General features: G+C 45.1%; 1 protein-coding gene, 1 long non-coding RNA gene and 2 other non-coding genes across 8 annotated transcripts; 1 reads left to right on the top strand and 3 right to left on the bottom strand.

Moving 5' to 3' along the window:
* Positions 1-35,828: 35,828 nt before the first annotated feature.
* LOC147750866 (uncharacterized) lies at positions 35,829-47,945 on the top strand. Its single transcript, XR_015295283.1, has 2 exons — positions 35,829-36,231; positions 47,055-47,945. It is a non-coding gene; the product is annotated as an uncharacterized LOC147750866 (long non-coding RNA).
* Positions 47,691-57,837, bottom strand: SLC25A3 (solute carrier family 25 member 3). 5 transcript variants are annotated; one of them, XM_086918249.1, is made up of 9 exons: positions 57,761-57,837; positions 57,356-57,508; positions 55,017-55,141; positions 54,559-54,686; positions 53,165-53,344; positions 52,540-52,721; positions 51,976-52,148; positions 48,118-48,228; positions 47,691-48,040 (listed from the first exon to the last, which is right to left on the bottom strand). In XM_086918249.1, exons 3-9 carry the CDS (start codon positions 55,027-55,029, stop codon positions 47,880-47,882), a joined length of 948 nt encoding a protein of 315 aa, XP_086774375.1. In that variant the 5' UTR covers positions 55,030-55,141; positions 57,356-57,508; positions 57,761-57,837; the 3' UTR covers positions 47,691-47,879. The 5 variants fall into 5 exon arrangements, with proteins under 5 accessions (XP_086774375.1, XP_086774367.1, XP_086774357.1 ...); XM_086918241.1 differs by lacking the exon at positions 54,559-54,686; XM_086918231.1 differs by lacking the exon at positions 55,017-55,141.
* Positions 52,218-52,442, bottom strand: LOC147750865 (small nucleolar RNA SNORA53). The gene has a single exon (XR_015300311.1). It is a non-coding gene; the product is annotated as a small nucleolar RNA SNORA53 (small nucleolar RNA).
* LOC147750864 (small nucleolar RNA SNORA53) lies at positions 53,606-53,846 on the bottom strand. Its single transcript, XR_015300310.1, has one exon. It is a non-coding gene; the product is annotated as a small nucleolar RNA SNORA53 (small nucleolar RNA).
* Positions 57,838-72,089: the final 14,252 nt, after the last annotated feature.

Genomic DNA, 72,089 nt, shown 5'->3' with positions numbered 1-72,089 from the left:
CTTGCTTTCTCCCAAACTAAGGCGATACTCTGAAGAATTCCAACTCAAATATACTCTTAATTCGTCTCTAGGGTAAGATGGAGTGTTATTGACGTCCTTGATCATATCAATAATACCCTGGACTAGAGCTTTGTTGGCAGAGTTATATTTAGTGGAACGTGGTGGACGCGGAGGATAGGTTTCAAGGGCATAAGCAAAAATGGTCTGAAGGGCCTGAAATGATCCATTATAGCTGAAAGGCAAAACCAGATAGGGAATACCTTTATCCATAGTGTGGGGTATCAAGCCACACACCCAGCAGTCTGTAGTGTTAACTACCAGTTGGTGTTGGTGCAAGAGCTGTACAAAAGTGTTATTGATGAATTCTGAGTGTCGAGCTTGCTCATGTTCAGGAAACGAGTGAAAAGAGTGTATAGAAGAAACAGTAGAAGTAGCAGGATCAAGGGGAGGTACTGTAGTTACTGGCATAAAAATCAAATTCACACCAAAGACGATTCCACCCACCAACAATATCAAAACAATCAAAAATGTAATGGCACATTGCATCAGAAAGCATTTGCTGTGAAGAATTCTGTAATGTCTGTTTCTGCGAACATAAATCACATTTTCTCGTTGCAGCGCAGGAAGCTCCATCTTCTACAATCCGCTCGCGACCACTGATGATGTGTACGTAGATGAAAATGCCTCTATTAGCTCTGGGAGTTCCCAGAACCAACAGAAAGATCGACCTTGTGTCTGACCTCTGCAGATTCAACTAGGCACACAGCCATGACCCTACGGCTACCCAGACGGCAAGGCAATTTTTTAAAACAATAAAACAATAGCAAACTTCCTGGCTGATGGCAAAAGTTTCAAAATTCAAAATATCACAATAGGCAGTTTCCTGCTTTATTTGTCCATATTACGAGATCGTAAGTTGTATCTTAGTTTTGCAGGAACTGTTTGATCGGAAAATAACGTATCGTTAGCAGATGTTGCAGTATTCAGGTTCGCAGATGACAGAGTTTTTTCTGATGCAGAGGACAAATGTTCAGAGTTCAAAGGAGTCTTTTCAGGAGGAGAGTCAGAGTTTGAAGTGTCAGTTATCAATTCAGCATCACTAAAAGGGACAAACTTGGGTGTTTGCTCGCATTCAGAGGCACCAATTCCCTTCTTAACCCAGTCATCGTAAGGAAGTGGCAGAGGTACACGTTTGACGTGTGTCGCATGGATCCAATGCTTGCGACCAGCCACACGAACAGCAGTTCTTGTTGCAAGCAGCACCTGGAAGGGGCCAACAAATCTGGGTTTAAGGTTCTTCATCCTCGCGAAATTTCGTACCACAACGTGGTCACCTGGTTTCAGTTGATGACCTGGACTCTCCGGTGGCTTTGGCAATGCATCGAAAACCTGTTGGTGAATAAGACTCAATTTAGCAGTCAAGTCGTAAAGGTAATCAATCAACATTGGATATTCTAGAGAACAAAACTCCTTTGGCCTCGGTACTCCCCAAATATTAGCGGGACGGCCAAAGACAATTTCATATGGACTAAGCCCTACTCTAGAATGTACAGTCGCTCTCGTTGATAACAAAGCCAAAGGTAGTGCGTCTGGCCAGGATAAACCTGTGGATGCCTGTATTTTAGCTAGTTTTAGTTTGAGGGTGCCATTGTAACCCTCAACCAAACCAGCAGACTGGGGATGGTTTGCACTGTGAAACTTCTGTTTAATGCCCAAACCGGCACACACACTCTGCATAACTTTCCCTATAAACTCACTTCCGTTATCTGACCATACAATACGTGGCATTCCATATCTAGGGAAATATTCTTTGAGAAGAATTTTGGCAGTTGACAGGGCAGTATTGTCCTTTAGTGGATATGCTTCGATCCATCTGGAAAATGCACAGACTACCACCAGGACGTATTTTAGATTATTACAACGATCCATGTGTATGAAATCTAGCTGAATTACCTCAAAGGGGTAGGAAGGAGGAGCGAAATGACCAGCAGGAGTTGGGGTTCCCTTGCCAGGATTATGCATCAGGCATACCATACAATTTTTCACCACTCTCTCTGCACATTTACTGATCCCATCATTCTTCCAGACTGGAGCCAACATCTTACAGATTCCTTTAGAACTTATATGCGCTACTCCATGCGCCATTGTCACCACTGCAAGCACATACGCATCAGGCAACATCCAACGCTGTTGTTCCGACAAATCAATCCAACACCCACTCGAATCCAACTTGCCCGTACTTTCTTTCCATGCACGTTTTTCCTCCTCAGTTGCCTCTTTCTGAATCTCTTTCACACTTTCCACTGTATCCTCACACATCCCAGACTCGGAAATCCATCTTGCAGACGTAGCAACATACATTCTACTCATAATATCTCTAGCTGTCTGTTTAGCGGTTTCATCAGCAAAAGCATTCCCACGACCAACATCATCCGTGATTGCTTTATGAGCACTGCATTTCACAATTGCAACTTCAGTCGGCAAGGTTAGAGATTCCAACAAGTCGTTAACTAGCTGACCATGTTGAATATTAGTCCCATGGGACGTAATGAAACCTCTTTCTTTCCACAAACGGCCAAAACTATGGGCCACGCCAAATGCGTACTGACTATCTGTGAACACATTCACTCTCTTTCCCTTAGCTAAAACACACGCTCTTGTTAGAGCTATTAATTCTGCAGCTTGGGCAGAATTCTGACTCACTCTTGCAGTCTCCACAATCGTCCTCAAAGTCGTTACTGCGTAAGCAGCGGTCACATCACCATTCTCCAATTTAAAGCATGATCCATCCACATACAACGTGCCATCTGGATCTGACAACGGAGTGTCTTTTAAATCAATTCGTCCTTTTGTCTCTTCCTCAGTTCTAAAACAGCAATCATGGGGCTCGGAATCACTCGACTCTTGATTAGTCGGCAACAATGTTGCTGGATTCAATACATTGCATCTTTTGATCTGAATATGACTTGCTAGCAGTGTCAGCTCGTAGCCAGATAATCTAGCACTGGTAAGGTGTTGTGTCTTGGTTCTGTTCATGAGTGTATCCACAGCATGAGGAACCATAACCACTAGCATGTTGTTCATCACCAAACCAGCAGATTGTCGAATGGAAGCCGCAGCTGCCGCTGTAGCTCTCAAACAACTAGGTAACGCTCTGGCTACCGGATCCAATGTTGATGAAAAATACGCACAAGGGCGTTGTTTATCACCAAATCTCTGTGTCAGAACACTCAACGCACAACCTTCTCTTTCGTGAACATAGAGCGTGAATGGCTTACTGTAATCAGGTGTACCCAATACAGGAGCTGAACACAATGCTTTTCGTAACTCAGAAAAACTCTCCTGACATTCATCAGACCATGGCACCGGACTCGGAACACCTTTCCCAGTCAAAGCTACCAATGGTTTTGCTAAAAGAGAAAAATTTGGGATCCACTGCCTACAGTACGAGGTAATACCTAAAAAGGCACGTACTTCTCTCTGCGTGCGGGGAACACTCATCTGCGTAATTGCTTTTATTCTCTCTGGGGTCAACTTCCTTCCCTCCTTTGACAAGAGATGACCTAGGTAGGTCACTTCTTGGCAGCAGTATTGCATTTTCGAAGGTGATACCTTGTGATTCAAATCAGACAAATGATGCAATAACGAAATCGTAGCTGCTTTGCAAGTTTCCTTGTCGTCGGCAGCCACTAGAAGATCGTCCACATACTGCACTAGGGCAGAACCTTGAGGAAGTATAAAAGAATCTAACTGACTTTTTAATGCCTGACTGTACAAATTTATCGACAAACAATCTCTGTCCTCCTTCTGTCCACATATCCTGACCACTATGATCTACAAAAGTCTCTTCGAACCTCGTAAAGAAGTCGGAGACACTTTCGTCTTTCTTCTGCCTGCATGCGGACAACTTGTCCCAGTTAACACGCAATGCTGGCATCAGAGTCTTCATTAAGTCAATTATCCTACCTGGAAGATTAGCAATTAGAGGTTCGGGTTTGGAACCACCTATTTGCTGACCATCTGCTGCAATGATAGCTGCCCAATCACCACCTAGGGCAACTGGATGATTCTCTTTACGTATTTTAGCCCAAATTGGTTGTGGTACTACATTTCCAAATAACATGTCGATGTCCGCTAGATTCATTACACAAGCCTCTACTGTCTGCGCTAACTCCTTATAGTATCCAGCAGGATTCTTACGCGGATCTGGCAAGGCCTGTTTCACTGCTAACACTTCGGTTCGCTTCCATGGAATGTGTATCCATACTCTCTGGAATTGCGCCGGAGCGGCTACAATACCATTAATGGCATCAGCTTGCACAGCTTCGCGCCAAATTGGAGGAACCTCCCTCATTGGATATTGGCCAGTCTGCTTCGTACTACTTTTCTCTAAGTCTCTCGGTGAACGAAGTGATGGATCATTTCTATAACTTAAAATCAGTTCCATCGCTTCTTTTATATTCGGACCTACTATCATTCCTGTAGTAAACTCTTTCTGAACTTTAATTAAGTCTTCTAAATTCGATTCAGAGTCATCTTCTTCTAGTTCCTCACGTAAAAGAGAGCACATCTCGTCAAAAACATATCGTTGCGTTGGTTCATTCCATTGCATAAATGTATCTAGTACATCTCTCGTACTATATCTCCTACTCTTCGAAATCCATCTAAGAGCTGTGGAATCCAAGATTCCCCGTTCCTCAGTACTTGGAAGCTGACTGCGTCTCTGTACAGAGTCAGAGGCAGGAGTCTTAATTAAGGTTTTATAGAAAGGAGACAGAATATTAGAAACGGTATCAGTGATTCTTCGACGAACAGTAAGCGGAGTCATAATACTAGCAGATGTAGAGAACACAGAAGCAGTAGGAATAGATAGCACCGGAATAGTAGGAGTATCAGGCAAGGCAGCTTGTGAAACAGTAGGTGTAAGCGATACAGGTATAGGTAAAGAAGCCGGCAACCCAGGAAGAGGAGGTGCCGAAGGAATATTCACATTAATTATAGGAGGTACAGGAGCTTGATTCTGGGGGACAGGAGCAGGAATACCAGGTTGTACAGCAACTGGCAATTGAACATTCGGTACAGGTGGAGCCGTAGCACCTTGTGCATACGGTGGAGGTGACTGTAACAGGTAAGACAACAGAGGATCGTTTTCGGGGTCCTCCAGTATCTTAGTTGTTTTCGATGGCAAGGCAGGATAGCACTTGTCGATCGCTAAATTATGCTCTCTAATGGCCACCTCTATGGCCTTCTCAGACTCGTTGACTTGCAGCTGCTTAACAGCCTGTTCTAAAGTCAACTCTTGCTCTTTCTGTTCTTTCTTCAACCTTTTAATTTCTCTCTGTTTGGATTCTTTTCGCCAGTAACGGAAAGAATCAAACATTGCCGGCCGGGCTTTCTTCCTAAACAATTTCGCTTCTAAATTATCAAGGATTTCGGGTTCAAAACTACCATGCAGTGGCCAACTAAGGACACCATCCTTTTCCGTATAGCGGACCCATACCTCATTATAAGATATAGGACCCACGCCATGTTTACAATACAGATCATATAGAGGAGTCCCAATCGGAGGAACCAGACATGAGTCCTCCAATCGTGAATCACTGTTGCAACCAAAACAAGACAACATACAATTTTTCCGACTTACCATTTTGCAATCCGGAACACAGAACGAACAAAACAAGAAACAGATATGTGCACCTGAACCAAGAACTTAGGCCTACAAAAAGCGAACTGATGTATCGATACCCAAACTAAACCAATAGATTATCGTAACCAGAACAACAACCAGTGATAATCTTACGAAACCAAACCAAACCAAGAACCAAAAAGGATTTTAACAACCCTCACGAAGTAACCAACTAGCAACCACTAAATACTTAACTGAGGTACTGAAGACGTCACCAAGGAGAAACCCGTCTTGTCTCGCCGTACTAAGGACTGCACCTCGGGTCCAAGACAGGGCGACGGTCAAGGCAACGGCCCACTGCAGCCGTCTTGAACGGGAACCCTCGTGGAAGAGAACTTCGGGCCACTTTTGCAATATGCCGGGATCGATGAAGTGGGACGCCTCCCTCAGGAATCTTCACACGAAGCTCCTCGAACTCTTCAGGCTTTTGGACCGGTACCGAATGACGTCGCCCAACGTTGGGCGCCAATTGGAGTTCTGGACTTTTTGGTTCCGTCCAGAGGTGTCAGGGGACAACACCCGAAGACCCCGGAGTTCTACCTGTCTCGGTGCACGAATAAACAGAAACACGGGCTTCTCGATGGTGGCGTCAAAGACCAAAGGTTTATTACTGCAGGGACACAGAAGTCACAGAAACTACACACGGGCAGTATCTAGGAGCCTGTTCAATTTGTACAAAGAGGGTTGCTCCTTATATACTAAAATTTGAGCTTGAGGCAAATTCTTTACATGTAATACATTCCCAGAACCTTTGTGTCCTAAACAATAAATATTTGGCGTTACACAGGAATCGTCGATAATATCTGATGCCAAACATTACGAAAAGGGGTTCCCACTAGTTCATCACAATCCCTTGTCAATATTACATTCAAGAGCCGGACCTCCTCATCGTAAATTTCGTTACCTCCCCCTAATAAAGATTCAGAAAGAAAGGAACGGAGCCAGGTGTGGAAGATAGGAAAGTAGGATAAGGGACGTTTGTGGGTTGTAAATGGGCAAGGCTACCAGCTTCGGCCGCCTAATCGTGATCAGGCCAACGGACACGAGAACCAGTATAGCAGGACTAGCCTCGGGCAGAAGAGGCAGCTTTTGTCGAGTCATGCAGCTACAGCGTGTTCTGGTCTAAGGTGCACGTGTCACTAGAGAGGTGAATCTCCGGCTAAGCCTACGTGTCCTTAATTGGAATGGAGAAATCAGAGGTTATTGCGTATGTGAGGGCAAGAAACACAAAATGGCTGCCATGATCTAAGATGGATGCCATGGGTAGATCGGAAATGTGTTTGTAACAGGAGTACTCTTGCTCGTAGCATGGCGAAAACACCAGGATATGCTAAATGGATCATTTGCGGTTCGCTGATACCAATATGATGTATTTCCGACAATATTGAAAACACGGGTTCAAATTGTCACGGAACCTCACAACATCGTAAGTCAGTTTAGATAAATACTGTTTAACTGACGCCAATGTAGAATGTTTGAGCCAATTCTGACATAATTTGCCTACAGAATAGGTAGTTACAGAATGGTCACTTACAAAACAGGGATCCACCCTGACCTGTGTGAAGCCTTCAGCCAAACCCAGAAAACGATGTTGGCACGAGTCAGCACTTCTGTGCCAGAGCAACCAGCCATTGGGATCCAAACTGCATACGTTAAAGGGAAAATTTAGCAACAGAGTTTGCAACTCTCTGATCGAAAATTTAGTCTTATTACCCCAACCTGAATATTCTTCTACATCAGGGATGGAAGGTGCATTTAACTTTTTAGAAGTAGCCAATCCAAAGCATGTTGTCTGTGAAATGGTAGAATTAAAAAACAACATAGGATTCGGGATGAGACATGCACGGTGCAATGCCTCAGTGCCTTGCACCTGCCAACTTTTAGAACCCCAAACAGATTTAAGGTCAACTGTTCCCTTCCACAACTCGTAGCCTCACACAGCTAGCTGGTCCAAAAAGGACTTCGAATACAATAATTTAGTATCGGTAAGTCTAACTTTGGACATGGACTTCTCGGTCAATTTAAAATAAAATGCTTCGGGATTGGACTGATTAAAATCAGTAAAATAAGTGTATTTTTTCAAAAAAGAAACAGAACTGCCTTGTATAGGATCCGGACAATGTTCCCACTGTGTATACTTTACAGTGCTCCTCCTGGTATTAGTCCTATGCAGGTAGTGATTGACAAAATGCTGGTAACAAAATAAATCAGCATGATTAGCAGATTCTAAATATTGTCCCCTCCCTAAAAAAATAGAATACATCTGCACAGGAGGTTACATTGTCATACTATATAAAAGATCGAATTGTGTTGGTGCTTTGTCTTACATAAATTGCAAGAGTGTAAAATTCAGTTCTTATAAAATTGTACTTCAAACTGTTTTAAAATCAAATAGCAGACGAATATAAAAATATATACCCCCAATTAAGGGAATGGGGTGGGATTACGTGAGATTATATTTAGTCATCGTCCGCTTGCAATGGGAGACTATTGACGAGTTTCATAAATTTGACTCCTCCGCAAGCCAGGGTGCATGACGAGCCCTCCAGCCAGCGTATAACTGCTTGTCTGCTAGATCGGATGTTCAGTTCGATGAAAATCACTTTTAGGTACTGTCTCCTTTGGTTTAGGATGGCTGGACAAGCACATAGCAAATGGATTAGAGATTCTTTTTTAAATCCACATAGTCGACAAGCTTTTGAGTTAAAAGCTGGCTTCCATGAGGGCAATCGTTCAAGTTCAAGTTCAGGAATTTGTATCGCGCACTACTCACCCAGAGGGTCTCAAGGCGCTTGTGGGAGGGGGAGCGTTATTTATCGAATAGCCAGGTTTTAATAGGTCCTTGGAGTCATGCACGCCCATCCTGAACTTTAGAAAACACATTTTTAAATGAGAGCTGAAATGGGCAGATAGGTAGGGTTGGGGCTTTGACGTCATATACGATTTTAAAACTGTCCACCCATGCCGCCTCTTTGTAAGCGTCATTTTATCCTCCAGTAAAGATTTCTTTTTGGCCGAGACATTTACTATTTTGTTAAAAGAAACTCTGTCCATCGTATTGTCCCATGCTGGTTGAAGTTCCATCGTAGCCAGAGAAGTACTCAGGAAACTCCACCAGGAGTTTGGCATTTCTTGCTCTTTCTGTGCCTTGATTTCGTCCCAGCAAAGGCTATTCAGAGTGCACGCTTTGGAGGATCGGAGAGTATGGCAGAATTTAATGAAGTTACTCATTCCCCTGTATTTCTGCTCCTGGAGACCAAATTCCAGTCTTACCTGGGCAGGCGAGACGCATTTTGGCAGATCAAAAATCGCTTTGTAGATTTTTGACTGTAACTCATTCTGTAAATGCGAATCTTTGCCACACTAGGGGACCAAGCCGTAGGACAAACTGGGTAGAATTTGGGCGGCCATTACTTTTAGCAAATGGGAATAGTTTGGGCAGTCAAGTTTTTTTCGAATTAATCTAGAGGCATAGATCAACGACTAGGCCTTGGCTCTGAGGGCCTGTTTATGTTCTTTGTGAATTGTACCCTGCCCGATAGTTACTCGCAAGTATCTATATGAACTTTTTTCTTCTACGTGAGCCCCATTGACCATCCATTTGAACGTTAGTTTTCTACCGTCAACTAGGCGGACGATTTTTGTTTTCTCTTTATTTAGCTCCAGCTGTTCCTTGTCCAAGTAGGCTACCAGATTATTTATTGATCTCTGTAACCCCACTGGGGTTTGGCTCAGCAAGACTATATCGTCCGCATATTGAAGGATTGCAACTGGCTCGTTAGCCAATTTCGGGGGGTGGCAGTCTGGTTTTTCAATGTGCGGAGCTATGTCGGATAAATACAGGTTGAAGAGGCTGGGGGCCAGGACACAGCCTTGTTTCAAGCCGCCTTGTATGTGAATACTTGCGGTGGTACTCAACCCATTTCCCAGCTTAACTCTTGACCAAGTATCAGTATACAGGGTTATAATGGCGTTGAGTAGAACATTCGGCAGGCCCCATCTTTCCATAGGTGACACCGGCTCACTATCAAATGCGGATTTAATGTCCACAAAACAGGCGAAGAGGCGCAGTTTCCTTCTTTGCGCTTGTTCCGTCAAGAGAGCTAGAGTTGCGAGGTTAGATTGCGTGCCCATGCCTTGCCTAAATCCTGTCTGGAATTTGGGAATGATGGTTTTTTCCTCCATCCAGCCTTGCAGGTGGATTAGTAGGCACGAGGCGTACAATTTTACTTTCACGTCAATCAGTGAGATTAGTCTGTAGTTTCCCGGCTTACGGTGATCTTCCTTTTTGAATATGGGGTGGATGATAGACCCCCTCCAAGAAGCTGGGATGATGGAGTGCAAATAAATCTCATTGAAGACTGGGGTAAGGATTGAGACCACAACTCTGGGTTATTCCTGAATATTGCATTTGGTTTGCCCTTTGGCCCGGCCGCTCCTTGGGATTTTAGATTCTTTATAAGTATGCTTAGATCTTTTGCATTTGTCAGGGAGCTTTGCTCATTGGAAAAGGAGTTCAATTGAGATGAAATACCTTCTGGTGCAACGTGAATGGATGCGGCTTGTACTTTCTTTTGGTCATGGTGTTGCCCCTGAAGTAATTGTTCGGGACCCATCGTGGATTTATTAAACATGGTTTTTACGTGGGCTGTCAAAATATGTGCACCGATTCCTGCCTCTTGCTGAAGTGTTGGACGGGCTGTTAATGTATTGATGATCCCCCAAAAATCGCTGCTATTGGGTTTTTTGCTGGCAGATAATAGTTGCTGCTAGATAGATTCTTTGTACGCTGATTTTGCTTTTTCTCAATTTCCTTCTGTAGGTGCTCCTTAGTGTTTGCAACTTTGTTTTTTCTTGTTTTGGGCCCTTTTCTCCCACTCGGGCTAGGCGTCGCACTTCTCTCGCGATCTCTATTTTGTGCATTTTGAGATCTAGATTGAACCATGGCTCCCTTCTGGCAGCTTTTGTTGACCTCTGTAGCGTGGAAGCCGGGAAAGTTTGGAGCAAGAACTCGGCCAATCGCTCCCAGTGAATTACGTGAACCTGTTTTTGTACAGGGCCTTGGATTTCTTTGAAGGCCTTTACTTTCTCCTCCATGGCTTGTGGGGCCACTCTTAGCCATTTTACTCTACGCAAATTGAACGTTTCTGGCGGCTGCATGAGGTTATTGCACTTTTGAGCGATTTTTGTTTTATTCTTCATATTCAAGGTCAGCGGAAGGTGATCACTTTCAACTCGTGGGATAGTTTATCCATGAGAACAGGTTAGTGCTGGTTATTATTAAGTCTGTTGTCGAGGCGACCTCTCCACTCAAGTGTGTTGCCGCGGGGGCGAATCAGACGGGGCTTTACCGTTCATGATTGTCATGTCGAGTGCTGCTAATTTGCAAACAAAGTCGGACGCACCCTGTGAAGATTTACTGTTTCTTCCCCGTTTTGTTGCTAGCAGATTGGTATTAAAGTCGCCTGCGATCACCATATGGGATTTCATGTGGCTTTTCTGCAGTGCGTTTAATAACTTTATTAGAGTTATGTATTTTCTGTTCTGCTTCTTTCTCTGCGGGTGGATGTAAACGTTGATTAGGAGGAGTTGTGTAGTTGGTTCCTTACTCGTTACCTTGATCACTTGGATCCAATTTGCCCCTGAGTATATTTCTTCTGTTTCCCAGCTCAGTTTTTGAGTAATGAAAGTTGATAAGCCCCCTCTCGGGTGACCATACTTTGAATATCTTTCTGCCAGGCAATGATGTTCTATGAAACCGGGTATTGAGCTTGCCCCCATGTTCCATGTTTCTTGGAGCATGATTATTTGTTGTTGCATAAGGAAGGTTACTGGTTCTTGGTCTTGGCCCATGTCCCTGAAGCCGTGCACGTTCCATGAACAGAGCGAGATGTTGGTTAATTGAGTGTCTTCCTTTGCCAGTCTAGATATTTTACTTCCTTGGTTAGGAGTGCTTGTTATTCAGCGTTTTTGGGATCCAGGACCAGTCCTTGATTTCCTGTTGGCTTCCCCCGGTAGCGCCAGGACATTCGCTTTTGGGGTGCCTGTTCTTGAGAAATGGCGGTATCGGTGAGTTGGAACGTGCTCCGCGTAAGCATGTGGGCTGGAGATTTCCTATGCTTTTCCCTTCATTTGGTTTGTTAAGGAAGAGATATGGATACCTTGGGCGTTGAAATGCCTTGAGCCTGATGCACCATGCCTCAAATCTTCCACTCATAACTGCAAGTTGTCAGAGACTCCTCCACCCCCCTCCCAGTTGTTTCCTTGAATTCCACCAAGATTAGGTCACGCGAGCGGATTCCTTTTAATTTGGAGATTTCGTGGAAGAGTCTCAAAAGGTTTCCCCTATTGAGGGTATCCTGGGTGCCTTTTGATGAATATTCCGGCATAAAAGACAGTTTCAGTTCACACTCATTGAGTTCGACTTGCTTTTCGAATGAGATTCCTTTCTTCCACCGGTTCCTGTGAAGATTAGCGGGGATTCTTGACCGCTTCCTTGTTCATACTCTGCTGTGTATGAGATTGGTACCTCTTGCCTGGCACTCAGTGGGCCTGATGCTTTTCGGGCTGATGTCCTTGTTTGTTGGTCCACTTGATCCTGGTCTGAAAGCTTACAGTGGCGATCCTTTCCCCTAATTGTTACAGCAATAGGTTTGGGGAGGCTTTGCGAGATGGATAACATTGGAGCCTACGATCTGTTATCTGGGTGTTGATTAAGCTTTACTAAGTCAGGCCCCTTGTATGTTTCCACTTATTGAGGTGCAGATTGTTGAGTACTTTGTACTTTGCTGCCCCTTGGACTTCTATTTCCCAGTGTTTGCTGATTTTTCGTGTGTACTAGATCACCCTGTTCATTGTCATATGATGTTGTATTCCTTAGTTGCTGCATGGCCAGGGTTACTTTTCCGATTGCTTTATCCTCTTGGGATGGGCTTCCGGCTCCTTGTTTGGTTTGAGGGGAAGTATGAGGTTTAGCTGTGTGGCTAAGACCCTGACTAATTGAGAAGGTGGTCTGAATACAGTGTGCTTGGTTTCTTTCAGCAGTTCCTGCCTCGGACGAGGAGAGTAGTTTTTCTTTCCTTTTCATGGGTGATTTTGCTGAAAAGAGTGGAAATAATTTGACCGGGGCAGGGCTAGGTTGTTTGTTTTGTTTTAGCCTAGCCTTCCTTGCACGCTTTCTTTCCCGTTTTGTAGTTTTGCCTCCCGCCTTTGTTGTTGGCTGGAGTGCCTCTGTTTGATCTTCGCGTTGACTTTGATTTATCTCAAATTCTAATTTTGTTTGTGCTTTGTTGGTATTGTTTGTTCCCTCATTGTTGGCTTTGGGAGGGTGAACAATTTGCTCTTGCGCGACAGATTTTTGAGAAGTTCCTTGGGAGTGGGTATTGAAAGAAAGTTTTGCTGCCCGTAGAACGTCTTTTAAGAGTTCCGGAAGGGTTGCCAGTTTCTCAATTATCGGACTGCAGTGGCATGAGGCTAGTTGATTATTTTGGTCTTTTTGCTGGTCTAGAGTTTCTCTTTTTGTTAATAACGATGTTATTAAATCTAATTTTGTATTTACTCCAGGAATGTGACTGGCGATGAGATTAATAAGGTCACTTTGCACATCCATTTTATCTGACTGAAAATGTAGTACTTTTATGGATTGTTCGAGGGTGTGGATCAGTGTTTGAGCCCATTGCATGTTGTGATTGTCTTCGCTGTGCTGTGCCAGGGCAACCAACCCGGAGCTTGACCCGTTTCCGGAGGAGATGGTTATTGGTGACGAGAGAATTAGTTGTTTGATTGTTATAGGGCTGTGGCCATCCTCCGGCAGCTCTGTAAACTGGGCGTCTTGTTTTTTCTGAGGGCTCAGGGGGGTTGACGAGACCAAAATGGCTCTTCTTTGTGAGGTTCTTTTCCTTGGGCTCGGGGTTAAATGAACCTTTTCCTGTTCCCTCCCTTCTAATGACTCCAGAATTTCAATCCGATTCGCCTCACATATAGTGGTAAATGATTTGCCGGTCAGCACTTCCTTTGAGGCGGGGCTTGCTGCTGATTTGATTAGATCGATTTTTTTCTCCGTTGACCATCTTGTATTTACTCTGCACTGTTCCTTGTTTTCGGAGGGAGATTTGCCGGCGTTAGGATTTGCAATGAGTGAAGGATCGTTTTGTGTCTGTGTTGATCCTTCTAGGATAGAGTGGAGTTTTCCACACTCTCTACTTGTCCCTGTGGGGGACTCTAGGTCCAATGGTTCCGCGGGATCTCCGATGTTAGTTATTTTTAATTTTGTGCTGGTTTCTTTATAAACTTCGGTAGACGCTTCAGATTTTGTTTTAGGGGTTAGTCCTGGCGTTTCAGGAGCGGCCTGGTGCACCTGGGCTGTTACTGGCACCAGTTTCCTGCCGTCTGTGTGCGCCAACCGGTTCTCTGACGATGGTTCTTTTGATGGTGCAGTTGCCAACATTCCTGGGGTACCTCTAAGAGAAGGTTGTATTTTGGCTGGCTCTATTGGGGTTGGTAGCAGGGCGAATTCCTTTAGGGGGGCGTACATTGCCGCCATGGGGTCTTTTAGGAAAAAGAACTTTTGAATCTCTGTTTGGTGGTTTGGTGTGGGCTTTGTCTTTGCTGTTGGGGTGGGAACTGAGACCAACCTATCCCTGTGGCCCGCACCGTTTTCGATGATGTTAATTTGGGAGTCCTCCTCTTCTCGTGGTTTGAGTTTAGTGTTTTTGTTTTTATTTCCTTGTTTTCTTTGCGGTCTTTCTGTCGTCCCCTGTCGGATGGTTCCTGATCGCATCTGTGCGAAGCCCTGGCGCTATGTTCTCTATCGCGCACCGGGGCTGGAGACCGGAATACCCTTCCTTAGCTTTCGCTAAGAGGTACTGGATTGCTGGTACTGGTTGCTGGTGCTTAGCTGCTGCTGCTTCCGCCACTCATCGAGTGCTGCGGAGGTGGATTCTTGGTGCTTTTCTCTAGGTGCTGTGGGGGAGACTCACACGGATGCTTCCATTGCCACGGGGAGACTGGCGGAAAGAATCTGTGCTCCCGCAGCTACCGGAAGACTCGCGGTTCCTGTCGCTGTTGAAAAAGGCGTGTAACTCCTACCTCCTACTTGTGTCATGGCGCTTGCGGCTCCTGCCGGATGCAAGCGGCTTCTAGTGCTGTGTGCAACTCGCGGCTCCTGCCGCTCTGGGGAACATGGAGCTCCTTCTGGTGCGCAGAACTTGCGGGCCCTGCCGCTGTAGGCTGCTCACGGCTCCTGCCGCTGTTGCTGGGGTGACGGTGCAGGTGGTGGTAGCTCTGCTAGAGTCCGCAGTCTGCACAATATAGGCGCTTAATTGAGGGCTTTACGCCACCTTGAGGGTCACTGTAGTCGCTGTGGTCCCTCGTGGCTCCTGCTGATGTGGTAGTCAGGTCTCTGCCCCCTGCTGCAAAAAGGGGTGCTCCTGCAGGCTGCCTGTTTCGCCTACCGCCGACTCACAATGTTCTCCCTGCGAGTGGACTGCCTGGGGCAAAAGGGGTGCTCCTGCAGCGCTGCGCGTCTGGACCAGGCTGCCTGTCTCACCTACCGCCGACTCACAGTGTCCTCCCTGCGAGTAGACAGCCTGGGAACCGGGACCAGGACCAGGCTTTCGGACGGGCCGGGATCAAGGCAGAGCGGAGCAGGGAGACACGCTCCTTCTGCTGCAAGAAGATTGCGCTCTCTGTCCGTGCCTGAAGAAAGTTTTTGTTTGTGTTTTTTTTTTAAAAATTTAAAAAATGTATTTAGCGCTGCCGCATTGCCAGGGCACCCTCGCGACCCCCTGCGGCTCGCGGCTCCTTTCCGTGGGGTGCTCCTTTCTGTGAGGCTGGAGGAATGCGGCTTCTGCCGCAATGTTGAGCACCGCGTTGCCGAGCTCCCTCACCGCGCTGCTCCCACAGGTGGCTCCAACAGGCGGCAAGGCAAGGCTTTCCAAAACCCGGTATGCGCAGGAGTGCAGCGGGGGGGGGGGGGGTGGCCGATGGGCCAGTTTGCCGCGGTGTCGATGATCGCCCCCTCCTCACGCCACGCCGTAGTCTGCTTGTGGTTTGTCCCTGGCTCTCGCAGTCTCCTGCAACACCCGGGCTGGGTCCCTCTGAGTGAGTGTCGGATCTGTGTAACCAGATTCTAAATATAAATCTTTAGCATCAAAGGCAGCATAATATTTCAAATCAGAAAACAATGCTTCTACGGCCTGAACATCCCAATCATCAGAACGTATGTTTTGTTTAACCCCATATTAACGCTAAGTACATTAGGGACATTTATAACCTCAGTGGGGCCATGAATCGGAAAATTTAACAGCATCCCATACTATCCCATCCAAGACAGGCCAAGCAGTGATGTGAACAAAAGCCAATTCTCTCTTCAATCTGTGTGCAGTATGCGAGGAGGAATGGGGTGCCAATGTTCCATTGAGATGTCGATTGCATGTTCTCTCTTCGACATAATGTCCATTGACGATACGGAAAAAATAAAACACAAAACCAATTGACATAAAAAGGTAAATTGAAAAAAACACCAGCCAAATATATGTCCACGGGGGAATCAAAATTTTTTTTTAAATAATCTTGCATAAACAGTAATCCGTGAAGGCTTTCTTGATGTGTGTGAAACAGTGTCAAATGAAAATCTAGATTCTGTGGCCAAGCGAGTTTGTAAATCAGGCATCGATAAGTCAGTTGGGTAAGTGTAGTCAGTTTCATCAAGTTGAGTACCAGGCAATGTACTCAATAAAGGACTAGAAATTCCAGGCATCTCGAGGGCAACCTCAGGCTCAGGATTCAAAGCCGTGGCCAAAACAGAATTTCTCACAATTGAAGGACATGAGACTGCCGGCATCATACTAAGAAGAATCGGCCACTTTGTGTATCTTGACATTGTCAATGGAGATATACCTGTTTTCCTTACGACCTGGAAGTAGTGGTAAAATGGCTGTTCTTATGCCCTTCACACCAAGCACTGGAACTGGAGATCGATAAGAGGGACCAAATTCTTTCTTGTTTTCGATCTTCTCTTGAACCAGTTCTCCAACTTGGGGTAGCCAACCAACTACCGGGATCTGCAATGCATCATCCGAGGTGGAGGGCAAATGTTCCTTTGCAAGACTGTCTCTCGACTCTTGTAGATTCTGTAAAACATTGCAATGTTCATATACGTCAAAGGAGGCAGCAACAGTCGCCGAGTCTAGACCGTCAAGGTCCGGTACATACATCTTGATACCAAAGAGCATTTCGTAGGGGGTCCGCCCACCCAGAGACCTTCTAGGGAGATTATTAAGAACACGCTGCACGCCATTGACGTGGGACAGCCAGTTCCTGCCAGTGCCTATAATTCGAGCTGTCAATGATTGCTTTAAGTCACGGTTCATTTGTTCCACAACACTATTACCCTCAGGTCTGTATGGAGACGAAAACCTGACTTGGACCCCCAACGAAGCCATGGCATCCTTATACGCCTTAGAGGTGAAAGCAGGACCCTGATCCGAATGGAAGGTACCACAGGCAAAAATCCCTACAAAGACACGCAAATCCCTAATGACAGTCCGTGAATCAGCGCTGTGGTGAGGCCACACCCACACAAAGCGTGTGCATGAATCAACTGCTACTAAGATATACTTATACGCAGTATCAGAAGAAAAAGGACCGCAGTGATCCAAATAAACACAACCACGTGGTTTATTAGATATTTACAACTATGTCTGTGGCGGACGCGCAGCAGTTAAAGGCTTAATCTGCTGGCAAATGTCACATTGAAGGACATAATCACGCGTCTGTTTGGACAGTTCCCGCCACCAGAAACGCTGTTGTAACAGTAGCCGAAACGCCCGCATGCGCGGGCGCAACTCCTTCATGGGCCGCTGTGAGCAGTGTGTGTCTGCGATCAGCGTTGGGAATCTATCTCTCCCCAACGTCAGGTATTTTCACATAAGGAACTTTATCAGGACTTAAGTGGTATGAATACTTCGAAGGGAATCCCTTAGGATATTTACTTCCCTTTTCAGTCGCAGCAACAGCTGCTAAGATATCATCAATCTTACTGTTGGATTGTGTAACTGCCGCTACCAAATATGTCGACACTGCTGATTTTGCTGCCTCATCGGCTAGTGAATTGCCAACAGCGTGGACTCCCACGCATTGATGACCAAGAGTATGAATTACAAACATGAGTGGTCACTGCTCTTTAAGCTCAGCCACTCGGACCCAGATCATTTTGTGTTTTATTGTGCTACCCTTGGAATCACGGAAATCATTCTGAATCCAAAAGAACAGGTTTTCATTGTAAGACTGGACACAGTAGTAAAAATCACTCACAATAAGAGTCGTCACACTAGGATCAGCGTACTCCAATGCAAGCATCAGAGCACGAAGCTCTGCCAATTGTGCGGTGCAGTCCCCTAGAGTCTGCGTATGCACGACTCTGGACTTGAACTCATCATTCACCATGGCACCTACCACAATGGCGCAAGCGGAAACGTATGCATGCTTAGACCCATGCGCAACTTGCACTGAACCATCAGTGTATATGATGCAATGGAAATCCTCCACAGGCCGCATAGCCAAATGTGCAGGATGAACGAATTCAGATTGCAAAAACTCCTGAGACTGTAAGGAGGCATCAAAACAAACGTGACATCCGGGGATGTCAATGATGCTGCCCATTGTATCCACCGTGGGTGCAAAGCTTTAGAATTTGGTACACTGGCTTTCGTCACTGCCTCTAATGCAGGAAACGGTGTAACAACCAACATGCGTTTTCCCTGTGACAGAGCACGTTCCTTAAGAATCGCCATCTGTACTGCCGTTAAAACTTTCTCCACAGTGGAAAATCGCATCTCAGCCGAAGTGTACAAGTGTGACTTGTAAGCAACAGGTACTGTGTCTCCTTCGTTAAAAGTAAGGTAAGTGAAACCCACCGCCCCAGGGATGATTCTTATCACCAGGTTGGTGTGGTTATCACGAGTCTGCAAGAATTTAGATTCGAGGAGATCAGCCTGCAAAGATTGCAGAATAGCTGAGTGTTCTGGCAGTCAGCACCATTTGGTAAAAGTAGGTTGTATCAAAGCATACAAAGGCTTCATACGCTGGGCATATTCAGGAATTATGTCCTCCCGAAATTCAAAAATCCCAACAAAGACTAATTTTTTCAGAGTTATCGGAGCGCGCAATTGTGCGCACTTCTCCAAGAAGTGAGGAGCCAATCCTCGGCCTTCATTGTTGAGCTCGTAGCCCAAGAACAACACAGTGTACTCTGCAATGTGCGACTTTGCAAAGTTGAATTTGTAACCGAAGTCCGCAAAGCTACAAATTATGTAGTCAACGCGACACAGATGCGCCCAAAGTTCGTCGTCAGTGAGATAAATGTCATCCACATACAAACACGCATCTGGGTCCACTCTCTCCAAGAGAAAGACTATACGGGCAGCAAATACGCCTGGACTATTTTTGTAGCCCATTGGTAAACGTGTGAACTGTTTTTGTTCGCCGCCGCACGTAAAACTGGTCCATTGGGAACTTAGACCATTCAAATGGTGGGCATAAAAACCGTTGGATACGTCAAGCGTGGTTTTAAACCGCTTACGCACAAGACTATCCACTAAGCCAGAGCCGTGAGTATTTGTACTGCACAGGTACGGCAATGCGAGTTTAAATGCTGGTAATCCAATACCAAACGATATGATCCGTCAGGCTTGGTTACAGTAAAAAAAGGGTTATTCATCGGTGACACACATGTTTCAATTACTCCTTGATATTCCAATTGTTCAAGGATTTCCGCGACGGAAGCCTTAGCTTTGCGTCTAATGGGATATTGAGGTTGAGGCTGTGGCATAAATCGCAAAGGAATTTCGTGGTGTGGGGAAAATTTAGCCCAACCACAGTGTGTAAGGTACAGAGCCGGCGCAAGGGCTTTAGCCCACTCTTTTGCAAAGTCCAGCGCATGCTCCTTTGAGACAGTGTGCGCAAAACTAGGGAGGATTACCTCCTCCCCTCTCGGAGCCGTGAGCACAAAAGGTGGGGACCAGTCAGCCTCCGCTAACAAAATGTCATAGGTAGTCGTAAGATTTTCCCAAAATACCCCTTTTATGGTATGTTGTATGTCACCTTCAATAAAAAGGACTATTTCATAAAGTCCATCAGGGGGAGCTACTCTAGTGTCAGCTGTCTCCACAACAACATAACGGTCAGTCGCTGTCACCTTCCGTAGCGGACGCAGGGCCTCTCAAACTATGGTAATCTCCGCCACGCTGTCCAGCAAGGTCAGAGCCCATGTCTGATTCCGAAGCTGCGTTCTCACTATCAATGGCATATCTCGCTGTTATAGCGGCGACTTTCTTTTTATGAAACTGGGGTCTTTCGGTGTAGAATCGTCCTGCTTGCCTTTACCATCTTTCAGGCAGGGCTGGTCGCGTCCTTGCTGGCCACCCCGACCTCTGCTGCCAACCCCACCACCGGTCGATGAGGCCGATGAGTCCTGAAAAGAGCGAGGAGAGCGTTGATCAGAAACCTGAAAACGATCAGGTGGTTTTATCGTCGCGCAAGTCATAAATAGGTTCTGTGGGCGCAGGCAATGGAGATGCAGGACGAGACTCCTGTTGCTGTGGTTTACTCTGTTTTTGTTTTTTGGGCTGTTCGTCAGTTTCAGCCTTCTGCCCTTGGGGTTGTTTTTTCTCTTTAGTGGAAAATGGCTTGAGACCCACGCTATTGCGGCTAAGCTGCCACAATAATTCTTGGTAACTGTCGGGGTTTGTCGACATCGGGAACCACCTGCAAAGCATTGGACACCTGAAAGTTCACCGCATCCCCCTTGACATTCGCAAGTATGAGATCGGAAACCACATCAAAGGAGCCACACAGGCGCATACCCAATTCAACAGCTGCCTCAGGTCCATGCTCATCCTGAACACGTTTAAGGACAGTCATAGACGGAGTGCCGTAGCACCTCGCATACACTGCCGCATAGGTCTTTCCCCATGTCTCACAGTCACCAATTTCTGGGGTCAAGTCTTTTGGCATGCTAATTGTCAGAATCCTGTGTTTTTCACCAGGAGTCGTGTTTGGAAATACCGCTTCCAGCTGGTCAAACTTTTCGGCAAGCCAGAAAGGAAAATCATCCTTATCCTGGGGGCGCTTGCCTATCACACCCATGGACCATTACAGGACTAAGCTTCATTCCGCCCTGTCTGGCAGGAAGTGCCGCACCATCTGGGGCCCAGCCTGGGAGATTACGGGTTATGTATTGCACTAACGACCTAATCACGCTAATTGCGACTGCATGTAGTCGTCTTAACTCAACAACGGTACATGCCCCGTGCTGAGGATGAGGTGTAAATCCAGCCAAAACAGGCCAAGTCGCGCCTGGAATGGACAAAGGACCGAACCTCGGAGCTGTCAAAGAGTGGGGTAGGGAGCCATTAACCCAAACTCGGTGCTGCCAAGCATCAATAGGAACTTCCTGTGCCCTATACGGAGCATATTCCTGCGGCACAGCAGTGGCAGTGTACGTGTCGAACACAGTAGTATTCGCGTTCAGAGCCGGGAAGGTCACCCACGAGTAAAAAATTTCGTACGGGTAAGCCATTATTACTGCCATGCCATCCATGGGTACATTATAAGTCTGCAAATGATTGCGCACCGCAATGCGACTATGTTGCGGAATGTCCGCGGCCATAGTGACACAGAAAGAAAGAGGTACAAAGAAAATTACGTAGCACAAAGAGTAGTAATCCTAAGAAACCGTTTTAAAGAATCAAGCTTGAAAAGACCTATATAAGTATAGGTAGTTTTGTCCGACACCACGGTTAACCGGAAACAATAGTGAAAGGGTTAAGGACTAAAGATAGCACTACTCAAGTGTCATGTAATAAGACCACCAACGGTTGGGCGCCATGTCGCAGGGATTTCTGCTCATATACAGAACTGTACATACAGACCTAGAATTAGGGTGTACCAAAACTCACCTTAGTATCCAAAATCCCCTACCAGACTAGCAATCAGTCTCTCATTGGTTCTTACAAATCCCCAATGTTTAGACAACCCAGAACATGAACTTAGAACACCTCAGGTAACGTGGAACACATGAACACTCGTTATACTAACATATCAATCCAGAACGAGGAGTCACTGAAGACACGTGCACGTTTGAAATGTTTATTTCTAATCCAGTGTTCTCAAACGCAGTATCTTAGCTAATACAAGCAAACATATTATAAGGAACAAAGTAATCAGCATAGTTACTAGTCCATAGAATACAAAGGGAGAAAGCATGTTAAAATGCTAGAGGGAAGAAGGCTAAATAGCACCTAATGCTTACCCTCCCTTGCTAGTGTATTATATTATATCTAAAGAAGGTCTCTTTGGGTTTTAGCAGGGCGGCCCCATACCTTTGATCCTAGTGGTAATGGATCACATCATCTTCCACCAGCTCTCTGCATGCGAAGCATCATCAAGTGTGTGTGTATGCTCTGTGCAGTGCAATATAAAACGCGCCTAAAGCCAGAATTTGGCTGCAGCTGCATGTATGTTAGGTCTAGAACGTGCAAAGATCAAACCTCACAACAACCACTGTGTTGAACTAACCTTGAAGGCCTCGGCACTCATTGTACAGACATAGCTTACCAAGCAAAGCTGATACTAATAGCAAAAACATATTCTTGTTTGAAGCAAAATATTCTACTGGGCTAAAAGCTCTAATAACAATATGCGTCGTGTGCAGAGGCAGCAGAAAGGTAAAATGGCGTTTAAACTCCTAATAAGCTCATGCTAACTTAACACAGTGCGAAGGCAAAGCATATCAATATGACAAAAGTATTTCAATCTATCTGATGTATACATTTGCAATTTAATGAGTATTTAGAAGCATGTGCGATAAATGAGCTTTTCCTTTTTAATAAAAAAAAGCGCTGCCTAGACAATAATTTGAGTGTTGTTGTGGAGTGTCAGCGAATTGGGATTACTAGCCCATGCCACTAACCCTGAACATTTGAGATGTCATCAGTGATGTCACTGACCATGTCATGAGTGATGTAATATGTGACGTCATCAGCAGTGCATTGCGGGCGCGCAAGTTATAGTTAGCTGAACTAACTATAACGGGGGAATTTCAAAGGTTTTGTATGAGTGAAATGTCCAGCTAACTATAACATGTGTGAAACCTATGGTTTTTTCAGTGAATTTCTAAGGTTTTTTAAATGCTAATTCCTAACTATAACGTGTGTGAATCCTATGGTTTTTTCAGTGAATTTCAAAAGTTTTGTAAATGATAATTTTTAAATATATTAATTATATTTCTTTCTATACTAATTTACTACATTTCTATTATAAATATTTATTTTGTAAGTTATTTCATATTTTTTATGTAAAAAAATAACTAAATTCAAAAAAATATTTTTTTATTCATTAATTTTTTATTCAATGTATTAAAAATAAATTCTATATAATTCCTTTTCTTTTAGATAATCGTACCGTACGAGTACGGTGAACGCACCATACTTTGTACAGTGAATCGCTCTCTGTGCGTACCCGCGCACACGTTACGAATGCGCTTTGACGTTACGCGTCGCATTGATGCTTCTGTGTGACGTCATAAACGTACGCTGCGATAGTTTCTAATTGTTTAAAATAATATATTTATGTATTTTATGTACATATTAAGGGAGGAAACTATGTGGGATAATCATAAAAATAGTTTTATAAAACTTTTAATAAGCGTATATTACTTATGAAAGCAATTACGCACATCGCAACGGTATATATATATATATATTCACTGTAAAATAAGGGTTTATGTGACAATATAGTGAAGTGAACATTTGACATAGTATAGTTTTAAACAAAAAAATACCTACTGAAAAGGAAGTTATCGATATATCTAGTAGCTATAACTTATGCACTAAGGCAACTATAACTTGCACCCACACACAGTCTCATCATCAATGATGTCAATTAAGATTTTGCAGTGATATTATCAAATATGTCACAGAAGATATGAGAGATGTAATTTGTGGGGTAATTCGCTGTGTATGGCAAGGGTTGCAAGTTATATTTACCCTATGGCACTAGTTATAGTTACTAGAGATAACTATAACTGGTGAGTTTCGGTATTTTTTTATTTACATTACATTGTCACTGAAATTTTCATCTAACTATAACATCACATTATCCTTTGTTTTCCTCAATACATTTCTAGGGTTTTTAACAAAGTAATAATTTATTACCATACGTAAAGTCAACTCCTGACCCTGGTGCAGGTGTCCTGACTGCTAGCACCACACCACGCCACCTAGAGCACCAAAATATAAAAAGTGCGCCGTCTTGCTTTATTAAAGTGTGAACATATCAATCAATATAAAGCAAATCTATCATCTTTCTCCAGAAATCACCAACATTTTTAATGAAATGCATATTTCAATAACTCACACAATGCAATGTTTATTAATATTGATATTATAAAAATGTTAAATGAAGTTAATAAAAACATGTGTCTGAATTTTTTACATAGTTTTTATTACATTTTGTAGGTGAAAAATGGCAATTATAAACAGGTTTGAATTTTTTTTAACCCATGTCCAAGTCTTTCTTTTAACATTTTCATGTTCTGAAAAAGCAATCATAAAAACAAATGTAAGAGGGTCTTCTACTCCAGCTAAATAGCATAGAGCTGCAGCTCTATGCTTCAAAAAGATTAGTGGTGCCCCTCCTTATTCTAGGGGCACGACAAAGCTCAAAAATGTATTAAAAAAAAGCCCTAGTAGGGCATTATAGGGCGCTCCATCAAACGAGCAGTGAATAATAAATGAACAGTTCCTGTTGCTCATTTATTAGCCGATAAAAAAAAAATTACTGTAAATGTCCCAATGCCCAATACCCATATATTATCATGATGGAGGTATGCGGGCCCTGTCCCCGAGCCTTCGTTAAGCCACCAAGGACCCCATTCCCCAAGGCCTCTAGTTTGTGGCCTTTATTTTGCCCGAGGGTATTAGGTCCCCGGATGAGGCACAGGGAGAAATGCTGCAGCATGTCCCTCCCCATGAACTTACATTTGACTCCGGAGGATGAGGTCATCGGGCCCTGAATGGCTTGGGGAGGAGACTCAACTCAATGCCCCTCCTCCCAAAAAGTACAAATGAGAAGACCACCGGACCCTGGTCGAGAGTGTTTTTTCCCCTCAAAAAGCACTGATCTCGCAGCATTTAATTTTTTTCTATTTTTTTTTATTATTTTGGCCCGGGGGAGGCCCCCCCCACACGGTATATATAAAAATGTAAATAAAACTCAGGACAGGAGACTAAGTCCCCGAGTTCTGTACCTACTTTCTGCAACATTTTTCTTCATGCTGCAGGGAGCCAATCAGAGTATCTCTCCCGCTGAAGCATGTCTCTTTTGGGAGTGAAATGGCCCAAGGGAATAAATGCCCCTGGGCCAACCAAAAAGCTCTATTCCTTTATAATTGGGTTTTGGGAACTCTGGCGTCAAACTGCACCAAAGTTATCAGCAAACAAAAAACCCTTTCTTTTGAAATGCAGACCTAAATATTACTACCCATTGGAGACTGACACAAAGTAATATATATTTTCACCGAAAAAAAAGGGTTAATGTGATTTTAATGTTAGGTGAAGATTTCAGTGACAACATAACGTTTTAAAGTTTAAAAAAACACAAACCCACCAGTTATAGTTATCGCTAGTAACTTTAGCTCATCCGCTAAGGAAAATGTAATGACTACCTGCATCCTTTTTCTTCATGTTGCAGGCAGCGAATCAGAGCGCTTGCTATCACAGGAGTGAATTGGCCCAATGGGGAAAAAAGTCCCCTAGGCCAATCAGAACGTTCTATTTTTTCCAGTGGGGGGGGGGGGGGGGGGGGCTGGGTGAGGCAAAAATGTTCACAAGAACTGGACTTAAAAAATTACATTCTAAATGTTTTTAATCAAAAGATATAAAGTGATATGACATTCAACTGTCTTCCATATTACTCAAAATAATAGACTTTGGATTATTCCTCTATGAACTTGGCATATCAAATGAACTTTTAAACATCCAATAAAAGCTGGAGGGCACACGATTCAATATGATTTTGAAAATGAAAAACCTAGACATGATATTCTACACCATCTTGGGGGTTTCTGCAGGAGAGGGGTCAAAAATGATTTCATTATTCTTTTTTAGCGCTCGCCTGCTGATGCGCTTGCGCATAGCTGTCGAAGCTCTATAGTGGCTTATCCAGAGTTTAACCACTGGCGATTCCATCAAGTGCATGTGCGCTTTTTAGGTCATTGCGCAAGCGCAAGCCCTAAAAAGCGCGTGCACATGAAAGCCAGCCATCTGCCACCAGCAGCTTCACTTGGGATCCGCTCCGCCCCCTGCTGCATCAAAGGCTTTAATTTCGACAGGCCATGTCGCATTTCTTCTCACTCCTCCCCACAGCAATGCCAATTCTCTCGTTTTCGGCCTCTAAGCATCTCTCAGCTTACAGATTCCTTCGCTCTTTCTTTTACTCTCCACGTTTCTGCCTCTTTCACTCTCTCTTCCAACTCTCTCCCTCCATCTCCATTTACTTACACAAATCTCGGCGATACCCCGAGCAGAAGTGCCCGCACTACCGAGCATTCTGTTATGCGACATCTCTCAGGTTACAGATCCCTTCGCTTTTTCTATTCCTCTCCACGTTTCTGCAAATTTCACTCTCTCTCCCAACTCTCTCCCTCCCTCTCCAATTACTTACACAAATCTCGCCGATACCCCGAGCAGCAGCGCACTAGCGAGCGTTCTGTTATGCCACATCTCTCAACTTACAGATCCCTTTGCTCTTTCTTTTACTATACACGTTTCTGCCTCTTTCACTCTCTCCCTCCCGCTCCATTTACTTACACAAATCTCGCCGATACCCCGAGCAGCAGTGCCCGCACCACCGAGCGTTCTGTTATGCCACATCTCTCAGCTTACAGATCCCTTGGCTCTCTTTTCCTCTCCACGTTTCTGCAAATTTCACTCTCTTCCAACTCTCTCCCTCCCTCTACAATTACTTACACAAATCTCGCAGATACCCCGAGCAGCACTGCCCGCACTACCGAGCGTTCTATTATGCCACATCTCTCAACTTACAGATCCCTTCGCTCTTTCTTTTACTATACACGTTTCTGCCTCTTTCACTCTCTCTTACAACTCTCTCCCTCCCGCTCCATTTACTTAAACAAATCTCGCCGATACACCGAGCAGCAGTGCCCGCACTACCGAGCGTTCTGGTATGCCACATCTCTCAGCTTACAGATCCCTTCGCTCTCTATTCCTCTCCACATTTCTGCCTCTTTCACTCTCTCTTCCCACTCTCTCCCTCCCTCTACATTTATTTACACAAATCTCGCAGATACCCCGAGCAGCAGTGCCCGCACTAGCGAGTGTTCTGTTATGCCACATCTCTCAACTTAGATTCCTTCGCGCTTTCTTTTACTATACACGTTTCTGCCTCTTTCACTCTCTTACAACTCTCTCCCTCTCGCTCCATTTACTTATACAAATCTCGGCGATACCCCGAGCAGCAGTGCCCGCACTACCAAGCGTTCTGTTATGCCACATCTCTCAGTTTACAGATTCCTTCACTCTTTCTTTTACTCTCCACTTTTCTGCCTCTTTCACTCTCTTCCAACTCTCTCCCTCCCTCTCCATTTACTTACACAAATCTCGCAGATACCCCGAGCAGCAGTGCCCACACTACCAAGCGTTCTGTTATGCCACATCTCTCAACTTGCAGATCCCTTCCCTCTTTCTTTTACTATACACGTTTCTGCCTTTTTCACTCTCTTCCAACTCTCTCCCTCCATCTCCATTTACTTACACAAATCTCGGCGATACCCCGAGCAGCAGTGCCCACACTACCGAGCGTTCTGTTATGCCACATCTCTCAGCTTACAGATCCCTTCACTCTTTCTATTCCTCTCCACGTTTCTGCAAATTTCACTCTCCCAACTCTCTCCCTCCCTCTCCAATTACTTACATAAATCTCGCCGATACCCCGAGCAGCAGTGCCCGCACTAGCGAGTGTTCTGTTTTGCCACATCTCTCAACTTAGATTCCTTCGCGCTTTCTTTTACTATACACGTTTCTGCCTCTTTCACTCTCTTACAACTCTCTCCCTCTCGCTCCATTTACTTATACAAATCTCGGCGATACCCCGAGCAGCAGTGCCCGCACTACCGAGCGTTCTGTTATGCCACATCTCTCAGGTTACAGATCCCTTCGCTCTTTCTTTTCCTCTCCACGTTTCTGCAAATTTCACTTGCTCTTCCAACTCTCTCCCTCCCTCTACATTTACTTACACAAAGCCCGCAGATACCCCAAGCAGCAGTGCCCGCACTACCGAGCGTTCTGTTATGCCACATCTCTCAGCTTACAGATCCCTTCGCACTTTCTTTTCATCTCCACGTTTCTGCCTCTTTCACTCTCTCTTCCAACTCTCTCCCTCCCGCTCCATTTACTTACACAAATCTCGCAGATACCCCGAGCAGCAGTGCCCGCACTCCGAGCGTTCTGGTATGCCACATCTCTCAGCTTACAGATCCCTTCGCTCTCTATTCCTCTCCACGTTTCTGCCTCTTTCACTCTCTCTTCCAACTCTCTCCCTCCCTCTACATTTACTTACACAAATCCCGCAGATACCCCGAGCAGCAGTGCCCGCACTACCAAGCGTTCGGTTATGCCACATCTCTCAGCTTACAGATTCCTTCACTCTTTCTTTTACTCTCCACGTTTCTGCCTCTTTCACTCTCTCTTCCAACTCTCTCCCTCCCTCTCCATTTACTTACACAAATCGCGCTGATACCCCGAGCAGCAGTGCCCGCACTAACAACACTACAGCACCGCTCTACGCCACCACATTATCACTAGTCAGCAACACATTAACACTCAGCGCAACACCAGCAACACCACAGCACCACAACAACACAAATCAGCACCACCACAGCACTCAAAGCAAAGACCAAAGCCATTGGAATTTGTAATATCAATACATGTAAGTTAGGGGAAAACTAAACATGTAGCTTCAGTAATGCTATAGGTGTAACATTAGCTAATTTTATAACTATTGGCATTTCAAAGAACAATATTAATAGTTTTAATATTTTAAAAACATAAAAAGAACTTAAGAAGGAATTATATTTACAATACCAATAGCTCCAACTTTTCTAATGCGAGACCTATTGCATTTCCAATGCTTGTTTTTTTAAGTAATCAGTGGATTGAGAAAGGTAGCTCTGGATGTATTAGGTAGCTCTGGATGAATTGCATAGTTCGAACAAATGATCGCATCAGTCAGTCACCCGGTTACCAAAAAAATTCACATTTGAAGTTCCAATCCACATTTTCCAGCATTTTTTTGTTTGTGACGTTGCTAGCATCAGTGCCTGCAGATGTGTGTGCTACTCTGGAACCTTGGAATTACACCCACAAGTGCTGTTTTACAAGATACAATGCCTTTTAAATCTTCAAGTGACCGTATTCAAACTATATCAGCACCAGGGCCAGACTGAGAAACCAAAGCAGCCCTGGCAATATTCTCTGACCAGCCCCTGGGGTAGCACTGCTTCTCCCCAGGAGGCTGGAAATGCTTGCTGCGCTTTTTTTACTGGGGGCTGATATTTTGAAGTACCACTGCAAACCCACCTCCCACTGCTGCAAAACCGGCCCCTACCCTTCCAGCCTCCCAGGAAAATGCCCGGTACCAAAACTCAATTGGTACTCAGCTTGTGTTCAAACACTGCCATAAATTCAACATTAATAGAATATCACTTATGCCACAGACACTATAATCATGTTTTGTGTCAGTCCTCTGAATAGAAAGAAGCTAAAGAGATCTGGTTTTGTTTATCCTTGATTTTAATTTTTCTTTAGTTAATGCCTACTGCAGGATAGACATTATTACAGTCAGAATTGTGTTTTAACTGACTAGTTATCAGAGCATGAAGGGTGTAAGGGCAGTTCTTGATACAACAGTTTGGGCTTAACTGTACTGTGGGATGAGACACCAAGTCAAAATTCAGTGTCAGTAAACAGAATACATCTGGGTAGAGCAGTAGCCTTCTTTGCCAGTATGTGAAATTGTCTGCATTGAGCATTCCTTCTCGAGGGACCAGAGCATAACAAAATGGTGTCTTACCTGTAGGAGTAGTTTTTCATCATGAAGAGTTTTCTGGATTCACATGCTGTGCATCTATTCGATCTAGTGGTTGGCTCCGGAATCGTGTTTTGTCCTCCTCCTGTCTTTCTCTCTTCTTTTGTGAGTATGGGCATCGTCGACCACCATTTGGTCCATCCCTGGAAGTTCCAGTGAATAGCCGCCAACTTCCGATTCTTTTTTTCTCTCCTTTTCCAAACTTTTCTTTTTTTGAACTTCCTCTCATCTTAAATCGTTTTTCTCTTCACCTGTTTGCTCCCCCCGCACACTTTTCTGGGGAGGCAGGAGGGTTGCATGTGAATCCAGAAAACTCTTCAGGTTGCAAAACTACTTCCGCTGGTAACCATTTCATTTTGTAGCTGAATTCTTATCTGGATTCGCATGCTGTGCATCTGATTAGGTAGCAGTATTTGGTTCTCTGGGAAGGACGGGTTGCTATGTGGTGAATTGGAACACAGGTGTTGTAGTATTTTGTCCCACCTGTGCTTCCTTGTTCACATGGATGTCCACACAGTAGTGTTTCGTGAAGGTGTGTGGGGATGCCCAGCTTGCAGCAATGCAGATGTAGGCAAGCAGTACATTTGACAGGAATGCTAGGGCTGCTCCCTTCTTCCAGGTTGAATGCGCCGAGGGGGTATGTGGGTATGGTCTTCCCCAACCCTGCATAACATTTATATAGTTTTCATTAGCCATCGTACAATTGTCCCTTGGGTTATTGGTGTACATTTGCTAGCACTGGAAAAGAGATGGATAACTGGGTCCCCTTTCGGGTGGCTTTAGTCTCCTGTAATAGCAAAGGAGTGCTCCTTGCACGTCCAATGTGTGAAGTGCCCTCTCTGCTTGAGTCTTTGGGCCCTGAAACAAGGCTGGCAGCTGGATGCTCTGATTGACATGGAAAGGTGATCCCACCTTTGGTAGGAATCGTTGGCTCATTCTCAGGGCAACCTTGCGCCCTAGTGGATTTGAAGGTATGGTTCTAGGATTGTCAGTGCTTGCAGTTCGCCGAGCCTGCGGAGTGACATGATGGCTATTAGGAACGTTATTTTTAGTGTTAGGAAATTCAATTCAGTCTTGTGCATTGGTTTAAATGGTCCTGCCATGAGTTGTGAGATCGCTGTATTGAGGTTCCACAGTGGTGCTGTTAACGCTCTTGGCGCCACCAAGAGCGGTAACTTTGCTCCTTCCAGGAATCTTTTCATTACTGGTAGTGTGAAAAGGCAGTTCCCTCCCTTGATTGGTACAATTTGTCTTTGTTTCTGCTGTATTGTTACCATGGTTGTGTTCTGTTAAATTAACCACTTCCATATTTCAAGCACTTGTTTGTTTCGACAGTGGGCATAATTTTGTTGCAATTGAGGAAGAACATAGTTGCTGTGTTGTCAGTCTGTATAAGCACACATGCCAGGACACATGCACTTGAAAGGCCTTTATTGCTAGGAAGAGTGTTTAGCTTCAGAAAGCTTGTGTTTCAGGACTTCCACAGGGCTCCAGAGACATCTGACCTTTATATTCCCCATGTGCGCTCCTCAGCCCTTGAGCGGCGCATCTGTTATGGTCACCGTGAGAGTTGGTAGCTTGAAGTCTCCCGACACTTAACGATTGTCAGGTTCTACCATTCACTGGGCCACATGCATTAAAAAACTGGTCGCAAAAGGGCAGATTCTCAGAATCTGCCTCTTTGCGTCCAGTATGTTTACATTTGGGATGCATCACCGCAAATGCAAAAATCGCAATTTAAGTAATCGCTAAAATGCGACTACTTAAATTGCGATTCCCTAAACGCAATGCATGGTGCAATCGCAAATTGGAATTTCGCTTTTAGGGGCCACAAATTACCATCACTTGAACTTGATGGTAATTTGCACGCCCTTTGATAGTTATTTTTCCTCCCACCATGCAAGACCCAGTGCTCTTGTGTGCGGAAAATAAATAAATTATAAGTGTTTAGCCATGCAACATATGATGTTGCACCAAGGATATTGTGCTGCATAATTAAATACTTATAAGGTCCCAAAGGCGAGACCTATTGGCTATGCCAATAGGTTCCTTGTTCCTTTTTAGGTCTCGCCTCTCAATGCGCATGCACATTGAGCGGAGCGAGACTATAGGGGCTTAAACAGAGGTTTAACTAGCTGGCGATTTGATGCTGTGCCCGTGCGCTTTTAGGTCAATGTGCAAGCGCATTGACCTAAAATTAGGCATGAGCGGAAAATCCGTTCCGCTCGCGGATTTTCGGTAGATCCGCGAACTCCTGCGAATTTACTGAAAATCCGCGAGCGGCGGATTTCGGGAGCAAAAGTTCAACTGTTGAACTTTTAACTATTTTAGGATGGCGCCGGCAAGCTGCCAGCGCCATCCTAAAATAGTTACTAAGTTAGCTTCAACAGGATGCACTAATAGATAAAATAAAGCAGGTGCTCGAGCACCTGCTTTATTTTATCTATTAGTGCTTCCTGATGAAGCTTATTTAGTAACTATTTTAGGATGGCGCTGGCAGCTTGCCGGCGCCATCCTAAAATAGTAAGTTAGAATGATGTGTGTTTTCTTTGTCGAGGCTGGGTAGGTGTGGGTTCTCCCCATATCTATAGTTGAAAATTAGCTATGATGCTTGATGGAGGCCTTTGCATAATTGACTTTCACTAGCTCAATCCCTGTGCAGTTCCTGTGACCACGAGCTTCTCTGATCCGTGCCTGTCCTTTTATACACACACAAGAGGCATGTGAACTCGCATATAAGCCCCGTCCGTTTGGCCCCTCCCCACACACTATTGGTGTGTGCACCGTCTTCACGCCCTTTACCCTCTTGATGGACAGCTCACTCGAGGGACCCCAGGGCTCTTTGGTGTGATGGCAAAGTTAACCAGCCCCCCCAAAAATGTGTGTTTTGTTGAGGCTGGGTAGGTGTGCGCTCTCCCCTTATCTATCGTCGAAAATTAGCTATGATGCTTGATGGAGGCCTTTGCATAATTGACTTCCACGAGCTCCATCCCTGTGCAGTTCCTGTGACCACGAGCTTCCCTGATCCGTGCCGGTCCTTTTATACACACAAGAGGCATGTGAAACTCATAAGCCCCGTCCGTTTGGCCCCTCCCCACACACTAGTGGTGTGCACAGTTTTCCCGCCCGGCCATTCCCCACACAATCCGTAAAATCCGCGGATTTTGCGGATCGCGCATTCGCAAAATTCGCCCATGCCTACCTAAAATGCGCGTGCACAGCATCAAATCGCCAGCCATCTGTTCCCCAGCAGCTCTTCCCGCTCCTCCCCACAAGCTTCCCCCAGCGTGCACTGCCTCAGCCACAATCCTCCCACACCTTTGAAGTGAAGCTTAGCTTCACTTCAAAGCCCCTGCTGCTTCACACTATTCACGGCCGCTAGGCCGTGTCTCTCCCTCATCGCCGCTCTCCCAGCTCCGCCCCCTGCTACGACTATGTCGGATTTCTCCTCCCCTTCCCCACAGCAATGCACTTGTCTTGTTTTTAACCTCTTCGATGCTCATGACGGAACGGTTCCATCATGAGCATCGGTCGAGCTGTGCTTATGACAGAACCGTTCCGTCATGACCATGCCCGTTTTAATTAGGGCTCAGCACCGGGGGGGAAACTGTGCCGCACGGATGCGGTTAAACACATTCTTTTCTACCGCGTCAGTTTGGCAGTCTTGTTCCTTGTTGTATTTGTTTTTTTTTGTATATAGCGTGAACTCAATCCATAGGTATTGGCGTGCTTTACATACGCACCAAAAACGTTACAAAAAGACATTAATTTTCGTTTGGCGCGTGGAGATTAGGTTATTCATGACGCCTGAGTGAGCGGAGTCAGGGCCGATGTCACTACCTCCGTGACTCGCTTTGCCACTCCTGCGTTTTGTATTACTTGCTGTGCCTGTCCTGCTGGTTCCCAGCGGCACCTGCTCTGTCTTCACTAGGGTCGGGCAAATAACACTGCACTATGCCCCCGCTGCCGGCCCTGGAAAAGAATTGTCCGTTTTTTTTTTTATAAGGTGCGATCTCGATCCGTTGGTATTGGAGTGCTTTACATGCACACCACATACGTTACAGAACACATTCATTTTTGGTAGGCGTGCTGAGATTAAGTTATGACGCCAGGGTGGAGGGGGTCAAGGCTGCTCGTTACACTCCGACTCCGGTTGCCGCTACCGTATTGTGTATTGCTTGGTTTCCTAGAAATAACAAATGGGCCGGCCCCAGATGCAATAAGCATCTTGGATAGAATTATCATAGGTCGGGACTTCTCAAACTGTACAACAGGTGAAGATCATTTTAGCGTCGTGAACACCCAGAATACAGTGGTTTTGTTTTATTGCATATGATGTCCATAATCACTCCAATTACCAGTGTTGGGATCGTACTGCACTGCAAATGATTATTCACGGCCGCCAGGCCGTGTCTCTCCCTCATCGCCGCTCTCCCCCTGCTGTGGCCATGTCGCATTTCTCCTCCCCCCTCCCCACAGCAATGTCCTCCGTCTTGTTTTTAAACATTCTTTTCTACCCAGTCAGCTTGGCAGTCTTGTTCCTTGTTCCAACTTTCTTTCCATCCTTTGTGTCTTTTTCCATTGTGCTCTCTTTCCATTCTTTCTGCTTTCCGCCACCTTTGTCATTTCCATCTACCCTTCCTTCTCTTAATCTTTCTTTTCCTCCGCTACTTGTTGTGTACTTGGGTTTTCTTAGTGCCGCCTACAATCGATTTCATTATACGTTGTCAACATGGTTTAATATAGCGGAGTGTGCGCTGTCTTCTATATCTTTTTCAGGTTCACATAAGAAAGTACATTGAGAGGAAATGTACTTGGGAGGAAATAAATAACAAAAGCCCTCTGCTTGCATGCTACTTTTGCGGCTCCTTTGAAGTGCGTCCATTTGCCACCAGCCACTTAGTGTGCGCGCGCCGCCTCTGCTGCCAGGCTTCAGCACACCAGGCTGCACACCCCCTCACCCCCAGTCACTTCATCCGCGCCCACTTCACACGCGCTCTGCAGGTCATAAACAGGACCATCTGCTCCACTCCCAGCGCTGCATGACCGTCTTCAAAGCAAGATTGTATCACGAGCTGCCCTCAGACGTTCCAAGACACACACTTTTCATGCTTCTGAGGTCAATAACATGAGCCCCGTTGCATTGACACACACTGCCCTCACACACACAAGTTACTGTCACACACGCTGCTCACACACACAGGCACTTCACACACACCGGCACTTCACACACACACACCGGCACAAATGCAGTAAGACAGGGGAAAACTAAACATGTACCTTTACTACTGCTATAGATGTAACATTTGCTAAATTTATAACTATTGGCATTTCAAATAACAAAATTAATACTTTTATAATTTGCAAAACAAACAAAAAAATACATTTACCACACCAAAAACTTTTCTATTGCGAGACCTATTGCATTTCCAATGCTTGTTGTACATACCTTTCATGGTCTGCATCCTTCCGTCTTCACCACTCTTCCTCCCTATTCCCCATCTTAGAAAGTGTTTACACATAACAATCCAGGCCTGGTACATTAGTACAATGATCGTTCATGCGTTGTCAAGATAACTTCTACATTTTGTGCAGTTCTGCTAGGCCCAGAACGGCTTGTTCAGGACTCATCTGCGCAGCCCAATTCTCGCTCGGACTACTGACAAATGGCAATGGTCACAGCTATTTATTACTAGTTAGTGCATGTTCCTTTTAGCCACATGGGCTCAGGAAACGCACACTGTATAATAGTTAATCGGACACCTGAGCTGTTACTTTAATATATAGGATGAATAGGTGCACGAAAGTAAACTCTCTAGGTATAGTAGAACGCACTTATGTTTTTGATGTGCTCTTTCCAAGCTACCTACGAGGCTGTATATGCCTTGATGTATTAAAACTGGGATTTGCATTTCAATATTATGTCAAACCCAGTGCTCTGATGGGGTCAGGTCAGGCAGTCTATTGCTGTTTTTTTAAGACTGTTAAAATAACTGAGCTGCTTTTGGATGCAGATCCCAACCCCTCAATGCATCAAAGAGGTTGTCAATGAAATTCAATTTTTATTTCAATGTGTTTTGTTAATAAAGTTTGAAATGAATTGTAGTTACAACTTCAACTTACATAATACGTTCTCATTGCAGGTTCAATGTTTCGGTCTGCTAATCAGGACCAGACTGCTCAATCAAACCTGGGCTCAGCTTAGGTAGTATTTAGCGGTCACTTAACACTACGTTCTACACCACTCAAGCACTGTGGCTTGAGGATCTAACCCGGACTTTAGTCAAGGCCAAGTTAGCCGATGATATAAAGCTAATTCATACAACCACAAATAATATGGGACAGTATATCAAGCAGAACATTTGTTGATGGGTAAAGTAGTAAATTTTTTTTTTCAACAAAACAAGGGAACCCAATAAGTGCCTAGGGACCTTGGGCAATCGACTATTAACCCCTTCGGGGCTGATGACGAGCTGGGCTCGTCATGGTGTAGCCTTCTCAAACACTGATGACGAGCCCAGCTCGTCATGAGCCCCACCCTCGGGGGAAGCGCTGGCGCTCCCCCCGAGGTTCTCTGATCTTCGTTGTTTTGCTGGGGGCGGCAGCGGAAGACCTTCCGCTGCCGCCCCCGCCCCCCCCCCATGGGAATCCCTGATGACGTCAGCGCGCACAGCGCGCGCTGACATCATCAGGGATTCCCAGCGCTCGGGAAGCCATCTGCTTCCTGCGCGTCTGGGGAAAAGGTAAGATTGCGGTGTCTGGCGGGGGTTTGGGGCAGCGAAGAGGCATCAGGGGAGAGGAAAGAGTTTTTCCTCTCCCCTGATGTCTCTTTGCAGGGCATTTCTGCCTCACGATCGCGCACAGCGTCGCGATTGTGCGGCGGAAATGCCCCCACTAGCACCAGGGATGTAATTTTAGATTACAGGAAGCGACCCCTTGGGCAAGGGTCGCTTCCAGGCGGGCTGTGATAATGTTTTCGTTTTTCTGCCCCCCCTGGGGGCAAATCGGCCCGTTTTTTCGGCCGTTTTGCCCCCAGGGGGGGCAGAAATTCCCCACTAGCACCAGGGTTGTTTTTTGGAGCCAAGATGGCGGCCATATTTTTTGTTTACATTTTTCTGTCCCCCCTGGGGGCAAATCGGCCCGTTTTTTTGCCGTTTTGCCCCCAGGGGGGGACAGAAAATGCCCACTAGCACCAGGGATTTTGTTTTTAGCTTTTAGGAAGCGACCCCTTGGGCAAGGGTTGCTTCCAGGTGGCCTCACACTTAACCTTTTGTTTTTCTGCCCCCCCTGGGGGCAAATCGGCCTGTTTTTCGGACGTTTTGCCCCCAGGGGGGGCAGAAATTTCCCACTAGCACCAGGGAAATTTGTTGGGGCACTGTGTTTCTTTTGGGAAGCGACCCCTTGGGTAAGGGTCGCTTCCAGGTGGCCATGATTGTGTTTTTTGTTTTTCTGTCCACCCTAGGTGCAAATCGGCCCGTTTTATTTGCCTTTTTGCCCCCGGGGGGGGGGGGCAGAAAATACCCACTAGCACCAGGGAATTTATATTTAGTTTTTAGGAAGCGACCCCTTGGGCAAGAAGTACTGCTTGGCTGGCGGTGTGTGTGGAGTGGCACTTGGCTTGCAGTGTGCGTGAAGTGGTGTTTGGCTGGTGGAGTGGCGCTTGGCTGGATGGTGTGCGTGGAGTGGTACTTGGCTGTCTGTGCACGGAGTGGTGCTTGGCTGGCAGTGTGCGTGGAGTGGTGCTTGGCTGGCGGTGTGCGTGGAGTGGCGCTTGGCTTGCAGTGTGCGTGGAGTGGCGCTTGGCTTGCGGTGTGCGTGGAGTGGTGCTTGGCTGGCGGTGTGTGTGGAGTGGCCCTTGGCTGGTGGTCTGCATTGAGTGGTACTTGGCTGTCTGTGCACGGAGTGGTGCTTGGCTGGCGGTGTGTGTGGAGTGGCGTTTGGCTGGATGGTGTGCGTGGAGTGGTACTTGGCTGTCTGTGCACGGAGTGGTGCTTGGCTGGCGGTGTGCGTGGAGTGGTGCTTGGCTGGCGGTGTGCGTGGAGTGGCGCTTGGCTGGCGGTGTGCGTGGAGTGGCGCTTGGCTTGCAGTGTGCGTGGAGTGGCGCTTGGCTTGCAGTGTGCGTGGAGTGGCGCTTGGCTTGCAGTGTGCGTGGAGTGGTGCTTGGCTGGCGGTGTGCGTGGAGTGGCGCTTGGCTTGCAGTGTGCGTGGAGTGGCGCTTGGCTTGCAGTGTGCGTGGAGTGGCGCTTGGCTGGCGGTGTGTGTGGAGTGGCCCTTGGCTGTCGGTGTGCGCTGAGTGGTGTTTGGCTGGCGGTGTGCGTGGAGGGGTACTTGGCTATCTACGCACGGAGTGGTGTTTGGCTGGCGGTGTGTGTGGAGTGGCGCTTGGCTGGTGGTGTGTGTGGAGTGGCGCTTGGCTGGTGGTGTGTGTGGAGTGGCGCTTGGCTTGCAGTGTGCGTGGAGTGGTGTTTGGCTGGCGGTGTGTGTGGAGTGGCGTTTGGCTGGTGGTGTGCGTTGAGTGGTACTTTGCTGTCTGTGCACGGAGTGGTGCATGGCTGGCGGTGTGCGTGGAGCGGTGCTTGGCTGGCGGCGAGTGGCGCTTGGCTTGCGGTGTGCGTGGAGTGGTGCTTGGCTGGCGATGTGTGTGGAGTGGCCCTTGGCTGTCGGTGTGCGCTGAGTGGTGTTTGGCTGGCGGTGTGCGTGGAGGGGTACTTGGCTATCTACGCACGGAGTGGTGCTTGGCTGGCGGTGTGTGTGGAGTGGCGCTTGGCTGGTGGTGTGTGTGGAGTGGTGCTTGGCTTGCAGTGTGCGTGGAGTGGTGTTTGGCTGGTGGTGTGTGTGGAGTGGCGCTTGGCTGGTGGTGTGTGTGGAGTGGCGCTTGGCTGGTGGTGTGTGTGGAGTGGTGCTTGGCTTGCAGTGTGCGTGGAGTGGTGTTTGGCTGGCGGTGTGTGTGGAGTGGCGTTTGGCTGGTGGTGTGCGTTGAGTGGTACTTGGCTGTCTGTGCACGGAGTGGTGCTTGGCTGGCAGTGTGCGTGGAGTGGCGCTTGGCTTGCAGTGTGCGTGGAGTGGCGCTTGGCTTGCAGTGTGCGTGGAGTGGCGCTTGGCTGGCGGTGTGCGTGGAGTGGCGCTTGGCTTGCAGTGTGCGTGGAGTGGCGCTTGGCTTGCAGTGTGCGTGGAGTGGTGCTTGGCTGGCGGTGTGTGTGGAGTGGCCCTTGGCTGTCGGTGTGCGCTGAGTGGTGTTTGGCTGGCGGTGTGCGTGGAGGGGTACTTGGCTATCTACGCACGGAGTGGTGCTTGGCTGGCGGTGTGTGTGGAGTGGCGCTTGGCTGGTGGTGTGTGTGGAGTGGCGCTTGGCTGGTGGTGTGTGTGGAGTGGCGCTTGGCTGGTGGTGTGTGTGGAGTGGCGCTTGGCTTGCAGTGTGCGTGGAGTGGTGTTTGGCTGGCGGTGTGTGTGGAGTGGCGTTTGGCTGGTGGTGTGCGTTGAGTGGTACTTTGCTGTCTGTGCACGGAGTGGTGCTTGGCTGGCGGTGTGCGTGGAGCGGTGCTTGGCTGGCGGTGAGTGGCGCTTGGCTTGCGGTGTGCGTGGAGTGGTGCTTGGCTGGCGGTGTGTGTGGAGTGGTACTTGGCTGTCGGTGTGCGCTGAGTGGTGCTTGGCTGGTGGTGTGTGTGGAGTGGTGCTTGGCTGGCGGTGTGTGTGGAGTGGCGCTTGGCTGGTGGTGTGTGTGGAGTGGCGCTTGGCTGGTGGTGTGTGTGGAGTGGCGCTTGGCTGGTGGTGTGTGTGGAGTGGCGCTTGGCTTGCGGTGTGCGTGGAGTGGCGCTTGGCTTGCAGTGTGCGTGGAGTGGTGCTTGGCTGGCGGTGTGTGTGGAGTGGCCCTTGGCCGTCGGTGTGCGCTGAGTGGTGTTTGGCTGGCGGTGTGCGTGGAGGGGTACTTGGCTATCTACGCACGGAGTGGTGCTTGGCTGGCGGTGTGTGTGGAGTGGCGCTTGGCTGGTGGTGTGTGTGGAGTGGTGCTTGGCTGGCGGTGTGCATGGTCTGGTGCTTGGATGGTGGTGTGGGTGGACTGGCGCTCGGCTGGCAGTGTGCGAGTACTAACTTTCTGTTGGTCACTACACACACTGCTAGTTGAGTGACACTCAACCCAGTCCATCATTTTGTGTAGTTGCTGTGGCAGATACGTAAGTGATGGGCCCTTGAATGGCGCTGTCTGCTGGTGTGAGTGTTGTAATGTGATGGGTCCGCGGCTGGCGGTGGGTGGGCCAAAGGCCTGTGACTAAGGCAGTGGGACTTAACTTGTAAAACTTACATGCTACTTTTTTAAAAATTCATTTTTGGCCTGTTCTGCTTTGGGGCACCCACGCAAGTGAGGTATCCTTTTACTCGGGAGAACAAGGGGAACGCTGGGTGGTAGGACATTTTTGCCGGCACGGAGATCCCACGCAAAAAAGTTTGGAAAAGTGATATTTTTACCTAATTTTAAGGTTTGCAATGAGTTCTGGGTAGGAAAACATTGGGGGACCCACGCATGCCATACCTCCTTGGAAGCCCCCGGGTGTCTACTTTTCAGAAATGTGTGGGTTTGGTAGGTTTTCCTACATGGCCGTCTCGCACGGGGCCAAAAACCCAGGTAACCCCTCTTTCAAAAGCTGGTGGGATTCACATTCAATACCACCAGCTTTTGCAAAAGGGGTTACCTGGGTTTTTGGCCCCGTGCGAGACGGCCATGTCGGGAAACCTACAAACCCACACATTTCTGAAAAGTAGACACCCGGGGGCTTCCAAGGAGGTATGGCTTGCGTGGATCCTCCAACGTTCCTTTACCCAGAATCCCTTGCAAACCTCAATTTTTGCTGGAAAAATCAGTTTTTTCACACTTTTTATGCGTGGGAAAGCGTGGCGTCACTGGGCTCACACAAATTTCCTCCCACCCAGCGTTCCCCCAGGTCTCCCGATAAAAATGGTACCTCACTTGCGTGGGTAGGCATAGTGGCTGCAACAGGAAACGGTCCAAATCGTACGGTGGAGAAATTACAATAACCAATAGCAACATTACCTTCTTTTTTGGGGGGTAGGATTGAGTTTTTGGACCGGGGCTCGGCGGGCATCTTTGGAAACTACCAAACCCAAACAGTTCTGAAAACTAGACACCCGGGGGAGTCCAGGGAGGTATGGCATGCGTGGGTCCCCCAATGTTTTCCTACCCAGAAATCCCTGCAAACCACAAATTTAGGTTAAAAAAACAGTTTTCCATACATTTTTGCGTGGGATCGCCGTGTCGGCACAAATGTCCTACCACCCTGCGTTCCCCTTGTTCTCCCGAGTAAAATGATACCTCACTTGTGTGGGTGGGCCAAAGGCCTGTGACTAAGGCAGGGGGGCTTAATTTGTTACACTGAAATACTACTTTTTTCAACATTCGTTTTTGGCCTGTTCTGCTTTGGGGCACCCACACAAGTGAGGTATCCTTTTACTCGGGAGAACAAGGGGAGCCTTGGGTGGTAGGACATTTTTGCCGACACGGTGATTCCACGCAAAAAAGTTTGAAAAAGTGATTATTTTACCTAATTTTAAGGTTTGCAATGAGTTCTGGGTAGGAAAACATTGGGGGACCCACGCATGCCATACCTCCTTGGAAGCCCCCGGGTGTCTACTTTTCAGAAATGTGTGGGTTTGGTAGGTTTTCCTACATGGCCGTCTCGCACGGGGCCAAAAACCCAGGTAACCCCTCTTTCAAAAGCTGGTGGGATTCACATTCAATACCACCAGCTTTTGCAAAAGGGGTTACCTGGGTTTTTGGCCCCGTGCGAGACGGCCATGTCGGGAAACCTACAAACCCACACATTTCTGAAAAGTAGACACCCGGGGGCTTCCAAGGAGGTATGGCTTGCGTGGATCCTCCAACGTTCCTTTACCCAGAATCCCTTGCAAACCTCAATTTTTGCTGGAAAAATCAGTTTTTCACACTTTTTATGCGTGGGAAAGCGTGGCGTCACTGGGCTCACACAAATTTCCTCCCACCCAGCGTTCCCCCAGGTCTCCCGATAAAAATGGTACCTCACTTGCGTGGGTAGGCATAGTGGCTGCAACAGGAAACGGTCCAAATCGTACGGTGGAGAAATTACAATAACCAATAGCAACATTACCTTCTTTTTTGGGGGGTAGGATTGAGTTTTTGGACCGGGGCTCGGCGGGCATCTTTGGAAACTACCAAACCCAAACAGTTCTGAAAACTAGACACCCGGGGGAGTCCAGGGAGGTATGGCATGCGTGGGTCCCCCAATGTTTTCCTACCCAGAAATCCCTGCAAACCACAAATTTAGGTTAAAAAAACAGTTTTCCATACATTTTTGCGTCGGATCGCCGTGTCGGCACAAATGTCCTACCACTCTGCGTTCCCCTTGTTCTCCCGAGTAAAATGATACCTCACTTGTGTGGGTGGGCCAAAGGCCTGTGACTAAGGCAGGGGGGCTTAATTTGTTACACTGAAATACTACTTTTTTCAACATTCGTTTTTGGCCTGTTCTGCTTTGGGGCACCCACACAAGTGAGGTATCCTTTTACTCGGGAGAACAAGGGGAGCGCTGGGTGGTAGGACATTTTTGCCGGCACGGTGATTCCACGCAAAAAAGTTTGAAAAAGTGATTATTTTACCTAATTTTAAGGTTTGCAAGGTGTTCTGGGTAGGAAAACGTTCGGGGACCCACGCATGCCATACCTCCCTGGACTCCCCCGGGGGTCTACTTTTCAGAACTGTTTGGGTTTTGTACTTTCCAAAGAATACCACCGAGCCCCGGGCCAAAAACTCAGGTGCCCCCCCCCCAAAATCAAGGTTGTTTTGCAATTTGGTATTGTAAATTCACCACCGTACAATTTGAACCATTTCCTTTCGCAGCCACTATGCCTACCCAGGCAAATGAGATACCATTTTTCTCGGGAGACCTGGGGGAACGCTGGGTGGGTGGAAATTTGTTGATCCACGCAGATTCCGGAACTTTCCACCACAGAAATGTGAGGAAAATGCGTTTTTTTTTCCAATTTCTTAGCTTTGCAAGGGATTCTGGGTAAGAGAACCTGGGGGTAGGCAGTCGAGTGACCCCATCCTGAATTCCCCTGGGTGTCTACTTTTCAAAAATGTATAGGTTTGCTAGGTTTCCCTAGGTGCCGGCAGAGCTAGGGTTCAAAAACAAAAGGTAGTCTCTTTGCCCAAAACGTGCACAATTTCACTGAAAAATTGAGTTGTGACCACGTTGCGTTTTGCACTGTTTCCTGTCGCAGCCACTATGCCTACCCAGGCAAATGAGATACCATTTTTCTCGGGAGACCTGGGGGAACGCTGGGTGGGTGGAAATTTGTTGATCCACGCAGATTCCGGAACTTTCCACCACAGAAATGTGAGGAAAATGCGGTTTTTTTTCCAATTTCTTAGCTTTGCAAGGGATTCTGGGTAAGAGAACCTGGGGGTAGGCAGTCGAGTGACCCCATCCTGAATTCCCCTGGGTGTCTACTTTTCAAAAATGTATAGGTTTGCTAGGTTTCCCTAGGTGCCGGCAGAGCTAGGGTTCAAAAACAAAAGGTAGTCTCTTTGCCCAAAACGTGCACAATTTCACTGAAAAATTGAGTTGTGACCACGTTGCGTTTTGCACTGTTTCCTGTCGCAACCACTATGCCTACCCAGGCAAATGAGATACCATTTTTCTCGGGAGACCTGGGGGAACGCTGGGTGGGTGGAAATTTGTTGATCCACGCAGATTCCGGAACTTTCCACCACAGAAATGTGAGGAAAATGCGTTTTTTTTCCAATTTCTTAGCTTTGCAAGGGATTCTGGGTAAGAGAACCTGGGGGTAGGCAGTCGAGTGACCCCATCTTGAATTCCCCTGGGTGTCTACTTTTCAAAAATGTATAGGTTTGCTAGGTTTCCCTAGGTGCCGGCAGAGCTAGGGTTCAAAAACAAAAGGTAGTCTCTTTGCCCAAAACGTGCACAATTTCACTGAAAAATTGAGTTGTGACCACGTTGCGTTTTGCACTGTTTCCTGTCGCAGCCACTATGCCTACCCAGGCAAATGAGATACCATTTTTCTCGGGAGACCTGGGGGAACGCTGGGTGGGTGGAAATTTGTTGATCCACGCAGATTCCGGAACTTTCCACCACAGAAATGTGAGGAAAATGTGTTTTTTTTCCAATTTCTTAGCTTTGCAAGGGATTCTGGGTAAGAGAACCTGGGGGTAGGCAGTCGAGTGACCCCATCCTGAATTCCCCTGGGTGTCTACTTTTCAAAAATGTATAGGTTTGCTAGGTTTCCCTAGGTGCCGGCAGAGCTAGGGTTCAAAAACAAAAGGTAGTCTCTTTGCCCAAAACGTGCACAATTTCAATGAAAAATTGAGTTGTGACCACGTTGCGTTTTGCACTGTTTCCTGTCGCAGCCACTATGCCTACCCAGGCAAATGAGATACCATTTTTCTCGGGAGACCTGGGGGAACGCTGGGTGGGTGGAAATTTGTTGATCCACGCAGATTCCGGAACTTTCCACCACAGAAATGTGAGGAAAATGCGTTTTTTTTTCCAATTTCTTAGCTTTGCAAGGGATTCTGGGTAAGAGAACCTGGGGGTAGGCAGTCGAGTGACCCCATCTTGAATTCCCCTGGGTGTCTACTTTTCAAAAATGTATAGGTTTGCTAGGTTTCCCTAGGTGCCGGCAGAGCTAGGGTTCAAAAACAAAAGGTAGTCTCTTTGCCCAAAACGTGCACAATTTCACTGAAAAATTGAGTTGTGACCACGTTGCGTTTTGCACTGTTTCCTGTCGCAGCCACTATGCCTACCCAGGCAAATGAGATACCATTTTTCTCGGGAGACCTGGGGGAACGCTGGGTGGGTGGAAATTTGTTGATCCACGCAGATTCCGGAACTTTCCACCACAGAAATGTGAGGAAAATGCGTTTTTTTTTCCAATTTCTTAGCTTTGCAAGGGATTCTGGGTAAGAGAACCTGGGGGTAGGCAGTCGAGTGACCCCATCCTGAATTCCCCTGGGTGTCTACTTTTCAAAAATGTATAGGTTTGCTAGGTTTCCCTAGGTGCCGGCAGAGCTAGGGTTCAAAAACAAAAGGTAGTCTCTTTGTCCAAAGAGCGCAAGATTTCACTGGGAAATTGAGGTGCGACCACGTTGCGTTTTGCGCTGTTTCGTGTCGCAGCCACTATGCCTACCCACGCAAGTGAGGTACCATTGTTTTCGGGAGACCTGGGGGAACACTGGGTGGGTGGAAATTTGTTGATCCAAGCAGATTCCAGAACTTTCCTCCACAGAAATGTGAGGAAAATGTGTTTTTTTTTGTCAAATTCGTAGGTTTGCAAGGGATTCTGGGTAACAAGACCTGGTGGTAGGCAGTCAAGTCACCCCATCCTGAATTCCCCTGGGTGTCTACTTTTCAAAAATGTATAGGTTTGCTAGGTTTCCCTAGGTGCCGGCAGAGCTAGGGTGCAAAAACTACAGGTAGGCACTTTGCTAAAAAAGGGTCAATTTGTAACTGCAAAATTTAGGTGTCACCACTTTGCATTTTGCGCCGTTTCCTGTCGCAGGCACAAGGGCGACCCACACAAGTGAGGTACCGTTTTTATCGGGAGACTTGGGGTAATTCAGATTTGTAAATCAACTGTTATTACCAATTGAGCTTTTGCGCATTTCTCCCTTTCAATGAAAGACATTGTGTAAAAAAAAAATAATTTTGAAAAATGACCAATAATTCTCATGCTAGTATGAGTATTCCCAATTTTGAAAATTAGCAATAATATACTGTTTCTGAACTCTATATTTTGTACCCAATTCAGAAATACATAGGTGTCTTTCATACAGATTTTTCCATGTATACATTTTCCAAGACAAAGTGCTCTATACCCAGTAAATGAAAAAATACCATTGCAAGTTGCTGCTCAGTTTTTGGATCTGGGTTCGTCGGGTTCTTGGTGAAACTACAAGTCCTATATATCCCCACAACCAGGAAGGTCTAACGGATGTAACGGTATATTGCTTTCTAAGAGCTGTCAAAACTAGAAAAAGTTATAGGTGAAAACGTTGAGACAAAAGGCTGTTTTTTTCTACAAATTTTCAATTATTCCAATATTTAACTGTTAGTTTCTATAAAGAAACCTTCATGGATTTAGACAAATGACCCCTTTCTGAATTCAGAATGTTGTCTACTTTTTGAAAATGTACAGCTTTCTAGGATCCATTATTGCTTTCAAACTCATTTCTACCATTAACTGGAAGGAGGTGGAAAGCTCTAAAAATAGCAAAAATAGGCTATGTCCCAGAAAAATGCCAAAACTGTGTGAAAAATGTCGGTTCTCTGACAAAAGACTGTCATTTCCTAAAAGCTGAGAAAATGGAGATTTCAGCCCCACAAACCCTTTTTTGATAACATTTTCAGGGAAAAACCCAGAGGCTTTCATTTGCAGCCCGTTTTTCCCATTTTTCTGAAAAAAACAAAAAAATCACTATATTTTGGTTAATTTCTGGGACCCCTCCAAGGTAATCCACAAACCCTGGGCGCCTTTAGAATCCACATGATGTTGGAAGAAAAGGACGCAAATTTGGCGTGGATAGCTTATGTGGTCAAAAAGTTACAGGGGCCTAAGCGCGCACTACCCCAAATAGCCAAAAAAGGGCTCAGCACAGGAGGGGAAAAGGCCTAGCAGCGAAGGGGTTAAGGAGAACGGTCCTTAGGGTTAGAATTTTTAACAATTCAGTGAAATATAGACTCCAATCAGTACTATATCAGAAAGTTTTTCAGTACCCAGCCGGGCCTGAATTTTTATTCAAGTATAAACATAAATAGAAAGACCACCAGAGAGGTGTAATTCAGAGACTGATAGGGTACAAGCCTGTACCTATCCAGAGCACACTCGAACAAGGTTCGGGGGTGAGAAAGGTAAGGAAGGAAAGAAGGTAGAGAATATCAGGCAAAGAGAACTTGGGAGCCAACTGTCCCTTGCATCATTAACACATTTGCAAAGCAAGTTCAGACAGACAATTACTGTAACAATATTGACACAATAGAAAGGTTACAGAATTGTAAAAAGTGTCGACGGCGTTTCGATCCCTGGCTCCTAGTGAACTGGGATCATCATCAGGACTTTATAATATAATTTGCCTGTTTGTACTTTTTAAAAAAAGCCTTTCAGAGCAATATTCAAACAGGCAAATTATATTATAAAGTCCTGATGATGATCTCAGTTCACTAGGAGCCAGGAATGAATGATTTGTAAAAAATAAATCGGAATTGTGTTGAGCACAAGCAATAGTCAATGCCACAGGAATTTTGCAATTATATGGCCCCGACTTTTCACATAATTATGAATTTGCTCCATTTGCCACATAAACCGTCATCTGCTGAATAGTCTGCAGATTTTACAAATAATATTCTTTCCAGCTTAAACGGACCAAAAGTTACTAAAAACGCAGCGTGTGTTCACACATGGTGGCAGGCCCTTCGAAAACGTTAACTGGTCATCTTTCATTTGCTTTTGTTAACCTGGTACTAGTCGGGTGAAATCTTTGGCATAGCTCAGCGGAGCGCTTTAAATGAACACCAGTTGCATTACACAAGGTAATATTTATTTTGTAGGCATGGGGCAATGAGGCGATTTGCCTATTTTGATTTGCAGAGGATTTTGAGCCGATGCAGAGCCTAACCTGGTTCCCTTGCTTGCCCTGCCCCCGTGTTGTGTTGCTTGTTTAACATGCTCCCACAATTGGAAGAAAGCCATCTTTCATGAAACTCTAGGTTGTACCAATTGCATTATATTATGGGAAAAGAAGTCGTTCCAGGACAATTTATAAAGGAGCCTCAAATTTACTGTAGCATCCGTTTATTTCAACAGAAAACACAACAATGGTAAAACCAAATTACAGCTTGCAGACCCTCCATGCTGAAGCAAGGATTCAACCAATAATTACATCTGTTAATAATGGTGCAGATTCTACACTGAATCAAAGATATAAAACGTCTTTGAGTGTGCAACGTTAAAGTCCATGGCATTATTACTGAGTAAGACCAAGCTTCTTTTTCAGCGATTCTGGCATTTCGGGTGGAGGTGGACGAGGAAGCCTGAAATAGACCTTAACGGAGTCATAAATGAACCACTGCAGTGCAGTCAAAGTGCCAATCATAATAATACGGGCGGTCAGACCCTTCCAGACACCTGTAAATAGAAACAATCATTAGCAAAAAAGAAATAATTATCACATGAAAATAATTTTTGAGAAATTAAACATTTACCTTTGGGTCCAAGTTTTTTTAGGACTGCTACAGCAGTACTGCCTTTCTCTTTATTCAACACTGAAACCACCGAATCAGCAGGATGGGACACAATGGCACAAAACACACCAGCTGTAAAGAAAATACTACGGTTAGACTTGGCAGAATGCACACTGTTTTTTGCTTTGCAAAATACCAAATCAGACATTACTGAGCTACATACTAGTACGCACCTAGAAGGGAAAGTTACTTACCTGTAATCTTAGCAATCTTCCATTGGAATCCTCGTTATAGGTCATAAGCACTAAAGTCTCTCATCCAGGCACAGGAGTCCCAGAGCACTTTCATATATACATCCATGAAGACAGTAACCACTCGTATGAGGAAGGCGGAGGACTGTCCCCTGTTTTGCACGTAAGCTGCTAAATAGATCGTATGGAGGTGTAGGCTAGTGATTGTTTTTGGAACTGGAGCAAGTAGCAGAGGATATCAGACTGCAAACTTTAGTAGGTCGAGGGGTTTGTGGATGCAGTAATGAACAAATATTTTCCACTTTAGTGCATAGCGGGCCCGTGAGCAAGGTCTGTAGGACTCTAGTAGGAGGTCCAAGCATTTCTGCAGAAGATACAGCTTGGACATCAGGTACCAAGTCGCTAAATTGAGCTGTTTGGGGGTTAGAGTGCCTGAGCCGACCCTGGTGAGGAAGTTTTGCCTGAGGAGCTTTTTGTGCAGCATGACAGATGAAAGCCAAGTACCAGGGGGTCTGGTACTGGCGAATAGCACAAGTCTGATACCGTCCACATCTTCTGTATCACAAACGGTTAGAGGGAGAAGGGGAAAAGTGCTAAGCCAAGATCACTAAATAGTTCATTCACAGTGCGCTGAATGTGGATGTTGATCCCTCGATGCGAAATGTGGATATTTTGCATTTTCTGGGGTGGCAAAAAGGTCTAATTGTAGAGTGCCCCTCATCAAAAGTACCAGTGGAGGACTTGTGGGTGGAGTTCCCCCCTTATGGACATGCTCAGCTGGGATACTAGAACAAGCCCACATGGTTGCTATCCATCCCCAGAAGTACTCCATTAGGTAGATGTGGTGGAAGCATGCCCAACGCCAGGTGTTCTGTGCCAACAAGGGGAGGGATGGCGAGGGAGTGCTGCCCTTCTGTAGGTAGTGCACAGCACTGATGTTGTCCACCTACTAACTTGCCCTCAACGACCGAAGGCAGAGGGTAAGATGTTTGTGAAGGTGTTTAACATAGTTGATGTGGTGCCCCTGTTGATGTGCCATCATTCCCTTCACAGTGGGCACATCAACAGTGCCATCAGTGAAATGCACTACTCACAAACAGCCTTGAAAACACTCTAGCAATTGTAATTTGCTGAATGGGGCCCAGGAGAGGCCTGCCCTGCAACAAGTTGTTTAATCATTGCAGAGCGCCATGTGCACTAGCCTTAACCAGCACTAGATACCCCATTTGACAATCTGCTAGTGACAACTGAACTGAAATGCATTGATGCATCGGAGCTTTGAATACCATGGTGATGCATGAGGCAATCCCCAAGTGGCACATAAAGGTTCGGACAGAGTACTTTTGGCTAAATTGAGGTAAGAGCTGCAAGAACGCTAGGACCCTCGGCAGTCTGAGGTAGCTTCTGACTGAAAGTTCAGTACCGCCCCTAAAAAGGGCTACATCTGGTGAGATTGTAGGCAGGACCGAATAGTATCCAGAGTGAACCAAAAGCTGTGGAAGAATGAGATGCTAGCCTGGGTATGCACCAGGGCCTGATGCTTTCTTATTGAACACTTAATGCGTCCGTGCCAGCCCTTGAAGTTCGAACTAAGTACTACTTGCTCCAAGAGTTCACAGTACCCGCTTGGTATTGCCAGGATATACAGTACCCAGATGAAGGTTCTTTGACCGAAATGCATTGGGATGTTGGAAGAAATGCATTATATACTTGGTATTAAGAGGGTTTCGAAAGAATGTACAGTCCTATGTGAGAATTATCATTGTAATGCTACAATACGCAATAAATTAAATGAAAACATTTTGAAGAAAGAAAAAACAAACTTTTGTGGACCTTCTTTTTCAATTGGAGTAAGGTTAACTTAACCATTGGAGTGCAACAGGGGGACACTAAGATAGCACAACTTAATGCTTCTTTTTGCGTATTCAATTCACTCGCCAGAGGGAGATACCCTTGTTCACCAAAGCAAGTTTACCATTCCATGAACGCATTTATATCCTAGTCACAAACAGTGTGCCTCACTATTTTTTCTAGTTGTTTCTTCTAACACCAACTAGCATCTGTGAGCAGGATGAACAGGAACATTAAAAGTAGGCATCCTCCAGATCCAACGCGGTCATATAGACAGTACTGAAGAGGGATGATATCCTGTTGCATTACCATATGAAGGTGTTTCAGGGGGTTTGTACCAGTTGAGGGGATGAGAAAGATTAAAGCCCCCGTGTCCCATTGGCGGGGACACGGGCTCCATAGTCCCCTTTCAAAAGAGCAAGTGCTTGTACCTCTTCCTCTAGATGGATGAGATGCCCTATGCTGAGTATGTGGTGGCAGGGCCGCATGTTGGGAGGAGGAGTTAAGCTCTAGGCAGTAGCCAAGGTGAACCACTGCAAATACCCAGATTTAGGAGAAGATTTACGGCCAGCAAGGGAGAAAATACTGCAGTCTGCCTCCTGATCAGGTGTTATCAGGGGACCGTCACAGGTGTCAAGGGTCGAGGTGGGGGGGAATGGAGATAAAACGTTTTACAGTGGAGGTCCCTGAAGGCATCTGCTGATGGTACAATTGTAGCTGCCTATTGTAGAAGAGGAAGGGTTGGGGTGTGGGATTGGAAGGTAGCGTTGGAGCCACCTCAATACACAAGTCTTAAAAAGAGTTAATGTCACAAATATCCATTAAAACAAGATTATAAAAAAAACACCCCCCTCCAATACCGGATGTACGTCATTACTACGCACACTTTTACAACGCGTTCCATTACAACGCGGTTGTAACAACGCAAGTCGTTACAACGACTTGCGTTGGGGGGCGCAAATTAAAAAAAATTAATTTAATATTCCAACACCAGTTCCCGTGGATAGTAGGGAAGGTGTTGGGATAGTAAATTAAATGATTTACTATCCTTGAGCTCCCCCCAGCGCAATTCGTTGTAACAACTTTCGTTATGACCGCGTCGTAATGGAACGGCGTTGTAACGGTTGCGTTGTAAACGTCGCATACCCCAATACCAAGGGAGAAATAAGCAGCAAATATAGTGGAGGTGCAGAAGAGTACAAGGGCATGGCATGTCCTTATACCAAAGAAAAATGGAAGTACTTAAGCTTTTCTGAAACTATCCCAGAAGGCAACTTTGACTACCAATGTTTGAAGGATGTTTACTTTCACATATCAATGCACCTGAATCTTAAGTTAGTAAGCAAAAAGCATTACCAGTTCACAACGCTATCCTTTCAGCATTCAAGTAACAAATCTACCAAGTGTTGGGTACTTTTTGGCTTTCACATTAGTCATGTATGCTTCTCCTGATGAATGGCAGGCGAAGTGACATTTTTTTAACCCAGTCTACGAACAGAACTCAGCCGTTCTTCCAGCGAAAGTACATCGTGAAATTAGTGGGAATGAAGTCATGGTATTGTTAACTAACTATGACAGACAATAGGAGACTCCTACAAAAACTTCAGTTGGGAGTTTTAGGTAGAGCTAGAGGTCTTTCAGAGAAAGGGTCCAGATTAGTGTCAATAGTGGGTACGAACTTGAAACAAAATAATTACATCTTGTGTGGATGATCAAAAGACAGTCTTGCAGAACACTCAAAAGTTTGAAGGGCTACAACAATGAAAGATTGACTTACCAATATACCCGGCAACGAAAGTAACCACCAACTGTTCAGATTTTGTGCACTCGCTTCTCGGTTTCGGGACTACATATTTGTACAAAGCCTCAACTGTACGCTCGAAGCAGGCAAACTTCATCATGGTGTATGGGATCTGTCTCATCCAGAGGGGAACAACGCCTTTGTAGAAACTGGAATAAAAAAAAGTATATTTCAGCACTAAGTCAAATTATTTGTGCAAACAAAACCTATGTTCTCAGTTTGTCTGCATACAAGCAAGGTTCTGATGGTAGGAAATGGCATTCAGCCATTGATATCAGAACATGAGGCTAACATGCAGGTATATTTCTCTTACATGCTAATGACTCAAGCACCTTTGACTGTTCAACAAACAAGTTGCGGAGTGCCAACTTACTAAACGTTTAGAGTGAATTCTGCAGCTCAGAGAGTAGGGCACTCCCAAAGGTGGATCTAAGGAGCATGTCATCTATAAATAACCTTGCAAATATATACAAGTGGATCCTTAATCTCCAAGACTAGGGACTCTAGCCACAGCCAAGCAAATCTGGTATTTTTACTTACGCCCAAATCCCTTCCTCAGAATACATTTTTGGAGCAGCTTCCCGTAGAGTGTTCGCATAGCCAGGTTGTGTCTGAATACGAACTTTAGCAGCTTCCATTGGAGCCAGGGCAATATCAGCAAAGAACTCTGCACTGGCAGATGCCGCCAAATACAAAGAAGTACGCCACAAGTATGTGTTTTCCTGAAACAAAACACATGAAATGAGTAGTGGATCAGTGCTGACATACAACACAAAAGCATTGAATATTCATTAAACCGTAATCACAGTTTGTCTTCCAGAAATTACAACTAAAACAGCATATTGGTGAAGTTAACTGTCTAAACTTTTGGTGATCACTACTCAAGCCTAACGGATATAATACATTCACACCTTCAAATATCATGAAACTGCCACACAAGTCAGGACTAGCATGGATTTTACAAAGCAACCAAGACTCCGGTCCATCATAATCAAGTACATACAATTCCGACGAGTTCATATTTTGTCAGAAACAACTTTTAGAAAAAATAGACCGGTGGCATCAGAGCAAAACACAGATGGACTAGTTATACTGCAATGCAGCAGGAGGATCAAATCTGCACAAACTATCCAATATTCTAAAAGGAAGTCGATTAAAGGTTTACCTCTCCCAGAAGGTTACTATACAGGACTTTGAAGACTTCGTAGAAACCAAACTTGCAGAGTCCCTGCATGGAGTATCCGATAAACGTTGGAGCCCATCCCTTGGCAAGGCCACGAAAGCCATCTTCCTTCAATGTGACTGAGAAGCCATTAAAAATACCCTTGTATTTCTTGGGATCCACCTAAAAGGAGGTAAAACATTTAAGAGTGTTAAACACAAACATTACTTTCACTGTAACATGCTAAATAAACACATAACCGCAGTAGACAAGATACAAAGCTGATAAAAATCTAGGAATAGCAATTCACCAGGCTGTAGTAAATTTGCTGTATGACAGCGATACAAACGTATCTAGGTTTTGAATATGCTCAAGTTTAATCAGAAAGAATGTTCAATTACACTGCAATCAATTTGGAGTTAAATAAATGTGACAAAGTATGTCAATGTCTGCATACCAACAAAGCCCAGATAGCGGGAAACGGACACATTGCTGCAGCCGCTTATATCAGGGCATAAATAGGTAATATGCAGGTATATTGCTCTCACATGCCAATGACTCAAGCATCTTTGACTGTACAACCAAAAAAGTTGCTGAATGACAACTGACTGGAACAGAAGACAGAATCCTCAAGAACTCAGCACAGTAACAGGCATTCACAAAGATGGATCTAAGGAAGCATGTGGATTATTTCAAGCGACAAATTCTAAACTTCATGGGTCGCCAATTAATTGGTGCCATAATTTAGGCAGTCCTCCCCCACAATGTGGTGCTCTCCTGCAGCATAATCCCAGTTGCTCTGATATTTTAGAGTGGGTCAATGTTAATTAGTAGCAGCCTTACCTACAGCTCAGTAATGGTCCATTCAAGATATGCATTCTAACATTTACAATGGCAGCTTTCCATGTAGCCCACTGAGTTGCGTCTCCCTCAGCAAGTGCAGCCACCATTTGTATACTGCCAAATGGCAACAGAATGCCATGCCACATTTAAACTATAAAATCCACTTCGAAATTTGGGGTAACAGTCATAAAACAGATTTTTAACGTTAACAGTGGATAATTGTATACATCTGCTCCCAACTAATGATTAAACATGCACTTCTCTGGAAAAAAAAAAAAGTGTACCAGTGCAACAGACGAATCCCCAACTACATCATCTACTCAGACCAGCACAGCAACGCACATTTTCCCGAGTGGTCATCTAAAAACCATGGATTTTTTATTATTGTTATAATTTTCTGTGCCACTTCAACTCTTCAGTTAGCGACAAAGCAAGACAAACATAATATGTTCACAAATTTACGAGACAGTTAACTAAAGTCAAGAATATAATGTAATTATTACATAAGGATTGTTAAAAAACACATACCAAAAACGTAATAAGCAAATACCAACCTGCAGACGGCATTTCACCAAATCCAGAGGAACGACTGCTGTGTGCGTCACACCACAACTTAGGACCCCACCAAAGCCACAAAGTGCAAAAAATTTCATTGAGCCATATTCACAGCTGTAGTCCTCTGCTACAAAAAAAAGGGACACACCATGCTTTTAGATAAACCACATGCATTGCTGCGGATTAAATGTGTTACTGGCCTACTCCCTCACACAAGCCTGTTGAGAGCTCACGCTGGTTAGTAGTCACTCATTGGCAAAGAGCAAGTCGCCTATTACTACTGCAGCAATAAAGTCCACTCCGTTTACATTATAGTCTAGCAGACATCTTATTGCATAATAAGTGCAATAGCACCACAATGCAAAATAAAATGGAATAATGATCAAACGACGTTTAGACTGATTAGGCCACATTATTCCATGCTTAAAAACACTCACCCCGCCCCATGCAGACAAACCTGGAGCCTGCATTTGACAAGATCTAACGGGACAACTGCAGTATGTGTTGTACCACAGCTTATAATTCCACCAAAGCCACAAAGGAGAAAGAATTTGCCAGATCCATATGCACAGCTATCCTCATCTGTTTAACCAAAAACGAACATGTCAATGATTTATTCATTTCAGCTTTTGATTATCATGAATAAGATTTAAAACGCTCTTGTACACTTCCTGCCTTTGTTGGCAAAAAAACTTACAATATTTAAAATCTGTTCTAAATGCATTTATTTTTTGTTCTTAAACAAGGTCTGCAAGATTATGTAACAAGGTCAAAGGCGACCTGGGAAAAGGTAAATCTGAATGCACGGTTGATATCGCTATGTTTCAAAAGCAGTCAGAGCATCAAGTACCATGGAGCATCACTTCCATAACTCGTGGCTTTCATTGAGAAGCCTTTAAAAATGCATTATACATATATTAGTGTTACACAACCATCTTTGCAAATACTACCCAAAACAAAATGTTAATGCTAACTTTTCATACAAGCAAACGTAAAATCACCGTAGCCCATCTGCTTGTGCTCATATCCGAAGACCTAAAATGACAGAACAAACACCGGATGCATATCAATTTGCAGCCAGAGCAGTTTGCAGCACACTACGGCCAAAGGCTCAACCAAGCAGGTGAAAACTAGTACTTCCAGATCTAGTTAGGTTCATTTACAAAGCGATGTGAAAATAAGGAAACGTTAACGAAACATAGATCTTAAGAGGTTTTGAGCGGGTGTAGGCGTTTAACAATTAACCTCTAGTGGTCAAGACAAAGTTTAAACTTTAAAAGTTTAAGACGTCCCAGAAATATTTTTAGGCAGGTCAGTACTGACCCTTATCTAGTTAGGCACAACTGCCCAGTAAGGACCACAGAAACTGAAAAATAACAAATGTTATACACACGGCATATCATTGCCGAGGTTTATTTACTATTCTGGAAGAAAGCGTTTGCTTTCCAGAAGTACGAAGATAACGCAAGAATTATACTAGATTAACAAGCAAATAACTGTACATCATATATATCATTCCTGTAGACAATCTAGTGTGAACATAATGCGACTGGCCACAGAACATAATTTTAATACTAGTTACTTTAAACAGCCAGGCATATTCAAAGTACTCCATATTTATCATTTTCTGGTGCTCAGGGTAACATGCAACAACACTATATAAATCCTAAACCACAGCTGCCCACCTATTTTTTACGAAGGATAAAACACTACGAACATCATTTATAAAAAGTCATGCATTGCTGCGTGATAACAGTGATGCGTCACTTCATTGCGCCCTCCATGTGACATACTGGATGCGTCATTCACAGTATGACACGTCGCAAGGAGTTACAGTATTTCTGACTTATCTGTAGGCACAAAAATTATGCATTGCTGGAGTGTCACGAAAGTGATGCAACTCCATCAATGATGGGCAAGTCCCATTTTAAGTGTGCCTGCGCCAGATATTGACACATTTGCGTCCTAGAAGTTACGCAGTGAAATCGCATGGATTTCACTGCATCACTTCTACAAGGCTTACTTGTAAGTCAGAACACCCACCATGCATACATTATACCTGGCGCAGGGGTTTACAGAATGACACACCTACCTAGATGCGTCACTTTGTAAATATGGCGCAACATTGCAGTGCATCACAAGTGCAAAAGTGACACACGGGCTCATAAAGCCCCTTGCGTTGCCGGTGCATCACTTTTTAATCATATAAAATTGACGCACTGGCAGCGCACAGGGCTTGTAAATAAGCCCCTACATGCTTGTCCAGTCTTACTAACAACTGGACTAAAGCAGCGGTTTAGCACTGGTTTTGAAATAAGAGCAGAAAGCAAAAGGCGTTTTTTAAAAAATACTTCTGCAGCCTTAGCACTTGCTCAGAAAGGTAACCTACCTCCCATACAATGCGATTTTACATGACAGCCATCTTCAAAGAACTGCAGAGCCCACCATGTTGGCCACGGATTAAAGGTCCCATTTAATCCGTGTGCAACCCGTTAAACTACCTACGGGTTGCACACTCGCTATCAATTTACGCCGCGATCAGCTTTTAAAAGCTTTGACTCACATTGAAGCCTTGGTGCTATCCCGATTCTAAATGGCGACACTGGTAAGGGAGTGATTTGAGTTGGTTTACTTTTAGAAGTAGCTTTTCCAATATGTTTCTAATAGGTTTAAACCATAATAATCAAAGAGGAAACTGGATTTTGAGGGACTAAATCGGGAAAATATTTAATGGAAATGAAGTGAATCTAAACCCGACAAACCATAGTGTTTGGTCTCCTGTATTGCTCTTCTCACCTGTGGGGCCAGCGGCTGCTGCTGCTAGTACGCGCCGGGTGGGCTGCGCAGGAGTGGTCGGGTTGCTCGGGGCCTCCGGTACAAGTTGGAACTGCGGAGCGCTGAAGGGGTTGGCCCGGCAGAGATGGACAACGGAGGAGTACATTTTGGATACTGCAAAAATAAAAACCAAACACCATTAGACAAGCAGCACGTCCATGTGCGTACAAGTCCACCACCCGATATGCGCCACGCTAAAAACGATTAAGGTCACCGTCTGACTGTCAAGAAACTGTCGCGGCCGAGTTGTGGGTCAGCCGTACACTATCCCCACGCCCTAGAGCGTGTCCGCGGGGAACGGTGACGCCGTCTCAGCCCTTCAAGAGCCGCCAAAGCTGCGGAGCTAAGCGATTCCACCGCACTCACTCTCTAAGATGGCGCTGTCTCCCCTTCGCCGGCTTCCAAAGGCCGAACGTCCTCCGCCGAAAACCACTTTGTCCTTCTCTGACGTGGCGCTGACGCGAGTCCTAGGGCGCCGGGGCACAGCTGATTGGTTTATAAAGTACTAGCGTCAAGGAAAATGCGACGGAGCTGCACAAGCATTGCCCTTAACTGCGCTGCAAGGTTGGGCTGCTGAAGGTCAGGTGACCGAGGAGGCTCGCCAAAGCAGAAAGGGCAGGGTGGGCAGCAGTCACGTTGGTGGCCTGTGTGAGGCAGGACAGACTGACCCTGTCAGAGCTGGAATTAGGCTATCTTATGCGAATGAAGGACACGCCTTCTGTTGTCAGTACAAGCCTGTCAGACCCGGAGAGACTGAGCTGCTGTCTGTTTGGGTGTGATATTTGTGTGTTTTGCTCTGCAATGTAGGACATAGTGGTCTCGTTATTCACACAGTATAACAAACGCAGTTTTTAATTGAAACAGCGACATTTCAGCTTCGTCATCTGCGATTCCTCCCTCCGACCAGGAAGTACAATAATTGACCCTTAGCAAAACAACCAGCTTTGCTTCCCTGCCAATGTTTCAGGTTTAAATGTGTGACATTTTCAAAATTTCAGTGTAATTATGCATGATATTTCAACGACCATGAGTGACACTTTCTTGACCAAGCAAAATCAAGAAATGAAGACAAGGGAAACATAAATATCAGGAAGTGCAGCATGTCTGTAGACTGCGCACAATAATGGCCGTCCAGGGAATGCTGTCCATGACTAAAGTGGACAATGTGCATGATGTTACCAATTTAATTAAATGTACATCATGTGTGGCGGTGGGGCATTAGAAGTGTCAGTGTGGCAGAGCACATTTTGGAAGCAGAGTGTACTCCTGCAACTGAATGATTTTTAACCTCGCTGAAGGCGCTTAGGAAGTTAGGCACACTTACTTAATTTTGCAGCGAGAGCGGCCGGCGAGAGTCGCTGCCATGCTGTACTCCGACCGCTGAGGCTCGCTCTGCCCAGCTACTAGGTGCTGTCCTCAGGGTATCTGAGCTGCAAACGAATAACCACTATGCGCAGACCACAGTGAGCAGAGCCGTTTGTTGCAGCCACAGCTATGGCCAGCCCCCCTGCCTGGGCCCGGCCATGTTGACATCGCAAGATTCATCATTACCATGGCGAGCTGAGCTCATGATTGCAGGATACACTGCAGCAAAAATAAGCTATATGATTTCAACTGCAGCACAACCCACCTGCCTAGAACTGAGAGTCTCAGACAAACTCACGCTGCTGAACAGTGTGGCCCGCCACAAGTGATTGAAATCATAGTGTTACATTTTTGCACTTCAGCTCAGCCAACCCCCAAGCCTGCCTAGCAGTGCACACAGCGTGCTGCCTGCCATAAAGCTTTTACCAAATCATGTTCTAACACTAATCAGCCAGTGCCCTTTGGGCCACTTGACAGCCGAGGCGCTATATATGCGTAACAATGCATTTTAGTGCTGTGATGCAGACCACCACACTGAAATGCGTTATTCTGATGCGTGGTACTTGGTAGGGCTGAACCAGCAACACAACAGTCCTCCACAAAAATCGTAGCTTCATTAAAAAAAATCATCTTTTTATTTAGGTATTTTTGATGTCTGATATTACTCAGACAACTTAATACTGTTTAAAACTAGCAAGCAAACATAACTACAGGGTGATATGGTGTAGTTGTAGTGAGCAGGGCACAAGTCCTAAAAAAGAAGTTGGGAGACTAGCCAAGTTAGGCAGTATGCAAGTGAGTGACATCATGACACTACAGGACGTGACATCACAACCCATGACGTCACAGAAACTGATATCACAAGAAGTGAAATCAGATCTTATCACTTCACACACGTTTCGCAGGTCCATCATGAGTACAAATGAGTGCATTATAAGATTTAACACATGAGATTTTGCATCTGGGTTGTGCCCAAAAATGGATGCAACCCTGATGCCAAATGTGGACTTCAATTTATACATAAAAAAACACTGCTACAAAATATTTGGCAACAAGGAGAAACGTAGCTGTAAATCCATTCTGCTTGATTGGAAGCAAAGTCTGCATTTTAAAATATCTAATGGGGTTGAGGCATCTGCTACGGAGATCTTTGTGTGCCAACTAAGTCGCAGGAAATAATAATAATGGCAAGATAATTCTGGAAGTTAAAGCATTTGCTGGAGAGAGACCTGTGTTTTCTCTAGTCCAAGTTTTGCATTTCACACTTACGGCACTCCACCACCTCCCGACCTCCTAGGATCGACAGCCTCTTTGGTGTCCAGTACGCTATGTGTACTTTAAATAGATGATTTTTCCTCTGAAGGGTGGATTTGATAGACATCCAAAGAGTGGACACCAATGCTTGCCCTAAAGTTGTTAAATCCAGGAACAGAAGGTCCCTCGTCCAGGTCTCAGATGGTAGGGTGAAGACTACCTCCCTGGCTTGGATTAGCACCCAATGCCATTTAGAGACTTCCTTTCTTTGAAATGGTCTTTCTTGCAGATTTTCTTCCCATTCTCTGTTTCCTTTCCCATCTCTACCTAGCCCAAGTGTCCAATTTGCCAACTGATAATACTTAAATTTGGACACTTTTTCCTCTGTGATTCCTGACAGCAACTCCCAAGAGACCAAAGAATTTCCCTTAATGATTTGGCCCCACTTATTCACACCCACTTCAATTATAGGGCATTCCAACTTTTCCTGTAGGCAGTCAGGACTTCTTGGAGAGTTCCATGTTGGTGCAAAATCACTATTGTATGGTATTCCTAGTGTCACCTAACATGATACCATAGCTTGCATGCCGCCTCCAACATACTCACCTAACATTATAAAAGTACTTTTGGGTTTCCAAATGTAAAAGATGACCGCCACCGTGGGGCAGATTCTTCGTCTAGGCTTTAAGAAGTGGGGTAAAGGAGGAATCGCTCAATAATAGGGGTCCTATATTTTTCAGCTGGCAAGCTCGACAATAAAGAAGGATGTCTGGACTTGTGATCCGCCATGACCTTTTTTACCACATAGCTTTCTTCACACGATTCTTACCCCCGTAGATGACACTACTTATCTTCTCCTGTATTTTCATAAACCACTCTGGCTTGAAAGCAAAGGGTATTGCAAGTAAATTTAGGAGACATTTTCAAAATGTTAGATTTTCCTAGAAAAGAGATTGGGAGACATATCTAAGCTCTGATTAACCTCCTACACCCACATGCATCAAAGTCAATTGCATTCGCAAACGGTGCGAATCGCAATTTTCGGCCGTTTGCGAATGCAATTGACTAATTTGGAATGCATCATGCATTTCGCAATTTTAGGAATCGCAGCCATGTTGCGATTTCTAAAATTGCGATTGCATTTAAGAAATCGCAATTTCAGATTTCTTAAATGCAATGCATGATAATGTTTTTTATTGCGAATTCGCAATTTGGAAGTGGTAAAATAGCATGAAGTTGACCTTCATGCTAATTTACCGAAAACGTTCAAATATGCACAAATTGCATTTTTGAAAGTTTTAATTTACACACACACATGCCCTTGGGGCATGTGTGTGTGTAAATTGCATTTAAAGTTACATTTCAGGGGTGCAGGGAGGGGTTCTTTGGACCCCCCCTGCACCCTTGAAATTGCATTCACATTTTGCGAATCACAATTTGAAATTCGCAAAATGTGAATGCCTTCCCATTCATTCCTATGGGCCTTTTGGCCCATAGGAATCAATGGGAAGGGTTTTCCTTAATTGCGATTCGCACATTGTGAATCGTAATTAAGGAAAAATACCGAATCGCAAAAATAAATGCGAATTTTTCATGCATTGCAGTTTGCGATTTCTAAATTGCGATTCCTTAATTTTCGCAATTTAGGAATCGCAAACGTGTGCAATGATGCATGTGGCCGCTAGTTCCTAACATTACTTTACTAAAATACACTTGAACCAATTTATCTGGATCTTCCACCACCTGGATTCCTAAATACCTTATTTCTTTCTTTACCAGGGGACTATTACAGCAAGTGTTTCATTCCATAGTCTCTGTTTTTTTGCTGATTAAACAAGTAGCTGGAGACTTTCCCAAACTTTTCCAAGGTACTCAGAATCACTGGAAGGGACCTTCCAAGTCACTTGTATACACCACTAAATCATCGGCATAAAAAACACTTCTTTCTCCCATCCCTTCTACTCAAAGAGGATGATGTCTGGTTTTCCGTAATTTTGTTTGCCAGGGGCCCGATATATAGATTAAAAAAGTAAAGAGGACAGTGGGCACCTCTATATTTATCTATTTGGTGAGATTTTTGCCCAGTGGGTCAACAAGTTAGGCCCCAGCTGTCGCACATCTAAGAGTTTAGAGGTTTGGGAGCATTCATATACTGAGCAAAATAATGGGTAAACCCTTTATAGTTTTAGTATTTGAAAAGAAAATGTCCAATGATTAGGCTCTTAATTCAATCCTTGGAGGGGTGATTCCAACCAAGCCAAGAATGTTTTCCCCCACAAATAAGGTTGTTTTTTTGTATCTTGAGGCCAGTATCTCTACATATTGAGCTCCTTTCGTCTCTGAGCTGAGCTAATGAGGACAAAACAAAAAAAAACGGTTACAAGGGAGCAAACCTGGAATATAAATCCTCTGTATGCCCATTGTTGTTCATTGTTGTGGTCTCCTCTACTGAGGAGGGGGTACTTTACTGAGTACTTAGCAACAGCTACGCAGCCAGGGGTTGCTTTCACTAGGGCAGCCAACTTCCCAGGGGACTATCACCTGAAGTCCGATCGAAGAAGTAATTACTGAAGAGCCCTAGGTGTCAAGAAGATATCCTACCTGTGAGCAAGCAAAGAAGCCTGCAGGAGGAGTGGATCGTGTAAGCGGCTGTAGTTGATCCTATCATAGGGTTCGTTCAACAGACACTCAGGAAGTGCACTGAAGGGCTCGTGGTACTGCTGGATCGGGCAATGTGAGCTTTTTCATTTATCTCTATCATAGCCGCCAGGCAATTCAAGCAATGTTTCCTTGTGGTGAGAGTGACTGAAGTCGGAATAAGTGCTTGCTATTGGACTGTGTGCCTCACAAGTGGACTGTGTGACCCCGGACACTGCTAAGTGCGTCATTGGGTTGGACCCAGTCCAGAAGATTAAGTGACCCGTGAGGAACCTTGGGTGCACGTTGTGAAGAATCAAGGTAATTCCTCTCTGGGCACTGTGTGACCAAGATAGCGCCTGGCATCCACTATGCTAAAGAATCATCTGCTGGTATGGGAAACATTCTTTACAACGCAACTTTTACCACGCAGTGCCTTTATGACACAACTTTTACAACGCAAACTATTACAACGCATTGCGCTGGGGGGCGCTCTAGGGTAGGGAATAAGTTTAATTTACTATCCAACACCTTCCCTAGTGTCCCCGGGGACTGGAGTTGGAATAGTAAATTAAACTATTCACTATCCAGCACCCCAAAGCGATATGCGTTGTAAAGGTTTGCGTTGTAAAAACCGCGTTGTAAAGGCATGCGTGGTAAAAGCATGCGTTGTAATGTCATACATCCGCTGGTATATGGCTGACACTATCAAGAAGAAGCACCAAGCATTCACTGGAGTGTGAAAGTGAGTCACATTATGAATCAAGTTCCCATCGGAGCGCCGGAGTGAGCTGTGATCTGCAGACTGCTGGTGAGAGGTCTTCAGGCCTAGGCCAGAGAGCACTGATTGCTGATACTAGTTCAAAAGAGGTAGGGGAGTACAAGCTGCACCCACCAATCTACCACTAATGCTTATCCTGAGGGGTAGCCCAGCGACAGGGGCAGGTGGAGAACTAAACAGAAGCTCATACACCACAACGTTTCTCACCCATAAACCCAGTATTTGTGCAATATTGATTATGTAGTGGAATTCTATGTTTTCTTTGTAATAACATACTTGTCTTTGCTACAAAGAGAAGCACTGGCCTGGACATTGCTCTTGTTGCACTGTTGGAGGTGGTATTTATTTTTGAGCCTGAGTAACCCCCACATTAACCACCCTGAGACGCCTGGGACTGCTCACCCTTGCTACTACTGAGAGTCAAGTGCGAAAAGGGTTGTACATGGCCCAGTTTCTAGAGCCTCTGTATGGCAGACCCCGGGAAAGCAGTGGTAAAAGCCCTCAATTCAAATGGTTGTGACTCAATAACCCCTGTGTTCCTCGTCCCTCCTAAACAGGGTCTGACAGTAGTGTGTGAATGGATACAAGTGTGTCAGTACAGTGGAGCTTATGTTGTCCACACTGCACTCCCATGGCAAAGCCTGCTTTTACAGCATCACAGTGAACATGTTCTGCACATAAGAAAAGTCGTAGGCTAAAAAGTATGAGAACAGAGGAATTCACATATATGGATGCCTGCTGTAACCAACTGCATTATTGTGATGGGTGTGAGTACTCACAGGTAATAGCTCCACAATTGTCTCCTTAATCGGAATGAAGTTCCCCATTGTAGGATTGGACTTTTTCAGGTTAGTGAAGCACAGCAATGCAAGGCCTACTCAGGAGAGGTAGTGTGGGCCAGTCATTCCAATTTGATGGCATGCAATGATGACACTCAATAAATGATTGTCCAGTCATTGCTTTTTCTTTCAAAAAGGAAATGTACAACTTCTACGCACACTACTAAATACTACACATTACATTACAAATATAAATATCAGATAGATGGAAATACGTTTTGTGACATTCTCATATCAAATGTCACCCCTAATGGATGCTGAACCTCATAATCACAAAGTCCGCCACCAATATCGGATGTAACATCAATCTACAAAGGGCTGCCATTATACACAAAGCCTAGAAAAAATGGTTAGGGGTTCTGCCCACCTCCCCCTCCCGTACCTGAGCAGGAGACATCCAAAGATGAAAAAGTAGAAACAAATGGTACTGACGGGATCAATCCACTTTTAATTATCAAACAAGATACAATTAATTGTCTTGTGATTTGCGAATTATACGCAGCGTAAATATATATTAATTCATATACACATATATGAGCGAACAGCCAGAGAGGCACAATGTGAACAAATAATACAGTCTATATACAACACATCACATGTACATTATATACAAATACACAAAACACTTGCAATACCAAAAACACTTCTCTGTACCCTTGAGACAAAAAAATATATATATACACACCAATTTACATATGTACCTCCTCTTAATTTGGGGTGGAGTACACAACAAAATGGTAGTCCCAAAAACAAAGCACCAGGGGGTTGACTTATCAACCAATTCTACATTTATGTTGGTGCACCTAGGAAAAAATCAAATCTTCCTTACATTTTTACAGGGGACTCCGTTCAAAGCATAAGGTGTCGACGCAGTCGTGGTCGCGTTTCAGCCAGATGATATAGGCTTCATCAGGACATGGGTACTGTAGTAACAACAAATACATATATTATCCTCTTTCTACCTAAACAAGAAAACACATTACAGCTGCTAGAATTAAAACCTCTCCCCCACATGCGGAAATGCAGTGTCAATGGTGGATTCTATCATAGAGAGAAAAAGAATAACGGATAGTCAAGACCCAAGCAAAGAAAAATCTAAGGACAAATAAAAAGTGAAATAAATATTAATGTAAATAATAAAGGAGACTATCAAAAAGACCCCAGCCACACCTCCAAAGGTAAACAACACAAGCATGTGACAAAATTTAAAAACTAAGGATAATCAATCAAATCACCTTATAACCCAAAGTGTATTAGTGCATATACATGCCAAGTACTACGAAACACATCACGTGTCCAATATAAATACCTATTCTTCACGGCCCTGGCTAAACCTCGGGCTGGTATTGCCGGCCCCCCCACAACCACCCTAATGGGTGGGGTAGGAAACACCGTCTCGGCTCTATTCCCGTAGACTCTACATGAAGTAAAAATATTTAAAGAAGCCAATCACTCACAGGGGAAGATCTAACAAGGGGGAAGTAGCCACACAAAAGCCATCACTGACAACAGGATATTTAACACAGATCCAGGCGCACATACCTTTATATCTTCACAGTGTCCGCCCAGATAGAGAATAATATCTGAAGTGGCTCTAGTCTCGCAGTCTTCCTACCATCATGCCGGACCACAGGAGAAAGAAGAAGAGAGGAGCAACACACCATCAGTCACTCGAACCTCTCTCCTCATTCCCCTCCACCAGTGTCCAAACAACGCTAACTAAAGGTACACACATGCTAGATAACGGGGATCTATAACCTAAACTACGTGCGTACACCCACCTGTACTTACTCTCCAAATCATTAACTTCACAACTGGTGGCATAAGGCCGGTCATGTGTGGATTTAAATCCGAGTGCAGCAGGCAGCTCAAAGTACCCATAGTTCACGTGCCCGCCAAACAAATTGGGTTTCTCTCTCAAAGCTACATATCGGCCTGATTAGAACCCTGACAGAAACCCTCAAAGATATACACAAAGCAGCCTAATGGCTTTGTCAAGGGTTCACAACATCTTTATATAGGGCATGCCTACTGGCTTTGTTAAGGGTTACCACAATAATAAAAAAAAGTCATCAAATGTTAGGGTTCATTATTAAAACCATTAAAACCCAGAACCCCATTCAAATGCAATCATTATAAATACTAGCACTGAATTGATGGTAATTACGACCCTAAGAAAATTGTTGTGCAGTCAAGCTATTTCTTTAGAAAAGGAAAAGTACATTAATTATAAACACACCATTAAATACTACACACTAAATTACAAATATATACATTGGGTAGATTAAACATACCATTGATCACATTGGGCAATCACATTTGGTCCTTGCAGGGTCATGACCTTCACAAATCACAGTACTCTCCACATATACCAGCCAGGACATCACAATATGTGGGGTTATCACTTTAAATAAAAAAATGTCTATTGGCTTTGCAAAAGTGCCATCACAATACACATAGAGAAAACCTAGTAGCTTTATGAAAGGTGCACCACATTAAAAGGCAAACAAACCGCATATTAAACATCATCACTCTCTCACTATAATATGGATCAAGTGTTAATGCAATCTTTAATGTCATTCAAAGCATTGTTAATAAAGTATTTTACCAATGATCAACATCGATGTGAGCATAAAGGGCTAATACAGAATTGAAAATAAACATCAAATGTTTGTGTCTTTTAAATCTGATAGGGACAACTAGCCTCAGATTCCTTACCTTTGAACTTCCAGGCGTCAGGCTGGATCCGCAATATTTTTCTTAGCAGTACCCCTGTGCTCCGGTAGGTGGTGTCGTCGACTCCACGTGACGTAGTCACCGTCGTGTTCGTTGTGACGATCCCATCGCCAATTTAACCTCCACTCTGATGCGCTGCCATCCGTTCTTTTCTTTCTGCTCCAACCAGCGATGATCCATTCAAGTGAGCTACACCCTGTAATTTTTTGACAGACATTTGTGACCTTTGGTCGACTTCTTTTGGCGTACAGGAGTCATGTCGAGTAGGAAGATGTTGGGGTTCAAGGCGTATGGTGCCTGTCACTGCGCTATGTTGGTCACAGGACCCCACTTAGTGTGTCTTCGGTGTCTGGAGTGCGACCAAGGCTCGAATATTGTGCTCTGCCTGTCAGGCCATGACGCCGAAGGCTTTGAGGGAGCAGACCCTAAAGCTACTCGCTTCTTGGCGTCCAGCACCACAGAGGTTGCCTCGGACCACAGCGGCACTACTGGCCCTGGAGATACCCATCTTTGTCCTGGGATTCAGCTGGTGCTTAGTCCTTAGTTATTCTTGCAGGACTTCAGATGACGTCTCCCAGTTGGCCATTTCCTCTGCTGTCGTCACCTGCCAGGTGCAGGAACTTCTTTCTTGTTACTTTGTATTTGCGCATCTGCGCATAACAATAGATTGTTCAAGTTTATTTATGATTATAAGCTATAAGGGTTTTTTCCCTCTCTTTGGTTTCAAGTTCTACATTACCTTTCAAGATATTCCAGTATCCTAAAGTAGTTTTATTTTATTCATCTTCATTGAGCTAGGTATGCTGTAATGAATTTCAAAGACTTTTTCTTTTCTTGTATGATTGATCTCAAAACCTCATTCCTATTTATGGTCCTAATGCTTCCTTATGCTTTGGTCAACTTTGCTTATCATCTGCTATGGAATTTGTTTTTATGTTCTCCAATTCCTACTTCTTATAACTTTCATTATCTGTGCTGATTCTTTAGTTGCTTATCAGTTGACTACATGATAAAGGTTGACATAAATCCCAAGGGTGAAAGCTGTAGTGCCTGATAATGCTATTTTGGTCTGTTGTTTTATGTATAAATCCTTCTTTTAACTTGCCTTCTCCCAATCAGATTGTGGAATAAAAAAGGGTTTACTTCCAGTGCGCCCTCTTTCAAAATCATTCTATAAAATGAAGAACTTCTTGCGTCTTCAGGCTATGTGCCCTTCCATATTTCCAAACATGCCTTCCATGAAGCACCACCATCACTCTACCTTCTCATCCGATAGCATGTGTGTGTGGACGTTTCTTTTAATAAAAATGAATAAATATACGTGCATATTTTGCTGCAGTATTACCTCCCGCAGAAATTCCTATGGTGCGCAAATAGAATGTTCGATTAAAATTAAAATAGTTGTAAAAAATCAGTTCCAAGAGGGTAATTGTCAGAAATGGAAAAAATAATTTGGGGAATGGGAGAACCCCTACCAATTCACTAAACCCAATATGTTTGGATTGAAACCCAGTTTTGAGAGAATCTATGCTGAACCCCTGGTAGCCATGCAGGCAATCCCCAGAATAGTGCATGCTAAGATCAAAGTGTACTAACAATTTCAAAGTAATCAACACAACAGAATAACATTCCGAAACCAATTTAGAACACTAGAGAAAATGTAATGAGCAAAAAGGTACCACGATCATCAAAATAGGTTAAGGGGAACCAGATATATGGATTTTTAAAGTTTAAAGGCAAAAAGTGCAGATTAAGATGTGAAAAACGGAGGAAAAACAACAATTTTCAGTAGATTGGGACCTAGGTGAAATTTCGGTGGTTAGACAACCAAGTGGGTTGTCCCAGTCAAAGGGTCAGATGTAATCTCCAACTGCTGGGAAAACTTCTGGTCAGTTCTGCAGCCATAGCTCCTCAAAGAAGACTTGTAAGCACCAGTTCCCTCTCCAGCCAGGTCTACTGCATGGTTCTGTCCTTCTTAGTCTGCTCAACCCATCTAGAGTGCTTCTGCAGTTTGAGTTTCTGAAGCAGGTACGCTGGAGGCCAAGTGCTTGATCCTTGGAGAGCAGTTACAGTCCTGTGGTGCCAGCAGGTGTGAGGAGTCCTTGAGTCCTTGTGTGAAGCCTCTTCTTCCAGCAGGAACCAGGATTCAGGATTCCTCTTCTAGCATATCCTTGGTCATCAGACAGAGTCTTCCCATGTCCAATAATGCTCTGAGATAGTGCTTGTTCAAGTGCCAAATTTATTCAGTTCACTAGCCAGTGGTTAGAGAAATTCTACAGTCCAAACCTAAGAACTTTCTTTCAGTCCTCCATCTCCTTTTGATGATCTTCCTCTTTGCCTTACAGTAAATCAACATGGGAGCCCCTGTTTCAAGATAGTGGAACCTAGCTACCAACATACAGGCATGGCTTCTGCTTCTTGGCAACTCCCATACCTGGCATGATCAAAACATTTTTTTCCTATGGTGGTTGCACCCTGGCTAGAAGGGTCTTTGTGGGTGAATAGGAAAATCCCTGCCTGGCAACTCCAATTCAAAAGAGGTAGTGCTAAAGCTGCTCTTTGTTCCCCAAACTGTTCCTGTCCATTCCCAGGCAGCTTATCCCTGCTGAGTGATCAGCAGTTACCACACATTGGCCTTTCATGTGCCAAGAGGCATGCCATTGTCCTCTGAGCCAGAGTTGTTAACTCTCCTAACTAAAGATGTGTATTCCAGGTCTGGATGTGTGATAGTTGGCAAGACTGGTTCTTCTACCTACTGTGACCATGGATGGGCTGTCTAGGAGAGTACTAGGAATGAATAGGAGAAGCTGTCCCTGGCATCTTTGTGTGGCCACCTGCTCCTCTCCACTCCCATATATCTGTTAATAGACACAAGCAACTGAGTTATGAAGATCTTAATACCTTTATTCAGGTGTAATGTGTTTCCCATTTCTCCGTCACATACATTTCTCCTTGTCCTTTCAAATGTCTACTCCCAAGAGGATAAATGAATTCTGGCAAATAAGTTGACACATTATTTATAACTACTAGATAAAAATCGTTAACACAAATATATCCAACTCCTGTCACTGAGAGAATCCTTACTTCTAACTCTGTTGTAACTCAGCATTTGCCTAGGGTAGGCTGTTCTTCTGCATTTGACAAAATACATTTTTAATTTAGGTAAAATGTTTCTTATTTTCGATCATCAATAAACAAAGCCTATGCACAATAACTTCATTAACTAGTCTTTAAACGGGGGTTCAGCACCATGTCTGTGGGCGAGGACCATAGGAAGAGGCATTGGCAAGGCCAAAAAGTATGGGTGTAATGTGCCAATGCATGCTGATTAAGTACATTAAATTGGAGACTCCCTGCCTTGGATCCAGTCTGATTTTTGTTTCTATTTCAAATAGAGGATGGATGACAAACGAGACTTCACAGTATTCCTTTCGTACATATGACTTACAAAAAAGGAATAACTATATTCAATGCTCCCTGGCTCTCTGACCTTTTTGTGAAAAAGGACAAAAAATAAGTGTTGTCTGACTTTCATTACTATGAATTGGGAAAATATCAATCCCTAGCCCCAGTGGTACTTTTGAGAAGCGCCAGGAGTGAAAGGGTGAGAGGGGAGACCAACAAGTAGATAGGGGAGAAAGGGGCAGAACCGAAATACACATGGTTGATGGTTTTGGGGATTGAAATGTATACACGGAAACAAGGAAATTGGGGTAAGGAGCTATGACAATGCAGCGGACAATGTAAATGAGGAGCACACAGGAAAACTAAGGAGCTTTGGATTGGAAGCGATATGTGGGAGGGTGGAAGGCAGGGGGAGATTGTGGGGACTACTACGCACTGTGGAAGAGGGGTAGGAGGAAACTGAGAAGAGGAATAGATGAAGGCCAGAATGAGATGCACAGGAGGGAGCAAGCAGGAACACATAGTGAGGGCTATAGTTGTAAAGTAGTCCCTCATACATTTCATTGCAAGCATTTGAGTGGAGGTGGAAGTACACACCTAGATAGCCATTGCTATTAGATGAGAAATACATACTTCACTAGGCTGAGCCACGCCACAACTGTCAAAGTCTCAAATTGATAGTCAATGAAAGTCAATGGTTGAAAAGGGCATACACTATGTATATTTTATGCAGTAGCTCTGTTTGCCAGTTGCACTTTCAAATTCCAGACTTAAAAAAGACATGAGGTGAAGCTAAATTTAGGTTGCATGCTTTCTGTTTTCAGCTGTTGTGTATAGGAGAAATTAGAGCACAAAAGACAGAGATAACCTCAGCTCATATGTTAATTACCACATGGAGTACAGCAGAACAGTTATTCACGGCCTTGACGCTCAGGCCCTAATTACGATGTCGGTCGTAGTTGCCTCCGACCGACACCATCTTGGTGTGGGAACTGACCGACCACGGTTCCGAACACTGTATTACAATGCAACCGCACATGGCGGAGCGCAAACTCCCATTTCCCTATAGGAGCTTGTGCAACAAGTGGAAACCGGCCGCAGCACAAGCTGCTATAGAGAAATGGGAGTTTCTGTAAATCCCGCCACCGCGTGGCAGGCACCTCACACTGTCTGCCACATGGTGGAGGAATTGTCAGGAGGGTACCATAGGTGTCCCCCCGCCCCCCAGCCCCCCAACCAGAGGCATGCGGACCCTGCTAGGGGCCCCTAAAGTCGCTTTCTGACAGGATTTTCATATCAAAAAGTCCAACATGAAAAGCCTGTTGGAAACCGACATCATAATCCTGATGGCGGAAACGCTGTCCATTGGGGATTCTGTGCAGCCTCCGGCTGGTCGAAGGGCTCCTTGAGCCCGTAGGAAGCCTGTAGGTCCGACCGGCCAGTTTAAACTCTGACCGCCTCCATTGTAATTAGGCAGTCGAACTTTAAACCATGGATGTCGGTCGGAAAGCCTCCGACCTGTGGTCGGAGGCTTTCCAACCGACATCTTAATCAGCCCCTCATTGTGTCTGTTTTTCTGCTCTTTTCTGGGACAAGAGATGTTTCCAAGCACAGTGCTAATAGAGAAGAAAACATCTAAAAACTCTATAGACTAAAATATAGGATAAAACAATTGCAA

This window comes from Lissotriton vulgaris, chromosome 1_1, assembly GCF_964263255.1.
Source record: "Lissotriton vulgaris chromosome 1_1, aLisVul1.2, whole genome shotgun sequence".
Taxonomy (NCBI): Eukaryota; Metazoa; Chordata; class Amphibia; order Caudata; family Salamandridae; genus Lissotriton; species Lissotriton vulgaris.
This window is presented reverse-complemented; position numbering and strand designations above follow the sequence as displayed.

Bases quoted from the DNA above. Each gene is read 5' to 3' on its own strand.
- SLC25A3 (XM_086918231.1), bottom strand. From the start codon at position 57,500: ATGTACTCCTCCGTTGTCCATCTCTGCCGGGCCAACCCCTTCAGCGCT. The intron at 54,687-57,355 runs GTGAGAAGAGCA...TTTTTTTTGTAG, and splicing joins AGCAGCCGCTGGCCCCACAG to CAGAGGACTACAGCTGTGAA. The intron at 48,229-51,975 runs GTAAGTCAATCT...TTTTCTTTACAG, and splicing joins TTTCGTTGCCGGGTATATTG to CTGGTGTGTTTTGTGCCATT.